Raw genomic sequence first — 72,089 nt, forward strand, 5'->3', positions numbered from 1 at the left:
GATGGTTTCATGGATGTATGTGTATGTTGAAACCCATAAAAATGTATACACTAAATATGTGCAATTTTGTATACCAATTATGCCTTAATAAGCTGTCAAGACATAGAAGTAAAAGATGATCCTGAGTTGTTCAACACCTAGACAAAGAATAAAGCTTACAGATATGGTTTGTATTAATACAAAATAATTTTACATTCTAATTCAAAGGTAGAAAATGTAAATATAAAAAAACAAATATATTATAGGATCACATTATGTTCTAATACATAATTGTAGCTATAGTATATCAAATCCTAGGAATTGATTGTGGTACAGTCCACAGACACGATTCTGTTTCCACCAGCCTTATATGCATTGCTCTGTGTGTATATAGTTCACTGAGTTTTTATCACATTCATAGATGCATATAATTGCTACACCACTAAGAGTCACCCTTTTATAGTCGCTCCCTTCCCCTTTTTCCTCTCCCTGTTGCTAACTCTTACCAACCATAAACCTGTTACCCACCTCTAAAATGTTGTCATTTTGAGAATGTACAGAAATATAGGGTGGGGCAAAAGGAGGTTTACAGTTCTGGATATTGGAAACAGTTTATTCTTATATTATTATTTATTGATTATTATTTTATTTTACCTACAAACAACTGCAAACCTACTTTTGCCCCACCCTGTATGATCATCTAATATATTTAGCCTGCATAGATAATCCAGGATAATCTTCTCATTGGAAGACCCTTAATTCAGTCATATCTGCAAAGTTTCTTATACCATGTAAGATAACAGAGCCACAGGGTCAGATTAGGAACCTGGACATCATATAGGGGTGTGGGGTTGGATTAGTCAGCCTTTCACAGATATGTTCATATTTAATGTCCAAAGGATGAATTTATTGGAATAGAAATTCTGGGTTGTATAGTGCTATAGATTCTCTTTTCCTCAGCCAATATTTGCTTTCTTTCTCACTGCACTGCACCATGGGTTTGAGTGCATTTTTACACCCCACTGATTTTAGACTTGCTATCATCAAAGGAATGAGACTTAAGGGGCAAATCCTGCAAGCTGTCTTGAGTTTTCCTATATTATGAGAAGAGACCCTCAATAATGGTTGTTTCTTGAGCCTGGTTCCCAAAGTGAGAGAAAATTCCAAATGAATTTGGCAGAGCTACAGAAGGTCCATAGGCCTAGTAAATACATGGTTGTTGTTATAGGTAACTGTGGTTGGGGCTTCCTTGTTATTGAAACTAAAGCTGACTAATATAGAGAGTATGAATGTTCAATTTGAATAGGTGTTGCCAAATTTCTCTGCAGTACTTCCATAGCAAGGCAAATTTATACAAACAACATATGAAAGCATTTTTACCCTACTCCTCCACTAAAAAAATATTATCACACATTAAGTTTTGCCAATATGGTGGATATAACGTAGATCTCATTATACCTAGAAATTTTACTTTCTTCATTATAGAATATGAATATCTCTGTATATTTTCATTCACTATTTACATTTGATATATATGACTATTTCCATTTTTTTAGGTATTTTTTAGGTATTTCTTTGAATTTTTAAGAATTAAGACTTAGTTTGTGTAATGAGATTGATATTTTACATTTCCCTAGCTTATTGTTTGGCTACGTATTATAGTTACACACACACACACACACACACACACATACACATACACACACACACACACACACACACACACACACACACACACACACACGAGGCCTGGTGCACGAATTCATGCGCCAGTGGGATCCCTCAGCCTGGCCTATGGGATCAGGCCAAAACAGCCTCTCTGACATCCCCCGAAGGGTCCCAGATTGCTAGAGGGTGCAGGCCAGGCTGAGGAACCCTATCAATGCATCATCAGGGTCAGGGAGAGACATGGGAGATTGGCCAGCCAGGGATAGACCACAGGAGGGCTCCAGGTATGTCCAGCTTACTCACTCAGTACTATCTGTCGGACTCCAGATAGGACCTCAGATGCTCCAACAAGCAAGCTAACATACTTGTTGGAGCATCTGCTCCCAGTAGTCAGTGCATGTCAAAGCGAGCAGTTGAGTGGCCTTAGGTTATCCTTAGCATATTATGCTTTCATTGGTTGAATGATCGATTAGTTGACGAGATACTTAGCATATTAGGCTTTTATTATATATGATGATCATTATACTATAATTTATATAGAGTATTTATAAAATTATGTAAATTAAAATATATATTCTTAATCTTATACAAGAAAGAATTTTTTTAATCTCCTCTCTTTTCTTTTTTTGTTATGAGAGTTATTTCTATGCTTAGAATATTGAGGATACTTTTGTTTTATTTGTTTAATCATTTATTTTTGTATTTAAGGTTCTAAGCCATCTGGAATTTATTTTTTCTATGATGTGAGAAGGCTTCAACTTAATTTTCCTCCAGATGGGTAGCCAGTTGTGCTAGCTTTATTTAGTTTAGTCATTCTTTTACCCCACATTGAAATGCTGCCTTTGTTATATTTTTAATTCTCATATAAATATTGTGACCTCTTTTTGGACTTAGAATGTATACTTTCTGCTCTGTGATTTTCTAACTTCCGGAGTTATAGCACAGAACAAAATAAAGTCCTCTCTTTTCTGGAGTTCACATTCTAAAAGAGGAAAGCAGAAAATAACCAACTAATTCAATCAATCAACAGTCCGTCAAACAATCAATGATCAATGGTAATAAAATAAAGCAGAGGATAGAGTATAAAAGAATGCTCTCTTAATAGAGGGCCCAGAGATTTCTTCTTTTGTAAAATAACATTTGAACAAAAATGTGAATGATGTTTCAGAACAATGTATGTGTATACCTAACAGCAGAGCATTTGAAACAGAGGAAATGGCCAAAGAAAAGCCCTTAAACAGGAGTGTACTTGGCAAAGCTTGTGTGGCTGGATAATGTGCTAGAATATTTCAGCTCTTATCAGACTCCTCAGAGACTGATTTACTTTATATTATCATTTAACTTCTACATGGAGTTGAACACAGGGCTGTTGTATCATGTTTGAATAGGAAAGCAAGTCAACTTTCACTCTTCTGATTTTGACACTTCTCTTGGATATTCTTTAAACTTTCTGTGATCTTTAAGAACATTTTATCAAACTATTTTCTTTCCTCAACAAAGAGTGCATAGATATGTATATGTTCAGATATAAGTTTATATAGATAAATCTTACATGTGTTATTCTAAACTGTAATGAACTTAATTTTTATATTAAGAACAGATAAATTGTTCTTGCAGTATTAGATCTCTCCATCTAAAATTATGCTATTCTTTTTGTCAGGTTTAATTGTGTATTATTTATAATATAGTGTAGAATTTTATAGTTCCTGTTTCTTTAATGTTAAATTTATTTCTAAAATTTTGTGGCTATTTTTATTTCTCTATTTTTCTTTTAATAGGTTGTTACTAGAATAGAGAAAATATATTTTATTTTTTATATTTTTTGTATGTCACCAACTATAAAATTTTATAGGAATAAAATAATAAATTTCTTATTATTCCTATAAGTGTCTTCTACCAAAAACAATGCATTCTCTCTATATATAACCTGTTAAAGAAAAAAGTTTTGAATATTTTCTTCTCATATATTTAACAAAATTATTTAAATATCCTGCTTTTTTTATATATACTAGAACATCTAAGACATGTTTTATTTTTTCAAATATATTTTTATTGCTTTCAGAGATGAAGGGAGAGGGAGAAAAAGACAGAAACATCAACGATGAGAGAGAATCATTGATTGGCTGCCTCCTACATGCCATAACCAGGAATTGAACCTTGACCTCCAACCACTAAGCCACTCTGGCTGGGCTGCTATGTTTTAATATAATGTGATAGCATTTATTTCTTTTAATTTTCTGATATTTATTACATTAAATAGCCTTATTCAATTCTTATTTAAATATATATCCTTAAGCATTTTTATTTATTTATTAAATGGCTTTGTATAATCTTTTAATATTGTCAGCTACTTTCTTTTCTGCAACTTTTTGCAATTTTTCTAATATGGTGATATAGAGAGTTATGTTGATATGTTCAAATTAACCTTATAATCAAAGAATAAATCCTACTTATTAATAGTTTCTATTGTCTTCTATTAACTTTTTCTCTCTATTCATTTGTTTTTTTCCTTTGAGACTTCTAATATTTGTGTATTAGCTCTCCTATATTTTTACCTTTACTTATGACTATATTCTCTCTCTCTCTCTCTCTCCCTCTCCCTCCTACACTCCCTCCCTCTCTCTCTCAAACATTTATCTGTTTATCTTCCCCTCCTCTCATTTATATTAATTATTGGAAAAGTGACCCTTTACAGTGTTAAATCTTCAAAGCATATCTTTCTTTTTGGCATATTTTATTTTATATCTTTCAATAATATTTCAATGATTCATAGTTTTAAAAGAGTATAAAAATTACAATATATATGGGGGGAAGTACAAAAATATCTGATGTAGAGTTGCAGCTGGTAGTTCAATGCCCTGATGATGCAATAGGTACATCTCTCTTCCTGGGTCTCAACTGCCTGCCTACTTCAAGTCCTCTCTGTGTATTTCAGCAGACAGAACAGAGTTACTGTAATCTACATGAACTTTCTTCTCTAAAGGTCCAAGAGTTGTGATGTGTCAATTTCTCACCAGGATTGCCTACTAATCTTTTGACTTAAAGGGGAAGCTCTTTTTCACATTCTATTATGTCAAAAGCCAAGGCTTGACAACATTCTCACATCCTGCATATTGGCTTGTCTCACCCCAATAGCAGGTTCAAGACACCATTTTGCCAGAATCCACTCAAGGCTTAGTTTGGAGTTAATAAATCATGATAAAAACCAGACCAGTTCTGAAAACAGAGTACCTGTAATCTCGCCAAAGCCTAGTCAGGAGATTTTGGTGAAATGTATTACTGTTAAGTGCTCATATGCTTCTCATCATTATATGTTATTTAAGCATCATTCTCTCTTTCCACAGTTATGCATATTCTTATGGACATTTCTCACCAATTCGTGTGTGTGTGTATGTGTGTGTGTGTTTGTGTGAATGAAAGAGAGAGGAAGAGGAAGGTTTTCTCTTAAGAGCAAGAAAAAGGGTGAATTACTGCATGTCATTAACAATCATTCCTTTATAATGTTTATTACTTCTAAGATTCTTAACATAAGTTCTCTTATTACTTTGTAGAAATTATATAAAAATCATCATATTTAATCTTAGACTAACTTTTTGGAGAAGGCATTATTATCCATGTACTATAGGTGAAAAAATTAAATACAGAACTATATATTACCCTAAAAGTTTAAGTTTGAATGTGTGTTTCAATCCATACTATAATATATAATCAATATAATCTGTCCCATTATAGGAACTGGTCAGTATCCAATCATGTAGACACATTTGAAGATATTAAAATACCACTTAATTTATCCATGAGAAAACCTAAGAGATTCATATACATGTTTGTATGTATTTTGCAGTGTTAGCTATTTTTTTTTATTGTTTTTGCTGCTGCTGCTGCTACTGTAGAGTAATCTAATCATGACCATTGCCTTTTGATCTCATTTTGAAATTTTGTTCTATTTTTATATTGATTTGAACAATTAAGAAAAAGTAAATTCCATGGCAAAGCTTTTGTAAAATGCAAGGTGATTTCTACTATTATAAGGAAAATATTAACAGAAAAACACAGATAAAATAATTTCCAAAATTAAAACAAGTCAAGTTTCAGAAATATGAGTTCATTTGAGTTAATGAATATTCACTGAGTCCTCATGACATGCTGGGCACAATGCTAGGCACAGTGGGAGAGAAAGAGATAATTAGAGCAATCTCTGCCTTGAGGGGGCTTTAATTCAAGGGGCAAGACAGGCATGTACACTACTATGTTAATATTAGGCAGGCTGTTATGAATGTTATAACAAAGGGGCTGAGGAAGTGCAATAGGGATATAAAGAAAAGAGATATTAACTCCAACTGGGCAAACTTGAGCAAACAAATAAACTCCACAGCTGGTGCAATAAAATGTGATTTCAAGAAGAAAAAACACACACAAAACTTCCGTTTTAATTGCCTTCAGTGTTATTAGGCAAGTTGCCAAGAAATGTTTTCTTCAATATTAAATTTAAGATATCACTTCAAGAAGAAAAGAATTTACCTTTGTAGTTGGGCTACTCATTCGAAGATTTTAGAGTAAACTGTTCACCCTGAAATTAGCCTGAGTGGTCAGTTCTAATCATCTGTTTGTTTTTCAGTGGTGCAAACTAAGTCTCTAGATGAGAAAGAAACTTTCTGAAGTCACTTAGGATAAACCTCTGAGTTCTTAAAATCATGACTAAAGTTCCATGACTCCCAGTTGAGCTGTTTCCTGTCTCACTGGGATGCTCCTTTTTTTAAAAAAATATATTTTATTGATTTTTTACAGAGAGGAAGGGAGAGAGCTAGAGAGCTAGAAACATCGATGAGGGAGAAACATCGACCAGCCGCCTCTTGCACACCCCCTACCGGGGATGTGCCCGCAACCAACGTACATGCCCCTGACTGGAATCAAAGCTGGGACCTTTCAGTCCGCAGACCAACGCTCTACCACTGAGCCAAACCAGTTTCGGCGCTCCTTTCTATTTTGTACATGAAGGTAAAGTGGGATGTATCCTTCTTTATGTATCTTTCTTGAAAAGACTATCCAGAAGCCTTTTCTCTGTGTCATACAGTAGGTTCCTGCACTGATCAACTGGGGCACTCTCTGAAATCATGAAGAACCACATGAAAGTGCCATCACTGGGAGTGATGTCTCCACATGGCATCAATTTGGCATCCATTCCAAGACAAAACTGCCTTCATGGGAGCTGTGAGATCCAGCCCCATGAGCTCTGGGTCCCAGAAATAGTCTCACAGACCTAAGGATTGGATCACAGGCATACAGACCTCGGCCTGTCTGTGGGCCCTGCAGAGGCCTGAGAATAAGCTCCCATCTCTCTCAGCTGTGGACCTAGGCCCCTAGAGAACTCACTTATCCAATCACCCAGCCATGAGAGCCTTTATGGAATTCAGGTTTCCAGTGGAAACATTCAAGCACACCATTGGAATAAACAAACAAACAAACAAACAAACAGGTTTCTTTGCACTAGAGAGGGTAAGAGGAACAGTTTAACTTTACTTGCTTCATATCACCCCTGAGGCAGAGCAGCTAAGTGTCAGGTGAGATAATCTCAGCCATGATTTTTCCTGCAGGAAAAGGAAAAATGTGTGAGGGAGCACCCAGCTTCCCCAGCTCTGGGGAACATTTTCAAAGAGGCCCATTTCTCTCTTGCCAAATCCTGAGGCGTGAGAGGCAGGAAAAGGCTAGGAGAGTGGCTGATAGAATTCTGCCATGGATCCTATTAAAGAATCACAGACTACCATCAAGAAACCAACCCACAAGTTACTGGGGATGCCTCATCCAAGGATCCTCCAACTGACCCAAGGCCACTCCCAGTCCTCCATGCACCCATGCACGTCATCCACACATCCATGACCTCTGTGACTGGCTCTCTGCATGAGATTCCAATGGCAGCAGGAGCTGAGCATCAGCAGATAGCTAGTGAGCACATGCAAAAAGCCAGCCCCAGTCAAAGACCACTGAGAGACCACAAACTTTGGGATAATGAAAAGGAGGCTAAAATTTGAATGTAACTACAAAAGTTCTTGAGTAGCCCAAGCAATCTTGAGAAAGAAGGACAAAGCTGGAGGCATTGCACTTCCTAAATTCAATTCAAACTACATACTACAAAGCTAAAGTAATAAAAACAGTTTGCTACTGGCATAAAAATAAACACAAAAGCCAACTGAGAACTGAGAGCAGAACTGAGAACCCAGAAATAAACCCTCACACTTGCAGGTAAACTAATATTGACAAGGAAGCAAAGAATACTCAACAGAGAAAGGGTAGTCTTTTTCAATAAAAGATCTTGGGAAAGTAAGATCATCATATGCAATGGGTAAAATTGGAATCATATCTTCTACCATTCACAAAAGTTAACTCAAAATAGGTTTAATAGGGGATTCTTTCCCCCTCCCCACATGGGAGTCTGTACTTGTTCTTCAATAAATTTCCACCTTTACTATAAAAAAGATAGGTTTAATACTTAAATGTTAGTCCTGAGGCTGTGAGACTCCTGAAAGAAAACAGGGCAAAAGCTCCTTGACATTGGTTTTGGCAATAAATAAATGAATAAATAAATAAATAAATAAATAAATAAATAAATAAATAAAAATGACACCACAATCACAAGCAAAATTAATAAGTAGGACTGTATCAAACTAAAAGACATCTGCACAGCAAAAGAAACAACCAACAAAGTGAAAAGGCAACCTCTAGAATGGGAGAAAATATTTACAAATTATATATGTGATAAGGGATTTATACCCCAAAAATATAAGGAACTCATGTAACTCACTAGCAAAAACAAAACAAATCCAATAAAAAAAATGAGCAGATTAAATAAATATTTTTAAAGAATATATATAATTGGCAACAAGTACATGAAAAGATGCTCAAAATCACTAATCCTCAGGGAATTGTAAATCAAAACTGCAGTGAAATATCACCTTATACCTTTTAGAATGGCTATTATAAAAAAGACAAAAGAGAAGTTTGGGCCAGGGTAGAGCGACAAGGTAACCCTTGTGCACTGTGTGTGGAAATGTAAAATAATGCAGGAGGTTCCTGAAAAACTTCAAACTTGAACTACCATATGCTCTAGCAATCCCACTTCTAAGTATATATCCAAAGGAAATGAAATACAGATCTCAAAGAGATATCCATACTTTCATGTTTATTGTAGCATTATTCACAATAGTCAAGATATGAAACCAATTTAAGTGTCTGTCTACAGATGAATAGATAAATGTGTAAGATGATAGATGATAGATAGATAGATAGATAGATAGATAGATAGATAGATAGATAGATAAGGTATATGTATAGATAGACATAAATATATATGCAAACACAATGGAATATTATTCATCCACAAGGAAGAAGGAAATGCTGTCATTTGTGACAACATGCATTAATCTTGAGTGCATTATACTAAGTGAAATAAGTCAGACAAAGATAAATACTGAGTGATATAACTTACATGTGAAATCTGAAAAAAAACAATCTCATAAAAAACAAACAAACAAACAACAACAAAACCAGTGACTAAAATGGCAGTTCCCAGAGGCTGGAGAATGGGAAAAATGAGGAGATGTTGGCCAAAGGGTACAAACTTCCAATGAGAAGAGGAATAAGGCCCTAGCCTATTTGGCTCAGTGGATAGAGCATCAACCCATGGATGGGAGGATCCCAGGTTCTATTCCTGTCAAGGGCACATACCTCGCTTGCAGGCTCCAGATCCCAGGCCCCAGTTTGGGCATGAGTGAGAGGCAACCAATCCATGTGTCTCTCTCACATGGATGTTTCTCTCCTTGTGTCTCTCCCTCTCCTTTCCATTTTCTCTGAAAAATCAGTGGAAAAGTATCCTTGATTGAGGATTAACCAAAAACAACAACAACAAACAACAATAAAAAGTAAAGGAATACGTTCTGGGGAATCCACTGTACAGCATTATGATTATAGGGTATACCATTGTACTGTATACTTGAAAGTTGGTAAAAGGGTAATCTTAAATGTTCTTATCATAAAAAAGAAATGATAGTTATGTGAGACGATGAAGATGCTAACTAACACAACTGTGATAATCATTTCACAATAAATAAATGTATGAAATCATCACACGGTACACCTTAAGCTTATATGGAGTTATATGTCAGTTATGTCTCAGGAAAATGCAATAACTGTGCATTCAGTACAGACCATAGGTACTGATGTGTTATATGTATTTCTGTTCCAAAGAGGTTTATTCTATGATGCCGAAGTAGGGGTGCTGCAGACCCAGACAGTGGGGTTCAAAATACAGATACCACAGACTTTAGGCAAATTACTTGAACTCTCCATGACTCCTTTCTTATCTGTAAAATGGTGAGAATTTAATAGTGCCTGCCTTATAGTTGGTGGTAAAGTTTAAATGATCTAATAGATGCAAATCACTCAGAACAGTACTTCCAGCATGTTTAAGCAAAGTGAGGGTACGATTCATTCCATGCTTTGCCTTTCCCAACTTCAGAGACAAATTGGTAGGGGTTGGTAGAAAATGACAATGAAAGTGTATTGGGGAGATGGATGTCCCATTTGAACTTTAAGACCAAAATTAAGTCCTCTGTTTTTTTTTGTTTTTTTTTTTTTGTTTTTTTTCAACTATTCACAAGAGACTAGTACCAGTGCCTTCTCTGTAAAACAAACAAGGAAGCTGAGCCTCAGAGAAGTCACATAACTTTCATAAGATACACAAATAAGTAGTTTCAGGTTTCCCTTCCCCACCCTAGTTGTTCTGCTGCTGGATATACACTCATGTCACCTGCCTGATTACATTGTGTTACCAGATAATAAAAATGTTAGTCATTCCTGATTCTTGCATTTGGTCTAGTGATCTTTTACCATATTGCCTCTAGAAAGACAGGTTGGATTCCATGAATATTTTGATATTTATTAGGTGTAAGCATATGGCTATCAGTTGCTTACTTTTCTTGGCCTCATTTCTTGCTTCAATTCAGTCTCTACATTTTAGCCATACTGAGGTTTTTTTTTTTTTTTTTTTTTTTTTGTTTGTTTTTTTGTTTTTTTTTTTTTGTGTGTGTGTGTGTGTGTGTGTATTTTCAATCTTTGAATGGGTTATATTCTATCTTGCCTTTTGCCATACCCATCCTGGCTTCTGCCCACTCAATCTCCCCCACTCTTTCCCACATATACACACATACACAGAAACAAATGCTTTCTCTCTTCATTTGCCCAACTGGTTCCTACAGCTTATTCTCAACTTGCACATAAAATTTTCTAGGACACTTGCCTGTCCTGACCACCCTCAGTCTGTCTTCCAACTTTGCCTGTTTCTCTTCATCACAGCACATTATCAGGCTGTATTGTAGTTGTCTAAAATGCCTATATCTTCTGCTAAAGTGTAAGCTCCTTAAGAGTTGAGACTAAGCACATTACATTTACTGTTTTAATTCTATGCCTTATTAAGTTGACATTAGAATTGTTTCCCAATGAATATTTGAAAAATGAAAGAGTGAGTGAATGAATGAATGAATGAATGAATGCAAGAATAATACCTACTTGTATTTATTAGATTTTCAAAGAAGCAGGTACACAACATCATCATTTTCAACATCAAATAAAATAGATAAAAACTAGTTAAGGAGTTTAAAGATGATTTAAAAAAATAATAACTGGCATAGAGAAATCACTCTTCAAAAGCTTAGTCTTAAATATAAATCCATTTATAAATTACAACATTCATTTTGCCCACATTTTGCTTACCTTGAACTAAAAAGGCACCAAGAAACCATGATTAGAACAGAGCTTGCATCCAGAGATTTGTACATAATTCATAATTCATATAATGCAAGTTTGCATAATAAATAGTTTAAATACTGCAGCAACAGAGCTGGAGAGGAAATTAGGATTCTGAATGAAAAAGTTAATTATACCTCCAAGGATTTTTTTTGCAATATATTCAAAACAAGTTAGAAGAGGATAATTTAGGCTAAAAAGGGACGGAAATGCAGGAGGTTATGGGAGTGGTGAAAACTGACAAGTTATCTTATTAAGTGGGGGTAATTAGACTAAATTAATTTTAAAATTATAGAGGTGGGTTCTATGTCAACAATAGCGTAAATAATTCACAGGGCTGATGATCTTGCAGCTGCAGCCATTTCTGTTAGATGGACTCTATTCTTAACATTATTGGCCATTTTCTCTGGTTCAGTCATTCTATTGAGATAACCCAGGGGGTATAGTTTGAAACCGGGATCCCCGCCCTTTTAGCTAGGCTGCCAAAGCAGATCAGAGAACAAGAAATCCTCATCAAAGAAAAGTGGCTTTTTACAGAGATGTCATAGGATATTTCATCATCCCTTCATATGCATTCATTCATCTACTCATCCAAGAAATGGATATTGTTACTACTAGCAACAATAATAAATTGTATTAATAAATATTTTTAGAAATTAATGTGGGTCTGTGCTGAGCCACTCAAGTACATTATCTTATTTATTTTAAACAATAGCTCTGTGAAATGTGCACAAATATTAATTCTAAGCCGAGCGATCAGAGTAATGAGGCGACTTGCCCAAGAATACACAATTAATAAGCTCTTTGCTCTGAACCCTGGCAGCATGACACCAGTGCCACACTCAAAGCTACTGAACTATGCTGTGCATTTGCCAGTGTCAAGAACAGATGAACTCACGTGGAGATATTGTGATTTGGGAAGTAAACACAAGGGGAAAGACATCCACTGTTAAATATAAATATTGGGGTGTAGAAAAAAATAAAGAGGCAGAGGGTTCAGGCCTACAGCCAATTCGTCACCAAAAGTTAGAGGCAATTACTTCCAATGTGCCCATCACTTATCACCACCCCTTCTGCTACTATCCTATTGTAACCATTGGCATTTCTCATTTAAAGTATTTCATTGTAATTGTTTTGGTCTCATATAGATCTGTTTTCTTCACAGCAGCCAGAACATCACTCCTCTGTTCAATAGCTTCTTACCCCACTCCAAGTAAAGCAAAGTTCTTAAAACAGTGTGCAAAGCCTTATACTACCAGGGTTTCTGCCTTACCTCCTTCACATTATTCCGTACTATTCCGTACTATTATTGCTTTCCCATTCATCTCATTCCAAGCTCTGGGCCTCTTTTTTGTTTCTTAATATTTCCAACATCTATCCCCATGCAATGGCCGTCCCATGAGCTCCTCTTTCTAGAATGTTCTTCTTGTCCATATTTGACTCTTTCCTACTGAAGGCCTTTGATCTAATGTCACCTTCTCAGCAAGGCCTGCTCTGACAACTCTGTTAAAAATTGCAAGCACCCACTCCCCACCGAGGTAACTTCTCCTCCCCTGCCTCTGCTTGATTTTTATCCTTTGTGTGAATTATCTTCTGATATAATAATAGGTTATTTGCTGTCTATCTCTCCCAATTGGAGTGCAGAGTTCTCCTAGGCAGAGGTTGGTATCTGTCTGTGACACCAATCTATCATCATTATGGCTGGCATTTTAATATGGACAATTTATGTTGCATAATGGTTGAATATCCAAACAAATAAATAAATGAAAGGTGCAACTGGGTGCAGAAAAACCAGCCATGGGGCAGCGGCTATTGAGTGACAGAGCTGAGTAATTAGAATGGTGCAGGCAGAAACCATGGGTGTGGAGAAAAGGTCTAAAGAGTCAAGAAGTAGGAAAGAAACTTGGAGCAATCACCATGTGCCAGAGAAAGGAATTACAGATTCTTGCTCTGAAATCCAAAAACCTGCCTTATACTTGAATTTCATGAAATTCTTATTCTGATGTGTCATTAAGGCTGGAAGATCACTCACAGTTCCCCTTAAAATTATCCTTTGTCTCAACCATCAGCTTTGAATCCAGTCATTGTTTCTTAGACTCAGAAAACGCAAACCAACCATTGTTTCTCAACACTAATTATTCATGTTTATGCCAAATGCTTTATCAGCATCTTTACACTGATTATCTCATTAATGCATCCTAGAATTTTGCATTACAAACATCCTTGTGACCACTATTCAAGTAGAAGAACCTCCATGGAGATAAGTAATTTATCAGAGTCCTGCATGATTTTGGAGCAAACCTGGGACTCAGATGCAGATCCACTGACCCTAATACGAAGGCTCTTTTCCTGTACTACACTCCCTCTTCAGAGTTTTCTAGGTGGCCTCTTGTGTTCAGCAGCACAATCAGAGAAGTGCTTATGTACATGCTGTCTATGATCCTGACACCTGACAATTCATGCGTCTCATCTAGCATTACTTCTGGAGAAAACTTAATTCAACACCTTAAGTTTTGATGAAACCAGAGATCTGGGGAAAGATAAGTGTGTTTTTTTTTTCTTCCAAAGGGGCCATTTGCTTGTCCCTCTCACCCCTCCTCTTTCTGTAAGTTACTAGCAGGGTCATAGCTGCCAATACACTGAGACACTCAGGAGCTAATTACACAGGATGAAGCAGACACCTGACAGGCCCGAACAACTTTCTGGCCATGATGGACAGCTGATCAGCAATTAAAGGGATGATTTATGGCTTAAAGGAAAGAGTAACTATCTATCTCAAGAGCATATATGCACCTGTACATATGAAGCACATCTGTTCAAGACCTGTGAATAAAACAAAAATTGTCCTGAATTTTCTCATTCTTCCTACATATATCAGATAATGTAAATGGCTTGCCCAAGGGTACACAGATAATCAGGATTTTAGGTTTCTTGACCTGTTCAATCTTTCTTTCCCAGTGTTGCCTCTTTAGAGGAGAATATTCCAAGTGGTTAGCTTTGTTTCCAGAGCTCTCAGTGGTCTGAACATCTTCAGAGCTATTCACTCTCTGCATCCCAGCTTAAAAACTACTTCTTCCAGGAAGCCTTCTCTTTATTCTTCCTTAATTTTCCCTTTTATTAGCTCTTATTCCATTGTGATAACTTATTAAAGCAATTAACACAGTCTAGATAATTATAATTATGGCAGTGCTTTTTTGATATCTTGATTCCCAGTGGAAGGCACTAGAACTACAAAACAGGAGCATTAACCAAGAGGGACCAGAATCTAAGATTTTCTCTCTCTGACCAGTATTCTTTCTATTACCCAGATTCCCTAGGGGTCCCAATTCTTTAAGGGCACACTGAATGTAGGCCCAGGTAATAAAATTACCACCAACAATAATTTACCCTAACTTGCCTAATAACATTGAACCACAGGTAATCAGTAGAGTTAAATGGAAGCATAATCTCCCCTCATAAACTGTGACATGTTCAATCCACCAAGCCCCAGGAGGTATTTCTACCACATCTGTCATTTGGAAAGAGATTAAACAAACAACTGCAACAACAACAAAAGCAGCAATTATAATTTAAGCATGAGAGCAGCCTTTTAGGCTGGTGTTATTCCATCTATCTGACCTTCCTCCCCCCCCCCCCCCCACCACCCACCCTAGTGTTCTCCTTGGTGAATCTTTTAATTCTGATCTTTATTTGACCTGCCTTCATCAGACTCCCACAGGAGTAAGGACATGATAAGCATTAAACCAGTGGTTTTGCCCCATCAGAGCCAGGGAGGGCAGGAAAAGTCCTAAACCAGCAATGTTACGAGTGTGGACTTTGTACTCTGCCTCAAGCAAGCGGGCTTATAAATAATAATATTTCATAAAGTCTGGAATCTTTTCTGAGTGCAAGCATCCATACTTCTTTCTTCTTCATTAATCTACCATATAGTAAACCCTTACTGTATGTCTATAACACTGTGAGCCTTGGATCTACATTATTTATTGAACACTTAGGCCAATGAGGCAGGCATTGACTAGGGAGCGGTGAGTCTAACCTGTGATCTGGGTTGTCTGCCCCTAGAATCAAAGCTCTTGCTCACCAGGATTGGATATTAATCATGAACTCCAACTGGCTTGGCTGATCAATGACTTTCGTATTTGCTCCTAATGAACCTAGTTTTCCTTATACAGAGTCATTGCTAACTCTCTATTCCATAGAGATTAGACTATTGCATTCTTCCATTCTCTCTTGCCAAGACTGTTCCTAGCATACCTCTTTGGAGATGCATGCCAGCTCCAACAGAGCCCTATATTGCAGTATTCACAATGGGAAAACAATGATTCGGGCACCCCTCTTCTGCTCCTCTTGGTCACCTCTTCCCACAGCCCACTTCATGGCACAGCCATATCTTAGTTCCCTCTCTCAGTCTCTTTGCTATTGTATAGCATCTTGGCATGCCCAGTAAAAAGCTTTGAAAATCCAGGATAAGTACATTCACAACATTGTCTTCATTTTTTTCTCTTATACTAGCTGAACCTTCTTCTCCCTTGAGAAGATAGTCTTGTTTGAGGTCTGGTGGACAGCATGGCTCTACCTGAATCTGACTAAATCTCACCAAAATCCAAAGGGAGAGGATGTTGCAAAGCTAATCAGACAAGGACATTTATCAGAGTGGTTTCAAACATGGACTCTGGATTCAGATTACCTGGGTTCAAAACCAGGCCCCACCACTTACCACCTGCCTAACCTAGGTAGGTCATTTTATCCTTAGAACCATCATCTGCAAATTCAAGATGCAGTATCTTCTGTTTTGTTTTGTTTTTCCAATAATGTACTGGGTTTTATTTGATCAAATACTTCATATGCTTGCTGGACACATCCTTACTGTACATGTTATAGGAGCAGGTGTGAAAAGCTCAGGATCAGAAGTCTGAAGGTTGGAGACTGGAAAGCAATGAACTGAGCATGTAAGTAGGGCCCACGAATCCTCTCTTGTTTTCTGGGCAACATTGGAGCCATTTTTACATCTCCAAATTATACTTATTACATTTTAAAAATAAGGAGAAACATTTATCTTGAATAATCTGAAATAATGAGATAAGAAGTCAAGGAAGAGAAGGATACTTTGCTCAATCACTTGCTTGCTTATTACTTAGGGAAAATTGATATCCAAAAACTAGTATTTGTAAGAAAATAGGGTGTTTTTTTAATTAAAAGTAACACTCGAATCAGATGGGGGTGTGTGTGAAATAGATATATAAGTTCAGAAGTACAGTAAGAAAAGGTACACTTGTTGACCTACTGCCTCAGACAGTTGGTGCGGTATCACTGGACAACCTGATGTGTCTCGTTCGATGCTTTCTTGCTTTCTCCCTGCCTCCCCCAGAGTCAGCTTTTGTTCTGAATGGTGTGCAGTATTCCCTGTTTATCCAGTTCCACTCTGTGGTCTCAGTCATCCACAGTCAACTTCAGTCTGTAAATCTTAAATGAAAAATTCCAGAAATAAGCAATTCATAAATTTTAAACTGTGCTGTTCTGAGTAGGATGATGAAAATGTCGCTCCACTCCATCTATCCCGGGACACAAATCACCCATGCCCAGTGTGTCCTTGCTGCATACACTACCCACCTGTTCATCACTTAGTAGCCGTTCTCAGATGGACTACCACAGGACGGTGGTGCTTGCGTTCAAGTAACCGTATATTACTCAGCAATGTTCTCAAACTTATTCACACAACTTTATTACAGTATATGGTTATAAATGTCCTATTTTTAATTATTATTGTTAATCTCTTAACTGTGCCTAATTTATAAATTAAACTTTATCATAGGTTTGTATGTACAGGAAAAGAAAACATAGTGCATATAGGGTAGAGTGCTCTCTTCAGTTTCAGACATCCACTGAGGGTCTTGGGGCATATTGTATTTATTGTTTTTTTGCATTTAAAAAATATAGATTTACCACATATGTACAGCTCCCCAACTTTTATTTATATTGATCTTTGAGTAAATGGCATTATAGTGTAGATAGTCTTCTACAACTTGATGTTATATTGGTTCAATCAATATGCTATGTTGAAAATTCATGTATACCATTGAATATAGCTATAATGCTTTCATTTTCACTACTATATAATATTTTCCTGTGTGTAACTTATGAAGCAATATTCATGACAACAATGTTTTTAATAGCATAGATTCAGTTTCTTCATCTCACCCACATTTCTGCAATAACACCAAATCTGGTCACTTTTTTTTTTTTAAATTCCAGATTCCTCCACCTCTAAATCAACTTTTGTAATTGGCATCAGAATTCGCTTTCTGAGTACCAATGTTAGGACTTTGTTAATATGTAAAGCCCCAGTGGTTTCTGTTCTGCTCCGCAGATAAAATCCAAGTTGCTGATCCTGCCCTCCTGGACTGTCACAGCCCATCTATAATATTCACTTTTAGTCTCATTGGCCACTATAAATTCTCCCATCCCACCTTTTTCTGTCCCAACAAGAGTGCCACCGCTCTCAAAAGCCACCTGCACTTTTCCTTGTCTTTGCTCATACAATTTCTTTTGCCAAGAACACCTTCTCTCTTTTGGTTGGAACAATGACATACTAGGAATCATTGAAGACCTCGCTTTAAAGTCACCTCTTCTATGAAGCCTTCCTTGATCCCGGAGAAAGAAACAAATTATCCTGCACACTGTACACCCATAATAATTAGCAAAATGTTCTGCACCTGCCAGTGTCTGTCTTTTTCATTATAATGAATAAGCATATCACCTCCTGTGGCCAGAAAGTTTGATCAAATCATGGACCACGTGTTTTTTAGTGTTGTAACTTTCCACAGCCCCACTGCCACCCTGAGCATGGCAGGACCTTATGCAGAGGAAGGGCCTGACACTTGTTTGCCAAACTGACTGGAGCAAAGGGCGCTGCAACTGCTCCCCAAGGGCTGTCTTTAGAAATCACTGCCATCTTTTCTGATGACTGCATAGCAAATTGGATTTACCTTCTCAATTTTGCATTATTCTTGTGTTATTGGAATTATGATGAATAATAAGATAATAACAGCAATTAGCCTCTGGATGACTAATGGTCCCTTAAATTGATTTTGAACAATCAATTTGAACATCTTCTCATGGCCAAATTAGAACAGGGCCGGCTACATAGTGTTTTATAAACATCCCTGAGAATGAAAATGGTGAAATTATGCCCTGGGAATACTGAGGTGGTGTGGGGACTCCCTAGGGGTTGGGAATCTGGATATTAAGCGACTTAATCATTTACGCTCTGCTGCAGAAAAGTTGCAACCTAAAGGCTTTATGGTGTATTGTGTCTTGGGTTCCCCCAACCCACCAAACTGTTGAACCTGCAAAGGACCTGAAGTATACTTGATTTGGGCCATCATATATTAGACATAGTCATTTGAGGAGAAATGTCTTCAAGGTCCAACTTGGGTCCCCCTAGACACCATATGCCCAATGGCATATAGGACCCCATACTGACTACTTACATCACCTGGATCTCCTCTAAATCTGGGCTCCTGCAGATGGTGTTTTTAGCTTTTGTTGAGTTTCAGAAAGATGATAGAGATAGAGGAGGGGAGGAAGAGGTGGAAAAGAGAAAAGGGAAGAAGCTACCATTTTGGTGCACGGAACTGTTATAGAGATTCTGGCTTCCAGTAAATAAAGTCTCTAGGTTCCTTTGGGGCATTCAACACTGTTGGCGAGGTTTTCTTTACCTTTTTTTTTTAAGACTTTGGACATTTCTGCATATACTGCTCATAGCCTCTGCCATTCTGGCTGGGTTAATTTATTTTCCAAACTCCGAACCAATGCAGAGGTATCTAGGAGCCTTTTATTAGGAAGCAAAATAAATTTATTATGGGTCATTTTAATTCATTGCACTAAACATGGGAGCATGTTCCACAGAAGTATTAGCAAATAGGCAGAGCATTGAGGAGCATATTAGTATGAGAGATAGGCACCAACATAAAAATCTATAATGGCAAGTTCTATGGAAGAAAAGTTATGTAAGAGCCTCAAGAAGCAATTAATTTTTCTCAGATGGTGTTTGAAGAAGACTTCATAGAGAAAAAATCATTTGATCTGGGTTATGGAGAGTGGCAAACCCAAATATTCACTGAAACTTTCCTATCCTTGAGTTAGAGATAAGGTTGGTTTGGGCTTCAAATGTTGTGCCCTTTGGAAGTCATAAACCCTCAGGGCACTTCTGTAAATTTCTGAACCAGGCTACCTGTCCCAATGTTTGGATTCACAGCTTTATGTCATCTCAGCATCACATGCATGGTGCCCATATCGGGAGACTTCTCTGAGCTGTGTCAATCTGGACATTCACCTTTTGCCTTTCTTCATTCGTTCATACTCTCACACTCACATACACCCACTTGGATGTATGGAGTATTTTAATGGAAACTTTCTGCACCTAAGGGAATTTTTACATCTCAGTAATGCAAACCACCCCAAACTGAGCATTAGGTGTTCTTGATTATAAAAGTCTCTTTGCTGCTTAACTGAGGTTATTCACGGTAATTCATCCTACAGAGTGTGCCAGCCTCACACCAATTATTCCCTTCTTATTTCTTGCCTTTTAAAATATGTACTCCAGACCCCATTCCTCCCTGATGCCTTCAGGAATTTCCAAATCACACTTATTATATTTTGCAGGATAATTCTGTTCTTCCTAATCCATACTCCTAGACTCATATCCATGACCTACTTTGCTTATCCAAATTTATTAAACAGTATCTTCCCTGCTTCACATACATTCATAAGTTACAGAATAATTGTCACTGGATATACTAAAGTAAAAAGTATTCTAGAAAAAATGATGAAAAAAATTTAAAATATTAAATAATATGCTTTTTACCTACCTAGGAACTCATCCACTGGCTTCCCTTGGACCTTGGACCAGTCCTTTACCCAGCATTCATTCTTAGACAGAAGCCCACTCATGCGTTGGGTAACACTGTATTTTCAGAAAACAACCTGATTCAGATGTAACAACAACACAACAACAAAAAATATGCACACATGGATAATGGATGAGTACACACACACACACACACACACACACACACTCACAATCACCCAACACTCAGTAAGATCCTGTATGTAAATTGGGTGAAGAGGAAATATGAGGAGCACTCAGGTGTAGCCATCCAACAGCCAGTTACATGTTTTGCCTGAGCCTGGAGCACCTGCTACCTGTGCAGGGAGGCGCATGAAGTAAAACTATCCAGAGTGAGCAACACATTGCACCTTCAGGGAGGAGCTCTGGAGCAGTATTTGTAATTGCCCTTCATGAATATGACAATGAGCATCTGACTGCTGCTTATGCCCTGACATTTTGACACCACCACCATAATTATCCTGTAGAGACAACTACCATTTAGCAGCAAACCTCAGAAACAGAGACTAAGGCCCTAGACCAGTGGTTCTCAACCTTTCTAATGCTGCGACTCTTTCATACAGTTCCTCATGTTGTGGTGATACCCAACCATAAAATTATTTTTGTTGCTGCTTCATAACTGTAATTTTGCTACTGTTATGAATCATTATGTAAATATCTGTGTTTTCTGACGCTCTTAGGCTCTACAGCAGCAGCTCTCAACCTGTAGATTGCTATCTACAGGTTGAGAACAACCAGCAGGGTCCCTAATGGTTCTAGAACCACTAGCAGGGCCTAGACACCTAGGGTTGTGCTGGTGATATGAAAGAAAAAAAAAGCCCCTAGCATCATCCTGTGATCTCAAGCTACCCTTCCCTCACTACACACACACAATTAAGGCTGGCCAAAGATGAACCGAGCCAAAGTATTCCATTGAGTTAATATACTAATGGAAATGTGTGTTGGGAGAGAGGGGTAGAGAGGGGAGGAAAAGGAAGAGAGGAATCAGACAGATACTGGTAGTTCCTATACTGATACTGGTAGTGCCATTCAGGAATTGATTTGTGAGCCAGTTATCTAAAGCTGAAGATGAAGATCCCACCTCTAGGCTGGGCTGAGGACAGGAGATGTGGGTGAGCTGCTGAGAATAAGACCAGGATTGGGACAGTAGGATCCATCAGCAGCCATGGCAGAAAAGAGGAAAGAGCTAAGCTATTCAAGGAACCTCCCTTCCTCCTCCACTTTCCTCTTGGCTCCGAGCTTCTATAGCAATTTGTCAATGATGCATTCATCTCACCGATGTCACCTGTAAAATATTTATATTAATGGGTGGTTGAATGTCTACAGTGAACCAGGATATGCGATGGGGTTTTGGGTGCCTTCTCCTATATCTCATTTGATCTTCACTTTGACCATACCAAATTGATATTTTATTCCAATTTTTCAGATTAAAAAAAAACAGATCAAAGATAAATTGATTTGCTTAAGGTCACAGAAGTAATAAATGTCAGGACCACAATTTAAACCTGGTCTTCTGATCCCAAGTTCATGATTCTTTTCACAGCAGCAATATATTCCTAAAATATTGGATGTTAGAGATTATTTCATCAGCTATCACAGATATATTCTAAATGATATGCCAACGGTAACTGTTTTAGGGTACCTGGAATGTGTGGAAAAGAATGTGGGCCCCATAGTAGGCTGAGATGGGAAAGGACTATGATTGATTCTTGATGTCTACCCTGGACACCTACACCAGCTTCTTTCCTACCTTAGCTGAGTTTCTCCCTCATTTTTATAGGTCTGTAAAATTTTCTGATGTTAGTGAAATGTGACTAGTTAATTGTGGCCATAGCCAGTTTGGCTCAGTGGATAAAACTGAAGGTCTCTGGGTTTGATTTCATTCAAAAGCATGGACCTTGGTTGCAAGCTCCTTCCTGGCCCAGACACTGGTTCAGGCTCCTGCAGGAGGCAAGCAATTGATGTATTTCCCTCACATTGATGTTTCTGTCTTTCTCTTTCTCTTCTACAATTCCTAACAAAAATCAGTGGGAAAATATCCTTGGGTGAGGATTAAAAACAAACAAACAAAAAATTTGATTTTGGGAGATTTAAGAAGAATTGGCCAAGGGCATGCAATATGGTTGTTGGCAGAGCCATTGTAAGCCTCCACCTCTCCTGACTTCATGCCTGGTGCTCTGGGCCTAACTCCGGCCCATCCTCTAAAGCCCTCATGGGAAACCTGCCAAACCATCCGTTCTCTCTGAATCTTGTCTGACCTTGTTTTTTGAGCTCATATCAGATATGCACATCATCTGAGTAAAGTGCTTTGAAGAAGAATCCAATGTGAAATATTAGCTTGCTGTTGACAATAAGATTCCTCAGTCAAGGTTTCTGCGGAGGAATTGCTGAGAGGGACATGTTACAAGTGATGGATGGGCACCAAGTTCTAGGGTTGGGACTGAATGAGCAAATGCAGGACCATGAAGACATCATCAGAGCCAACTCAGCATTTAGGAGCTGGTCGGTGCTAAATTTTCTTGAACTATTTTGATCTGATCGGCTCAGAGCTCTAAGGAATGGCTCATTGGTGCGAGGAAAATGACTGAAGTGCTGTGTTTAAATTGAGGGGAAATAACCTGAAGACTATAGTCATTCACTGAAATGGCATCCACTTAATGTTGAGGAGAAAGTGCATATATGTAAAATGAAGTGGAAATTTGAACCATCTATCCCAGTTAATTCGAACAGAAAACGGTTGTGTAGTAGCACCTAACTCATGAGTGGTGTGAACTTAAGTGAGACAATGTTCATAAATTATTTTGTTAGTGCCTGGCAAGCAATAATTGCTCAAAGAACAATAAACACTAATATTTTTAATGAGAAAGGATTGTAGATTTGTGGGTCTGTGCTCACACTAATACATGATGGGTGTGTGCTGCCCTCTTTGAATCATCTGTTTGACTCAATTATGTGTTATGAAAACACACTTTCTACTTCTCTCTATATCTATAAATGGTGAACAAATCCACTTTGTACTGGAACGTTCCAAATTGCTTTCTTTTACTGAAAATGGACAAGTTATTAAATTTTCTGATGTTCATGAAAGTGACTAATAAGCATTATTACACTAGAGTTGCCGTTCATAAAACTGAAGCACAGAGAGGTTGATTAGCCCCAAGTCACAGAGCAATTGAATGGTTGGGCAGTGATGAGATACCAAGTTTTTTCACTCTCAATTTAGAGTGTTGTGCACTATCTTTTTATGTTAGGATCAAAAATTTTCTATTCCTCCCACCTTTCCCCGCCTCTTCTCTATTTCTTGTGGTTTCTTTTCTATTTCTTACTCTAATTCAAATCAATAACTACTTATGAAATTTCTTTTCTGTATCCACTGTTGATCACTAGACCATAAATATAAGGCTTTGTTCATATCTGTGGCAAATGTTGGCAGTTGCTACTCTCAACTTTCTCTGTTGACAGATTTTCTTCAAATTAGCATTACTGCATCCCATACCACAGGGAGGGATGACTCTCTCTCACTCCAGGACTAAATCCATAATACCTAGGCTACACATGACCTTGCCAGGAATGTGCTTAGTGGGGAATCATGTGATCACTCTCTGGCCAACGAGAGGAGATCTGCTCATGTCTTCTCAGGAAGGCTTCTTTGCCTAGAAGATGCTCACTTTCTTCTATTAGATGCTGGGGTATCTGGATGAGAAGGTACATTTGCAGTCATCTTGTTCCCTGAGGGAAGACAGTCTCTGGCATTCTAGGACTGGAACCTCTGGGGCTGCTGACTTGGGAGGCAATCTTCTCTTTGAATTAGGGTTTTCTCTAATTAGCTGCTTGAAAAATCGTCACTGAGAAAGTATCCTAAAGAAGCTCCCAAATTCATGTTTATTATGATATCGTATAAGCTCCCTGTGTCCTGTGGGCACAGACTCAAACTAGAATATTGTTTCTGCCCCTTGCTCGCTGTGAAATGCTCGGCAATGACTTAATTTCTCTCTTGTCAGGCTTCCTCTTTCTCCTTCCCGGCTTTGTGATCCTACAGCAATGTCACCCTCTGACAGACTGTGCATCTTACTGTCTATTCATATTCATTTATTATGCACCTTTCCCTGAACTGTTATAAGCTTCAAGAAGGCGGGAATTTTATCTGTGTTGTTTGCTTCTGAATTCACAGTTTTTGGCATCATGCAGAGGGTTAATACACAGATGCTTAATAAATCAATTAATTAATAAAACAGAGTGACAGGAATGTCATAGGGTCATTGTGATGATAAATTTGATAACACGTAAATATTTCTATATGCCTTGCCATATTACCATTAAAGCAAAGACAACTGCTTCTCTAAGTGTTGGCCTGATATCTGTAACCAGTTATAATATAAATATCCATTGCAGGTCATCTGTCATGTCAGCTTCCCTCCAGAGATAATAAATGTGTGTTTTTTAAGCTGCTAAATGTGGGGGTAATTTGTTATTTTGTGTTAAATAGCTAATAGACTCCCAATACTGCTGCCTTCCTCATTCTTCTCTCCATACATTGTGCTCTCTCTGATCATCCCCAGTTTTCAGCGACCAAAATATTTATTTTCATTCAACAAACATCTAAGGGTGCCACCTGTGTGCAGGCTTGGTGTGGGATATTGGCAGAACTGTCAGGACCTGTCAGGTTGAAGTCCACCTGCTTCGGGCTGCTGCTCGGGACTTCTGTGCGGTACACTGGCCCCTTGAATCTCCACAGCACTCTGGGCTTGAATTCTGAGTAGTGAGGCATTAAGTTTCAAGTTTCCCTTTCCTCTGGTTGTTTCAATAAGTAGGAATAGGAGATGAAGCTTCTACTATCATGTATCCCTTCAAATAGCGTGGACTTTCTAAATCTATGTTGGCCATATCTTCACAGGAATCTCTTTGACTAGGGGTCAGTAAGGAGAACAAGGGTTTATTTTGAGAGGGCCTATGGGGGAAATGAGGGGACATCTGTAGTACTTTCAACAATAAAGATAAACGTCAAATAAATCCATTCGAATTAAATTAAATTAAAATAAACAATCTCACATGCCAATAATCACAAATTTTAAAATGTTTGCTTTGCACTGCAATTTCATGCTTGTTATCTCATTTAATACATTATGACCCATAATGAAAGACACTTTTATAGAGGGGAAAACAAGCTTAAATAACTAATGTAGGAACAGGCAAAACCAGAAGCTGAGTGATCAGATACCCAAGTGTGTATGCTCATCCTTATTCTAGGGGGTCATGGACACCCCAGTCCCAGTGATAGCAGTCATGAGCTAGGGAAAGAGGGGCGCCCTAGGAAAGAGAAAAGTGAATTCAATCCTGGCTTCTTCCTCCAGCACCTGAGTGCATCTGGCCAAATCACTTAATTCACTGCCTCCCAGCTGTCTCATTGTTAAAATGGGAAACTGTGCACTGTGCTTACTTCCCAGGATTGCTTGGAGTCTCACCACAGGCAAATGGATGTGAAAGAACTCTGGGAAGTATAATGCATGGCATGCAAATGAAGCATGTATTCATGCAATCAAAAACCTGTTCAGTGCAATTTCTGTGGGCTAAACACTGTTGCAGGACGGTGTCTAGGGGATTTAGGGCTGGGAACTGCCTTCTCTGCTGGTGTTTATAATCTGATAGGGTGGAGGTAGGCTTTTTATAGAAGTCAGGCCTAACCAGCACAGGGTTAGAAAGTGACCTATACTATAATGACGACAATACACTCACAATAATCTCAACATACTGGAATGTGTGAAATCATCTTCCAGATTTAAAAAAAAATTAAACTAGTACAGTGTTTGGCAAACTTAGGCTCACGAGCCACATGTGGCTCTTTGGCCTCTTGAATGTGGCTCTTACACAAAACACCATGTGCAGGTGCGCACATACAATGAGATTGAAACTTCATGGCCCATGCGCAGAAGTCGATTTTCAGCTCTCAAAAGAAATTTCAATTATTGTACTGTTGATATTTCGCTCTGTTGACTAATGAGTTTCCTGACCACTGAACTAGTACATTCAGAAGTCTGGAGGTGAGAGGGTATTCATTGTGTTCTAGAAGAGCAAAGGCATTACTGTATCTTAGAGTGAACTGGAGACAGAGTATTGGGAGTAAAACTAAACTTGGGGAAAGACAAAGTAAGATCATAGGAGTCACTGTAAGGTCTTTAATTTTCACTCTGAGTGGGTGATATGATGTCCATTGGCGAGATAGTCTTTCACTCACTTTTTGAAAGAAGCTCTCTGTATCCTATCAATTGATGATGGTATCTTGGGGATAGGAAGAGAATAGTGCCTGGGTGAGGATTGGACAGGTTCTGGGCATACTTTGAAGATGGTATAAACAGGATTTGCTGACCGGTGAGGTGCAAAGTACACAAAAGAGGACTCAAGGATAGGCCAGGCACTGGATGGAGTTGATGAAAGAATGGAATTGATATTTACAGATTATGAGTAAAGCCTGTGGGGAGGAGGACCAGTGGGGTCAATGTTGGGTTATTGATGATGACTGACACACCTCTTCAACATCCTGGCACTCAGGAGAGACATCTCGACAACAGATGCACATTTTCTAAAATGGCATTTAAAATCAATGCTGGGTGGGGTCACCATGGAGGTGAGTTTAGACCAAGAACAGAAGGAGCACAGATGATTAGAAATGAAAAATAAAACTCCCAGAAAAGACACTAAAAGTGTTTAGTGGTGTAGGAAGATAAATAAAGAGTCAGTACCTTGAAATGAAGTAAAGAAAACATGTTCCAACATGAGGACATGATAACTAAGTAAAATGGTGCTTTTGAGTCAATTAAGATGAAAATTACAAATAGGTCATTGGATTTGCCAGCAGGGAGGTCAATGGAACCTTGAAAAGATGGGTAGGGTTCTCGTTATTATTAAACTTAATGAGTGGAAAGAATGCTACATTGACAGAGGAGTTGGGTTCAAGTGAAAAAAAATAAAGAAAGGAGACTAAAATCATGAATGCTTCTTTATGAGGTAGTTACCATGATCAAATGATATAAGGAAGCCAAACATGCTCTCTGCGACATGAAGAGAAATGCAAATGTCAGCAAACATCAAGGTCATGGGACCTGTGAGATCATTAAATATCTTTGATGCTCTCAAAAGGGCGTGCACGCGCACACACACACGGTGTACACAGACTCTCTCAATAATACTTGAGACCGAATCCGTATTCTGAAGCTCTAGAAGGTTTAGGAATTAAGCCAGCCTGTTGCGGCGCTGGTGCCGCTGACATTACCAGACGGCATTAATTTAATTCCACTCAGTTATGCTTTTAAATTTGATTTGAGAAATGTGTCATAAAATGCTATGGAGAAGTGCAGTGCCGCATTCCTAAGCAGTCTGGGAGCCTACGTTGGTGGTGAGGCCTGGAGGGAAAAGGACTGGATCAGGGTGAGCCTGAGGACAGTAGTGAGCTTACTTTCCTTTAGGATCATGACAGAGGTATGCTGCTCCTGACGGCTCATAATTGAGAGGAGATCAGAAGCAATGCATCCATCCCTAGAGAATAAAGATAAGACCTGCAAAGACTAAAGCACTGGGGAAATTCTACTTTTAACAAACAATAGGGATCACGGAAAAGACTCTGTGTACATATGCAACTTGAGTTTATTCTGAAGTGCCTTAGCTCATGTCTTCTACTGGGTCATCAGTATTTCTTTCTCAGGTCCCTGCTCCGGCCTCAGTTTCTCTAATTAAACTGAAAGTGGTAGACTAGATCAGCTGTCTTCACAGAGAGACAACACTTCCTCACAGGACATACACAGGATCCACTGGTGTCAGGAAAGAACTTTTATTTTCATTTATTTCTAGTGCATATTTTATTTAAATATATTTTAATTGATTTCAGAGAGGAAGGGAGAGGGAGAGATAGAAACATTAATGGTAAGAAAATCATTGACCGGGTGCCTCATGCATGCTCCCCACTAAGGGTCAAGCTCACAACTCAAACAGTGACCTTTTGGTTCATAGGTCTATGTTCAGCCACTAAGCCATGTCGACCGGGCTCCAGTGCATATTTTAAAATGTGTGTGCTTTGTGTTTTTGTAATGCACATCAAATAACTAGCAAGTAGATAAATAAATCTGTATTATGTGTGTCTCCTCCCTCCCCCTCTCCATTTTTTTTAGTTGATTAACGAACTGATTGATTTATGTATGCTGATAGAGACATGTAATCAAAATAATCTACAGAATTCTTCCCTGATTGATCTCTCAGAGCTTTTATGGCTCCCTTTTCTTTTTAAATGATTTTATGGTCCTGAAATGAGTTATTCTAATCATTGTGATTATCTTAACATAGTAAAATGGCAGTTTGACTATAAAATTGACTGCTCAGCTTTTGGGTTTTGATGATTAAAAATAATTCCTTTTACCTGCGACTTGGTGAAAGCGGTAAGGGCTACCTCAGTGTTCATATCGCTAGAATATCTAAAGTGAAACCTCACAAGAAATCCCTGAGCAGCCTCCATTTTAATTCAGTTCAGGATGTCCTACCTGCTATCCTTGGTCTGCACTGATTTGCTGTGGTGGTTTAGACTGTTTACTGCCTCTATCTGAACCTCAAGGTCCAGCCTCCAGGAGGTTTGGTTTCTCCTGATGCAGATCTCAGCTCAAAGCTCCCTTGCTTAACGGGGTCTCTCTGAACCTTCCTTCTGAGGGATGCCTCTTCCCATGCCCGCAGTAACTATCCCATGTACCATTCTCCTGTCTTCACTGAACAGTAATGATCTGAAATTGTCTATTTATTATTATGTTCCTGTGTTTATTGTCTGTCTCCTCCAACTAGCAGTAAGCTCCATGGAAACCACAAGTAGCAGAGGCAGGTGTACTGGGAGGTAGATCAACTTTAAGCTTCGGGACCCCTAGGAATTGTGCTAGCAATGTGATCCCAGGGTTATGTTATGATTTTGTTGTTTTCCAAAAAAAAATATCAAAAGAAGAATATTCTGTTACATAATCGATCAAGATCACTGTCTCTCTTTTCTCTGACTCTCCCCTAAGACACTTTGTTTCATGTCCAGTGGTGTCAGCCTTTTTGCATCCAGGTAAAGGGAATGTTAATTGGGGACATAACTTGTGGCCTTTGGAGGAGTGTGTTTTTGTGTAGTTTGCCATCTTTATGGGATGTGCTCAGGTTATTGTTAGAGAGATTTCACAGGTTAGTAAGGGGCAGTGCTAAAATTCCAGTAAGTATCTGTCTGCTTCTAGGACTGATGATCTTAGCATAGTGCCTTATTGCCCTTGGGTACATTTCATGACAAGTCCACAAGAGTCTGTTTTTACACTTTAGAGGCATGCTAACATGTCTCAGCCCCTTGCCAGCATGAACACTCATTCCAGACCCATCTTTTTGGCACAACACATGTTTTCCAGTCTCATCACCCATTGATGTCCAGATTGCTCACTGCTGTATCTGAACTATATGTCTTGATGCTCTTAGAATGCGCTTTTGTCTATGTCTCCCATTGGTCTCAGTTGCCTGGCCCAATCAAAACTCTGCATGTTCTCCTTGAGTTTGTGCTGATTTGACATGAACTACAGACCCCAACAGAGTTAGCATGAAAGTCTTAATATGTCAGTTCAATGTGGACCATGATTGCAAACCAGTCATGAGCTTCATCACTGCAGACTATTTAAGATACACCACTGCCCAAGAAAATTTGAAATCTTAATGCTCCTCTATTAAAGAAATGTGATACTAGTTTTCCTAAAATGACATCAATGCCAAGTACTTACAGAATAATTGTCAATCTTGAGTGACGGCCAATGGAACTTTTTCAATGTGTCAACTAAGAAAAAATAGTGCTGGGGAGAAAAAAAAAAGACACCTGAAAATTGGCTGTAGAAAATAATATAACAACAACATCATCATAAGAAAATAACAAAAAAATATATAGGTAAAATATAGACAACATAATAGAGGTATGGTATATAGGTTATAAAGAAAAATAATGTTGTTTATCGGGCTTATGTGAAATATATGTCAATATTTCAGCATTGTGAACAGATTAGCATTGTAATTTGTTTTGATTTCTTTTCTAGTTTTAAATCAACATTTACATACTTGTCTCAGTTTTTATTCACTTTTTTTTTCTGTATTCTTTTTTTAAGGGGACACTGATATTTTATGTTATTGGGTCTGCTCTGGCAGGGAACTTATGTTTTGTCCTGAAGCCTGTATTCCAGTTTTTAGAACCAGGAGAGAGTCAACAGATATTTGGAAGAATCACACAGTTGCTCCAAGAATCCCATTTCAACTGGATTTGTTGTTGTTGTGGAGAACTTCATAGCAGAAGCTTTGACCTTTATTTCTTAAAGGCCCTGGTGGGGATTACAGAATTCACTTTCACAAGCAGCCCAGTGCATCCTAGGCCACACTCCACTACCCTCTGCAGTCGGCTCTGCAGAGGCCACAGCCCCCTGTGACACACTTCTCGGGCTTATCTGGGCTTACTGGTGGCAACATGGTTAGAGCTTCCCTGTGGGAAGCAGGCCCCTAAGGACCCAGCTCCAGACAGAAAGTCAGATCACATACATATTCCCTGTATTCGTGGCAGTGGCCCCTACCCCTATTCTTGTCCTCCTCCCCTTGAGTCTAGCTTGCCTCCTTTGCCCCATAACACAAAGTTCACAGTCTTCTTGCGCTGGGTTGGTGATTTTGACACTCTGCACACACACATTCTGCTCCAATATTTGGCCAGTCACTCAGGAGATCCATAAGAACAGCTATGTCTGTAGGGAAAACAAAGACAAAAAGTAAAGCAAAACAAAAATATTTAAAAATTTTCTCTTAATTCCTTGCAGAATAAAAACCATACTACTAGCATAAAAAATCTGTGTTATTCCTTATCTCTCTTCAACTCCCCGGCCTGTGGACTCAAACTTGTGAAGCTGTAATGCTGAGGATGGTATAGCTATGTTGTCACCATCATAATGGCATTTGGGACTGCTGGGTTGTCCTCCTCCCCTTGAGTTTAGCTTGCCTCCTTTGCCCCATAACACAAAGTTCACAGTCTTCTTGCGCTGGGTTGGTGATTTTGACACTCTGCACACACACATTCTGCTCCAATATTTGGCCAGTCACTCAGGAGATCCATAAGAACAGCTATGTCTGTAGGGAAAACAAAGACAAAAAATAAAGCAAAACATGGGTTGCATGTCTGATCAATCTCTGAATTTTACATAATAGAGAGAATGTGTAGTTTTTCCTTCTCTCAGCATCCATGGTTATCTAAATATATGTCATAGTTTTCTTTCTTTTTGAAAAAAAAATGAATCCCCTTGATCTTTGTGTAAACTATAGGGATTAGAAAAGGGATCTGTCCAATTGATATTCACTGAGAGCCTATGAAATTAAGTCTGTGGTCATTTAGGAAGCCCAGGCAATCTATCCAGACTTACTTAAACAATTTCTGTGCCTAACACAGTGCTTGACATGTGGTAAAAGGTAATGGAAAACAGTGAGTATCAGTGATATATTAAGAAAAGTTATCACTATCTTCATCCTGGCAATTCAAGAATCTCTAATCAACATTAATAATAATAAATACCAAATAACAAATCAGTAAAGTATTTTCTTTGAGGAAGAGGCTGTAATGAACACTTTTAAGGATGTTCTCTCATTTTAAAATAATAGCTTTCTTATTGTCCCCATTTTGTAGATGATGAAACGGATGTTTAAGAGGATAAATGAATCACTCAAAGTCACACAATAAATAAGGGGCAGAGCCAGGATTTGAACCCAATTTTGGCTGGTCTGACTCATCACTGCCTTATAACTTGCTTCTCATTTAGTAAGGCAGAGCAGACATTAATCTGGTTTGTATCTGTACTTTCCGTTTTCCTCTCAGGAAAATCCCCATCTCTGACCATACGTGCACCACATCTTATCCCTGCTGTACTGAAAACTAGTTGAGGATTCTTTGCAGTTAATTGTCATTCTCTCTCCCTCCCCATCTCCATCCTTCTGACACCAGTGGAGTCACATCTGCCTTGTGGCTTCCAGTCTCAATGAGCATAGCATAAGGTTCTTGGCTCTGCAGGTCGACAAACTAACCTTGGCATAATAAATGACCTGCAGCCTCAGAATGCCTCCGGAATGCCCAATAACCACAGCTCTGCGCCTGTGGAATGTGGCATGGCCCCAGCATTAGCCAGGTGACCCACAGCTGCATGCCACTGGAATGAGAAGTAGATTCAGGCTCCTGGAATACTAAGTGCCTGCTCAAGAAATAAGGAATGGCTAGCCTTCCTGCTAAGGAAGAAGAAATGGAAGTGATTGGCTTTGCTACTATGAGATAACTACCTGTTAATACTAATAACACCCGAATGAAACTGGGCAACCTCTTTAAGTCACCTGCTGAAAAATGTCTGAACACCCTCCCCCCCCCCCCCCATCAAAGAAGCAGATCTCTTCCCATGGATAGAAATGTTCTCCCTCATTTTGTGCTTCCTACCCTATGCCTCAGAGGGGGGAAAAAGAAATTTTGTCTCCAAATTCATTTTCCCAGTGCATTAATTTGAAATTATAAAGCTTTGTAATCCCTTAAGACAGCATTGGCATCCACAAAGTCCCACACGGAGAAGCAATTCCCCGGAGAGGGTGCCGGAACTCCTACCGGAAGTTGCCAGGGAAGGATAAACAGTGTAAGGCTGTTTGCATCAATCATACTTAGTAACCAGGACTTTAATGATTCTCACCCTTGTTTATCTATCATTCTCTCTCTCCCTGTCTCTCTCTTTCGTTCTTTCTTGGCAGTACTATTGACTGTGCCTCCTCTCCTCTCTCTTTTCCATTGCATTTCAATACATTGGTTTCAAGAGGAGGATTTGCAAACTTAGTATTAAACTCCAGGGCACTACATCTCCAAAATCTATAAAACGATAAGAAGATAAGAGGCCAAACCCGCTGAAAGCTTCTCTCCTGGTGTCTATGAAACCTGCGGGCTAGTCTATAATACCCCTAAGCCAAAAGCAATCTACCCACTCACCCTCCCCCACCCGCCTGCCTAATGCAGGCAGATAAACCTAGCATTAATGTTCCCCACACTTTGGCAAATTAGTACCCAGGAGGCTGCTGACTCAATCAGGGCTTGTTTTACTTACAGTGTAGTACTGAGAAAAGGCCATAAACTCCAGCCTGACAGATCCGTATGCTCATTTCAATATGCTTTCCCTGTGTGCAGCCTCGCTGATGAACTTTCATATTCCGCCAACAAAATATAGCAAACATATTAACGATGTGTGGTAAATTGCCATTGCATATACTGGGTCCTGATGACAGAAATAGTTGTGGGTAAATGAGATTGTCTGGTTGCCTGCTACCACGTCTGGGGTCCAAGATGATGCGTTGTCCTGATGGAATGAGGGCAGAGGGAGAGGAAGCAAGTCAGCGATTGCGGACACAGATGCCTTTTCCCAGGGCAGATGGGGTGTGAGCAACCTAAGACAACAGACTGTCAGGGCTGTCAGAGACTAGAGATCATGTCTAAGCTAAATGCATTAATCTGATGTGCATTAAAATCAAGACCCAGAGAGGGAATGTGAGAAGCCAGAAGATGCACAGCAAGTCTGTGGTTCCAGAGTGACAACCCAGTGCTCTTCTGATGGGTAGATGGGTTAGTTTCTATATTTCTGAGAGCACTCTTGTTTTACATAAATGTGTCCTTGTCTTTAAGCCAATTACATAGAGCCTTTCCAGAAGATAACCAAAAGCAAGATTTCAACAATTCCCTGCAAGCTGCCAGTACTTAGTAGGACCCTAGCTGCAACCCACATTTCTGTCTGGCCATATTTTGTGGGCCCTCAACCTGACAATTACCAAGACAAGTTCTCAGGACATACAGTGAGGGAGAGAAAAGATCCACAAGCAGTGGGCACCTAAAAGCAAATTCACAAGTCGCAATTCAAAGATCTAATTCTTATTAATTTATTTCCTGCTGATCTAAAGTCAGAAAGGAAGGGACAACATGAAATTGTAGCTTCCTTTCTCAGTGAGGCACCCAAGTAGAGAGTTATGGGAGCTGCCTTTGCTAAGAAGTCTGGAATTTTCCCTGGAATTTCTTCTGCAGGCTCTGGAGCCAGTGGCGTGTCCCAGCAGGTCTCATTGTATTCACCAGAAACTGTAGTGAAGGAACAATAGTTTTTCCTCTACTTGTTATGGTGAGTGTTTGTCTGAGAGTCCCTTTCCTCTCTAGGGCACCAGGTAAATAGATAAGCTTATCTAAGATGGTTATAAGTTCTCCAGTGTGGCCTCTGTAATTCAGGTTTGTCTTTGGTCCATTTAACTGACTTCTTCAGCCTTAAAACTAAGTTTTATACACAGGAGGTCTCACACTGGACCCTGTTCAGTTTCAACCAGATCCACTCCAGTTTCTAAGTTGGACACAGACAATAGTGCAGTAGAGGCCTGGGCAGGGTGCAGGATGGAGGGGGTCAATGGGAAACAAAGGGGACATCTGTAATACTTTCCATAAGAAAGATTTTTGTTTTTTAAAGAAGAAGGTAGGTTTTGATTGAAAACCAATGCTTTGCATATAGCAGTAGCACAGTGTATATTTGGGATCACTGACATCACCTTACACCAGTTCAACATTCTGTAAGTGTAGAACTTAGTGCTAGCCCCAATCTTTTATAAAATTTTTATCATACGGGAAAAAGAATACTGTATAGAAGGAAGGGTAAGGGAGATGGACTTTCTGCACAGCCAAAATGGCTTAGAAACCTACAGAGACAAAGAGTGTGCTATTCACGTCTACATTTGGAGGAATGGCAATCCTTACCATAGCCAGAAAGTTCAGAATGGGTATGAAAGAACTGGATCATTAACTGAGCCAGAAGGCATTCACTACACACTTAAGTACTAAGAATGAATGACCTATAATGCTATTCTCTTAGTAGTAAGCATTTTATAAATGTCACCATTCTTCCAAAGTTTATCATTAGACTAGCCTTATTTGGTTGGTATTCGATGAGGTTTGAATTTAGCTGTAACATGTGGACAGGGCTTATTAAGAGAGTTTTAGAGTTTGTGTTGGCTTGAAAAGTAGGTAAAAAAGGAGCAAACATGGCTGTTAAGGGGTGAAATTACATTGTGAAATAGATGAGAGAAGATTTCTAGAAATAATCATAAAAGATCACTTAAGAGCATAATTGATGGTCACAGGTTTGATGATGATTTATCAGTCATTGACTCAGTCATCTAACAAGCCAATATATATTTACTGACCACTTACTATGTGCCTGATAGGTAACTTTGTGCATGAATATAAACAATGCTTCAACTTTTATGAATTTTCAGCCTAGTGAGGAAGACAAATGATAAATGAATAAATAATAAAAAATACAAATGCAGGAAAAATATAGAAGAATAGGATGAAAATGGATAATGGAGGGAGGAGGTATATGGCAGCCATGAGAATGCACCACTTAGATTTCCAAATGGCACTGCTAGCTCCTAATGTCCATCACCCCATTTGCACCAAGGCCACATATCCCAGGGGCTAGTCCCAGTCCGTGATTGAACTTGGCAGGATTTCTAAGGTTTGGGAGATGTTTTAATCCTCTAACAATCAACCTTTGGCCCAAAGACTTCCCTATAGCCATACCAAACTCTCGTTACAATTTCAATGTAACTTACATTGCTTTTACCTCCTTTCCGTCTCTCCATGCAGAGTCAGAATTGCATTAGTGTAATAGCTCTCCCAGCCTCTCCTGGGAGGATCCTTCCCCATTTTCTCTCACAAGCACTTCCCCAGATAAATTTCTTGCATATTTAATTCTATCTTGGCATCTGCTCCTTAGGGCTCGGTCTCACACAGGGTCCTTTAATTGAGGTGGAGAATAAGGTCTCTAAGAGGAAATAATACTAACATACACATACACACACTACATGATGATAAGGATGTTGCATAAAGGCCTAAGGAAAAAAAAAATATTCCCAGGACAGGGAAGAGCTAGTGCAAATGTTCAAGGGACAGAAAGGAGGCCAGTGTGGTTGGAGAATAGTGGGAGTTGGGAAAGGTGGTATCAGATGAAAGCATCTCTATGGGGTATGGAGTATGGATGACCAGAAGGCTATAACATCTTCTGCTATCTGGAAGCAAACACCTGTCTGGAGTCAGATGCCTGTTCTTCCTATGTTTAGCTTTAGAGTTCTACAATTTTAAGAATTATAAATCTGACCAGAGTAAAGAGAGGTGACTGACAGATCATGAGAATGACTGAATTTCAGAACCTTGAACTTGGAGCTCCCAATGGCAGTTGGAGGGAGTCCGAGTTATTTTATAGTAATTGGCTCACCTCTGATTATCATCATCACTCTGTTCATTAATTTAAAAACAGTGTCTCACCTCTGGGGTTGTAGTTCTGGGCTAAGACCTTAGTTTAGCTGCCCTCTCCATCTGCCTCAATCTATCATTTAAGCAGCCTTTGATCAATACCAGGAATTAAAGACTGGCCCCATCAGAAGGTGAAACTGTAATTTCAGGACTCCATATACATCAAAGATAGATAAATAAACACAGGATCTGTTTCTTCTTCTATGCTTTGTGGGCCCTAAAAGTCTAAGCATCAAATGCACATGCAGGAGGATCAGTCTGGGAAATGAGGTGCAATGGGATATGTGTCTACAAATCTGCATTTGCATATACTCTGCTATTTATATTGTCACAGTAGGAAAACATCCTTCCACTTATTATGTTCCAGACTTGATTTCCTCTTCTGTAAAATGAAGCAGTAATAATGCCAGGTGCACTTGTCTGGCAACAAGTTTATCGGAATGTCTGATAATTTTAAATAGGAGATTAAATTGCAAGTGCTTATCATCTCCTTTTCTCTGATTCCAAAACTTCAAGAGAAAAACAACTCACCCACTCATTTTCTTACATATTTCCAGACTCTTTGGTGAATTTTGTTTCTGTAAGCCCCCTTTCTGGTGTTAATTCTAGTATTACTTTCTGGTATTATGATAAAGTTGGGTTGGAGTGAGCTAAAATTACCTGAGAGAGAGAAAAATGAGTAAGAAAGATAAGCTCTTCAAGGCTGGAAGAAAGAATATCTACCCCTTTTGATTTTCTCTTAGGTCCTATAGGAAATCCTTTAAATTACATAATTACTTATTATTGCTACTCTATATTTCTTTGAATGCATTCTATTGTCAAGATTGTATTATGCAAATTCAAGTTTTATGAGTTACAAATAAAATTATAAAGCAGATGGGAAATTATTTTAGTATTAAAAGAATGAAAGCCATTGCTATCTTGGGGAAGCTAGTATGTTCAGTGGTAAATTTAGACTGGATCAGATAACTCCACTTAATCTGGAGACTCAGCCACCTTGAGGAGTCTCCATGAGGAAACTTAATTACCATTTTCCTCATAAAGGAGAAAATAATGTAAAATTTGACTACTCCTACATTATAAAGAACATAACTTAATATGTGAGTTGCTTTGAAACTTTAAGTTATTGTGCTGATATGAGCTATAAGTATAAACACTTGCATAAAATCCTTGGACTAATCTAAGTAGACACATCTCTTAAAGAGTTAAATAATGTTTTGTGCTTTTCAATGCTAGTTTTTCTTATTTTCTTATCTTTGTTATATATTCAAAACTACCTATGATGTTGATAATAAATAATCAGCATTTACACATACACACACACACACACACACACACACACACACACACACACACACCTATAGACCTATAGCAATTATTCATATGTCCAAGGTCTTTCATTTTATAGTTAGGAAAGGAAAATATAACAATCCAATTAAGTAAGGATTTGAATAGATTTATGGAACAAAAATTTACAAAGTAATGAAAATATGGGTATTCCCAGGCTTTAAACTACTCTGAGCACAAAGCATTAAAGATTTAGATATTAGGTGCTATAGTTTGAAATTCTGTGTTCCCTCAAAATCCACATGTTGAAATCTTAATGTCCAAGGTGATAGTATTAGGAGACAGGTCCTTTGGGAGGTCATTAGCTCATGAGAGTGGAACCCTTATGGATGAGATTATAAAAGTGAGTGCTCCTATAGAAGAAACCCAGAGAACTTCTTAGCTCCTTCCACTATGTGAGGATACAGTGAGAATTCTGTGACCCTGAAGAGGCACCCTGATCTTGGACTTCTAGCCTTCACAACTATAAAATAATGCATTTCTGCTGTTTATAACCCACCCCAGCCTATGGCATTTTGTTATAGTGGCCTGAACAGACTAAGAGATCAGGAGCCAACATTAGATACAGAACTTAGAAGGAAGGGCTTTATCCCTCCATCCCAGTCTTGCAATACCTAGTATTCTCTTCCGACCAGCAGAACCATTATCCTTTCAGCAATACCAAGACTGGTAGGTTGGGAGCATGTTGAGACACTGCTCTGGGCAGGAACACTGGCACTCCTTTGGAGGACAATGGAAGCAAAAAGCAAGGCTGCTCCTAGTGCAGATAGTGGTAGAGACAACTCAGCAGCCTGAACAGAATGCATAGACCACAGAGATGACCTATAGGGCTGAGTGCATCTTCTGGACTTCTCTGTGTGCACATGTGAGGCACCCTCTAAGGACACATTTTGAGGGGGGGGGGTCTTAATCATAATATCACTTGGGTGATATTTATCAATTCCATAGACTTCAGAGCTACACTACAATATAATGTACATGAGAAATGGGGCATATGAGAAGCCAAAAGTGGTAGAGGGAAGGAAGGAGAGCAAGAGGGAGGGAGGGGGTACAGAAAGAGAGAATAAATTATGGAAATTCTAAGGAGTAAGAAATTAAAGGGCAATGACAGTAGCACATATTCAGCATTTACTAAATGTCAGGTGTACATAAGTGGACATGTACATAAATAGACATACATTCATAATCATTTATTTTCCAAAACACCCGAGGTAGTAAATTAGTATCCACATGTTATTTTGCCTCTAGAAGAGAGGTTAAGGTCATGCTGCTAGTGAGTAAGGGAACTAGAAGTCTGTCTCTTAGGTTCAAACTAGAGATCATTCCATTCTGTTGCCTGGGTTCAAAGAAGAGATATGTATTATGTTTTCCTCAATCTGGATCTAAAGGATGAGAAATGAAGTGATGAGGGTTTCATCAAGCAGAAGAAATCACGTGAGCAGAGGTATGGAGGTCGGTAGCTCAGTACATCTCACAGTAATGTGTAAGATAGTTAGTGATCACTTATAGACCATACACAATGAGTGGTCTGAAAACTCAGGATCTTGTTCCTCAACCTGTCATCGAAGCCTCAAGAGGTTCTGTCAGTTGACCATAGGATAGTAAATAATCCAATGATGAAAAATTCACCAGTCCCTACTTGAAGTACAAATGATGAGTTTGGGAGTGACAGGGACTCAGAGTATTAATAGTTATCCATGATACCTGTTGCTCCAAAGGTGAATCTTCCCATGTCTGAATCCCCCATAGCAGTGGTTCTGGGCAGGGTTGGAGAGCCTAGACAGTGAGGGTGCCTCCCAACGTCTGTGATTTCTTGGGAGATCGATGTCCTGTCTGGCATCATCTCTCTTCTGCCTGCTGATATGAGAATTCCCTGAAATAATTTGTCCTTAATTAGTGGTTGGATCATCTTTTCCCTCACTCCCTATGTACAGGACACAAGACTCTGAGGCAATATGACAGTATATGACTTGCCAAGGTTCCAAGTGGCCCCTCTCTGTGGACTCCTTGTTTTCACACATTCTGGGGTGGAAATGCCTCTCCTTTGTGAGAGCAGATGCCAAAGACTCAATTTTCTGCCAGCTTAGTTAACAATCACTTATTGATCACTTACTGAGTACAGAGTACCAAATAAATTGTACTGGAAGATGCAAAAGAAAGAGCAAACATGGTACCTATAGTGTATAGACTCCAATGGGAGCAGAAATCACTCTTGGAACAGAAGCAGGATGGTTATAATTTAATAAGATGCAAATATAAAATAATTTATTATATTTCATTATAATGCTGTGCCATTTCTAATGATGGGACCAGAGGGAATTGTGGTAACTAATGGTTTCTAAATGCTGCTCTAGGCATAGTACACATTCAACACAGAGCCACTGAGGCAAAGGGCATCACATCACCCATAGTAAAGCCAATAGAGGCTTGATCACAGCAAACTCTTCTCTGAATTGTGGGGGGAAGAAATCAGTATCACATTACCCATGGCTCGGACTTCAATTTTAATGACTTCTGATGCACATCTTCTAGGAGGAAAATCATAGCTTTATTTCACAAATTCAGGATGAATGGCACATCTAGGAAAAGTGTTTTGAGTTCCTTCTTATAAGTAGTGAAAGATGTGCAATAAACCAATGATTGGAGGGCATTCCAGGAAATGTTCCAAAAATCTTGGATTCCCTATAGGCTGATTGGCTACAGGGCAGGGTTAGCAGACTTAAATATGGAAGCAATACAAATTATCTATAATCCTATATAATGAAAGCCTAATATGCTAAGTGTCCAGTCATTTGCTCTCTGTTCAACCAAACAAAGCATAATATGCTAATGATATACTAAGGCCCCTCAACTGCTTGCTATGACATTCACTGACCATCAGGGGGCAGATGTTTTGACTGATATGTCAGCTTGTTGCTGGGGTCTGGCCCATCGGGATTGAGTAAGATGGGCCAGACATGCCTTGGAGTCCTCCTGCAGTCCAGTCCCTCCCCAGCTGGCCAACCTCCCGTGTTCCTCACTGGCCCCAATTGTGCACCAGTGGGGTCCCTCCACCTGGCCTGCGCCCTCTCACAATCCAGGACCTCTTAGGGGATCTCAGAGAGCCAGTTTTAGTCCTATCCCACAGGCCAGGCCAAGGAACCCCACTGGTTCATGAATTCATGCACTGGAAGGAAAACTTTAAATGTTTGATATTTCCTAACTAATCATATTTACAAAACTAAGTTATTTGGAAAATAACACTGGTTCCAAAATAATTCAGAATGACAAAAGAAAGATGTTTAATTAATAGGTATGAAATTATTCTGATCTCTTCTGTGGGAACAAAAGAAAAAGAAGCTGTTTAAAATACAAATAATTGCTATCATTTATATTGAAACATGAATTAGACTTCAAAATTAAAGGAGAAAAAAGTGAGACAAAATGATGAGCAAGAGAAAGGAAAACTAAGGAAGAAAAACAGAGAAGTTTTAAAGAAGACATAAATGGAATAAAAGAGGGGAATAGGTGAAATGGGGTGGAGATGATGACATGTTTAAAGATAAGCTTTGAAAAAGACCCTTGTTCCAAGGAGCAATGAGCAAATGAGAGTCCTCTGGAGAACTCACATGTGGCATTTAGGAGTTGTGGGAGATACTGGAAAATAACACAAAAGCTATGAAATTGAGGGGCATGTCTAAGCCATTCATTTGCCTTTCAAATCAAATAGTCCGTTCCTATCTTTGTGGGGTGAATCAGTCAGAGGCTGAGTGAGAGGTCATGAGATGGTACTAGTCTTCCATGCAAAGATCCAACACCAATAAAATAAATACTCTCAGAAAACTCAAGAAAACCAATGAAAAAGACTATTATAAACAATAATAGAATTCAGGAAAAACAGTGGGGTATAAAATCAAGAGATAGGAATTAATAATCATATCATATACAAGTAATTAGACATTTTAATGAAAGAGAAAGCTCCATTTAAAATAACAAAATAATGATAATAATAATAATAATAATAATAATAATAATAATAATAAAAACCTAGGCATAAACTTAACAAAATTTGTAACACTTCTATCTGGAAAGTTTTTCAACGTATTTTAAAAAATGCAAAATTAGTTGTAAACAAATGGAAATCTATAGCATCAATGAAGCAGTATGGTAAAATCTTGACAATTGTTGAATATGAGTGAAGAGTATATCAAGATTCATTACATACTATCCCCTCTTCTTTGTTATATATCGGAAAATTGAATAATAAACTAATTTAAGACAGTTTATTTTTTTAATATATTTTTATTGATTTTTTACAGAGAGGAAGGGAGGGAGAGAGAGAGCTAGAAACATTGATGAGAGAAACACCGACCAGCTGCCTCTTGCACACCCCCTACAGGGATGTGCCCGCAACCAATGTACATGCCCCTGACCGGAATCGAACTTGGGACCTTTCAGTCCGCAGACCTACACTCTACCACTGAGCCAAACCAGTTTTGATTAATTTAAAACAGTTTAAAAAGAAGGTTCTCTGCTAACAACTGTCTTGCTTAGCCATCCAGATAATGAATTTATCATCTTCACTCACTGTTTGCTCTGCTGGTTTGAAATGGAAGGGAACCAGGACCAACCACTAAGAAGTTCAGGCATATGGACTCAGTAAAATAAGAAGTTAAAATGAAAGCTGGGCCACAAGAACATTTTTATAGCCTTAGTTTTATTCTGTTTCTTGTTCTTCTACAGATTAGTTTGATGAAGCATTTGCTGCAGAATGCTCAGGATAGAGAGAGGGAGTACGTGGAATCTATATTCTGTGGTATACCACAAGAATGATATTGAGACCTGGACATAATCCTTGATTCTCCCTACCATATACAATTGTCCAAAAGTCTATCCTACTTTCAAAATATTTAAATTTGTTCAGTTGTCTCCATTTTTAACTTCTATGTTCTTGTCCACACCATCACCATTACTCACCTGGACCACCACAAATGCCTTCAGTGGTATTTTTACCTCCACCATCAGTTTCCAATCCCAATCTCATCCCCCAAATATGATTTCTCTGAAGCCAGAGAAATCTTTCAAAGTACAAATGGGATCACACCATACCTCTGCCTTGCTAACCATCCAAGGACTCTCTATTATAAACTTCATCTATAAACTTCAAGTACCTCATAATGAGCTCGCATAACCTGGCCCCTGCTCAAGTCTAGTTGGGAATTTTTAACTCTAATAGCTTTTAACACTAATAGCTTCCCCTTCCCCTTGCGATCTGTACTCAAGCCATGTTCAACTTATCTCATTTCCTTGAATACATAAAGCCTCGTTTCCCTTCTTGGCTTTTGCACATTCTGTTTCCTCCTCTTGGGACACATGCCTCTTTCTCCCTCTGCCCTTGTCTAGGTCCTATTTATTGCCAGTATTTCCTCTCAAAAACTTCCCTTGTCCCCAGCTGGGTTGTGTCCCTGAAATGTTTTAAAATTTCCCCTTGTCACTTCTTCTCTATTCGTTTTATCTTTACCTTTTTGACATGCTCATATCCTTCAGTGAGTTTTTGCCCATTCATCCTCATGTGTCAGAATTTAGCCAGTGTCTAGTACAAAGTAAGAAATTAATACCTATGCATGGACTTCATGCAGTTTAATCAGCATTGCAGAAATCCTCTAATGCCCTGCAGTTAAGCAAGTTTTTGCCTCTATATAATAGATTGTTTACTTGATATCCCCTAAGAAAATAACTCTCTAGAAATATATGTACTCCAAATGCTAAAGATTATTGTAACCGGTGGTGACTTCAAACACATACCGAATATGGGAAATCATTATCTTATGAGTTAATGAGCTGTGGTTTATGACACAGTTAAAATAGCATGTTACCTGTGAGGGAGGGATGGAATACTTGTAAAACAATTCAGAAACAAGTTTCAGTGACACATTTATCTCATTACTACAAGGGTTGATAAAGAATGAATAGAGGCTTTGACTATTAAGGCTTTGACTTTGGGTTCATTCAGACCCAGGTTTAAACCCTGTGTTATGTATACAGAGTGAAGCAAAAATAGGTCTATAATTATTTGTATGGAAAACAATACGATAATTAATAAATAATAATACAAGAATAAGCTGTGTTTTATGTATTCACAAGTGTCAAAAACCTGTATATTCCTTGAGAAACCTCAGCTGAGTTGGTTAAACTTGCTCAGTCTCAGTTTACTCCTATGTAAACAGGGATAAAAAGAACTAGAGAAATATGCCTGTATCACGTAAAATAATATTTGGCACATTGCATTTTTAAAGTAAATATTCTAAATGAAACTGAAGTGAGGTGGTGGAGCACAGCTTATTTTTTATTCAACACATGTTTATCAAGTGTGTATTTTGTAAAAGGCACTTGACTAGACTGGCATATAGAAATAACTGTGTAATTCCACGCTTAGGAAACACAGGCTAAAGAGAATGACATAAACAGTGACCTGGTAACCAATGTTCTGTGTGCAATACAGAAAGCATATTGAAAAACTTGAAAAGCTCAACATTGACAAACATTGCTAGGGATGTGAGGCTAGGAAGCCACCTCCCCCTGCTGGCTGTGGAAAAGATGGGGTGAATATTCTGGACAACATGCTGGCTATCCGTGGTCCAGTTAAGTGTTGGAATACTCTTGTCCTGTACGTCTTCTCTGGGTATTTATTCAAAATGAATTTTCGTTTATAGAAGGGGATGAGTCAGAGAGTGCTCTTGGCAGGGTCAGGTGGGAGGAGTAAGAGCCTCTCCTTGGAGCACTAGGCAGGTAAAATGTGGCAGCTGCACATGTTAGGTACCAGAAGGTCATGTGACGCAGCATCCGCACTGTGAAGTAGCCACAGGTGGGTCAGGAAAACAAAATGAGAAACGCAACATGTTTTCATTTATGTTATTAAAATGTATGGACCACAAAATGACAATATACATTCAAGAACTCATATAAATAAAAGTGTCCAGTTAAACACATTAGATGAGTTACCTGTGATGCGGGGAGGGAAATGGGGATGCAAGGGAGTAAAATAAATAGAATAGGAGCAGGTCCTTGTAAGAAAAAATCATACAAATTTGTCATGCGTGAAGGAGGATGAGTTAGCCAACCCTATCCACTGAGACTGATTAAAGAAACATCATTTTTCTCAGGATGAAGAGGAAAATGCCATGGAACAGCACTCATTCTTTTAACAAATATTTATTTTTGTGCCCAGCATTATTTGCTAAGAAAAAAAACACAAGAGAACACAATAATCCAAAACCTCGGACCTAATGGAGCTTAGACAATTTTAGTGGGGAGGCAGACAGTAAAGAAGTGCACAAATTAATACAGTGCGATTTCATGTGGCAAAAACGCTATGAAGAAAGATGCATCAAGGTCAGGAGTTAGGAGGCCAAGGAAGGTCTGTCTTAAAAAGTGATATTTGAGCAGAGACATAAATAAATGTGTCAGGGAGAGACACAGTTGACAATCCAGATGGGGAAATTGAGGGGTTATGGTATCAATTTCAATGTGGAGGGAGGTTAGGAAATGTTTAGGCACCAGCTGAGTGCCCTGCAGTTCAACTCAATTCTGACACTGTCTATCCCGAGGTAGCATCAGATCCCACAGGTGACCAGTTTGCTATAAAAGGATGTAGTTTAGGAACAGCCAGATGGAAGAGATGTGTAGGGCAAAATATGGGGAAAGATCTCAAAGTTTCCTTGTCCTCTCCAGGCCTGTCACTCTCTCCCAATACCCACCTGTTCAACAACCTGGTAGCTCTCCAAACCCATTCCTTTTGGGTTTTTGCAGAGGCCCAATGACATAGGCACAATTAAATAAATCATTGACCACTGGCAATTCATTTAACCTCCATTCCCCCTCCTTGGAGGTCATGGGGTGGGGCTGAAATGTAATCACATGGTTCTCTGCAGTGGCAACCAACACCCATTTTTTGGTGTTTTCCAAAAGTGTTAATCTCTTTCAACACTTAGGAAATTTCAAGGGTTGTAGGAGCTCCATGCTAGAAACTGGGATAAAGAACAAATATATATATTTCTTATTGTAAATTGCAATATCCCAGGGAATAAATAGAAGACTGCTAAGTCAATGACAGGTGGACAATGAGAAAGCCTGTGCTCTGGAAACAGAGGCCAGCTTGGCTCAAGTGAAGAGACACGAAGCATGTGGAAGGGAAGGTGAAACAGAAGGATGAGTTGGACTGTGTAGATCTCAACAGAAGAGCGAAGGGGTTTAGATATTATTCTGAGTCTGATGAGAAGCAAGTCACAATCTGAGCTGGGCAGTGACATGCTTTGACTTTCTTTTTAAGAAAGTTCTCTTGGGTTGCTGTTGGAGACCCTTTGGTCAGGGTCAAGAGTAGAAACAGAACCATCAAGCAAGAGACTGTTTCAATCATCCAGGCAGGAGATGATGGTTTAGGTGTTATCAGGGCTCCAACGAAATGTTTACTTTTTTCTAGAAGACAAGATCAGAAAATAATATTTAGGATGCAGAATGAAATTAAAACTGACTCAGAAATATGGACTTTACTGGTGATTTAGGGTGTATGGTAACTGAAGGAGAGGAAAAAATACAGATGGAAGAATGACCAAAGTCAGATTAGCAAGGGCTGGATTAACAAACTAAGGGATTTGGATTATTTCCTGCAGAAAACAGACCACCAGGGGAATGGGCTAATGTAACTTCACCTTTTATAAGATAGTTATGGGAGCCTTGTAAATGGTTATTTAGAAGAGGCAGAAGGCAAGAGGTGAGGAATACTCAGACTAAAATTATTGTAATTTAAAAGGATAAGAAAGGACATGTTGATGTAATTAAGTATCAGTTGTACTAGAATGTTCTGCTGAATGGAGATGACACACTGGTTTCTTGTAATGTTAAATTAGCTCATGATATGTGCTTAGGGTCATATCTGACACATGGTATCCTTCAAAAAATATTAGCTATTATTTACATATCATAAGTAATAATGATGTTATTCCACATACCTTTATATATTCCAGGACTATGTCTATGTACAGCACCAACATAGATAATATGTAAATGTCTGTAATTTTGGGGGAAGGGAGCAGTTATTGAGGGAACTAACATCTCAAATAACTGACCTACATACTACATTGGTAGTACAGTTATGGTATGCATAGGTGCGTTGGGAGGGTCTGGAGAGGAGACAGGAATTTAGAATAGGTCATGTGGAATGCTTTGGTGAGGAGGAGGAGGGTTTGAGAAGGCTGGGTGAACATGAAAGCGCAGGCACTTGGAGAGAGTAAAATGTGGAATGGCATAACGTGAAAGCATGGACTTTTGGAATTTATTGGCTGAGACTGAATCCTAGCTGCACCATGTCCGAGCTTTGTGATTTTAGGGCAACTTTCTCCCTCTAAACCTCAGTCTCCTCATTTTGAAAATTGTATTGAAAATATTATGTATCTCATGAGAAATCTTATGTATTTCATCCTGGATGAAAAAAATTAGATAATGCAGGTGCATTTCTCTCTCCTTAAGAGAGAAACCAATGTTGCTATTATATTTTGCTTATTATTATGATTCAGCCAACTCTTATGCAGAGCATCCCTGGCTTCTACCCACTGATTTCTGTCTTCCTTTGAATGCTAAGTCTTTCACCCTGTGTAAAGCGTAGATTCTGACCTGACATTTGCATTTCCCATTGCCTTTGCCTCAATATCAAGGAAATCTCCCTTTCAAATTAAAGGGAGATATGATGTTCTTGAGCATAGCTACCCCCTCTTACTTTAAGAGTGACATTTTTATGTGATTTGCAGGATTTCAGAGTGGAGGATGCCCTATAACAGTGGTTCTCAACCTTTTTATTGTTGCGACCCTTTAATACAGTTCCTCATGATGTGGTGACCCCCAACCATAAAAATATTTTCGTTGCTACTTCATAACTGTAGTTTCCTAAGACCATCGGAAAACACAGATATTTACATTATGATTCATAATAGTAGCAAAATTACAGTTATGAAGTAGCAATGAAAATAATTTTATGGCTAAAACTGGGTTGGCTCAGTGGATAGAGCATTGGCCTGCAGATTCAAGGATCCCAGGTTCGATTCCGATCAAAGGCACGTACCTTGGTTGTGGGCACATTCCCAGTGGGGGGTGTGCAGGAGGCAGCTGATCGGTGTTCCTCTATCATCAATGTTTCTAACTTTCTCTCCCTCTCCTTTCCTCTCTGTAAAAAGTTAATAAAATATATTTTAAAAAGAAAAGAAAAGAATTTTATGGTTGGGGGGTCACCACAAAATGAGGAACTGTATTAAAGGGCCACGGCTTAAAAAGGTTGAAGAACTACTGCTTTATAGCATTCGTACAATATACCACACTCTTATGGCAATGAATGGATACCAATATTCCAGCCCACTATGAGTAAAAACACTCACTTCCTATGCCAGGGTGTTCAGAAATTCTACTATGAAGGTGTTTAGGAGTGACATGGTGAAATGGAGATTTGCTTTCAAATTAGTTTTCCTGGTCTTCCTTCCCCACCCCCTTTCTTCTCACATTAAGGAGTCAGAGCACGTCTCTGCCCAAAGAAACATTCACATACAACCATTAATGGGATGGTAAGAACTATAGTCACAGAGGATTGGAAAGAGCTATAAAATATTTATTTCAACTCCTACACATTGGTGTGCAGTAGAAGCTTAAATGAACAGCTTACTATCTTCTGAAGCCTCCAATCCCATTTTGGGATAGCTACACCTGCTAAAATATTATTTTCTTTTTATACTGATTTAACTTGTGTCTCCCTGTGCACTATTTGGTGAAATGCAAAGTTTTATCCTTTTATTTCAGCCCCTCAATCATTTTGAAACACTGAGGCATTACCCTGAGTCTGTATGTCTTAGGTTTCTTGCTTGGCTTTACTTATTCGAGCATCCTGTTATTCTCCTCTGGAATTCTCATTCATTGTGTATTTGGCTATTAATTGTGGACACCAAACTGCGTGATTCTTAGGTGCCACTCATTAATTTTCAATTACCCAAAATAGATAAGGAAATGAAGGCACAGATAGGTTAAGTAAGCCATAAAAGATTATCCAATTAGTAAGAATGTACATGGGACCAAAACCGTTTTGGCTCAGTGGATAGAGAGTTGGCCTGCGGACTGAAAGGTTCCAGGTTCGATTCTGCTCAAGAGCATGTACCTTGGTTGCGGGCACATCCCCAGTAGGGGATGTGCAAGAGACAGCTGATCGATGATTCTCTCTCATAGATATTTCTAATTCTCTATCCCTCTCGCTTCCTCTCTGTAAAAAATCAATAAAATATATATTTTTTTAAAAAGATAAAAAGAATGTACATGGGATTTCAATCTGGGTCATACCTGAACCCGGTGTGTGTGCTGCTGACAGATGTATTACACTGTCTTTCCATGCCCTCTTTGATGAAAACTTCTTATGCAAAATTAAAAACAGAATTATAGTAAATGTAATAATTATTATGACAAATAATCACTAAAGTTTATTGAGAGATAACTGATCTAGTACCTTGACTCTAAGTCTTTTAATCTGGATAGCAACTTTGAGGTAGGTTCTCAGTGTACAGATGAGGAAACCGAGGCACCGAAAGATGGAGTAATTTCCCCAAAGCTATGCAGCTGCTAAGGGGCAGGCTAAGATTCAAAGCTCCAAAGTCTGCTTCTGTAATTGAAAGAATTATTCTTCAATCCCATATTCCCAAATATTGGTGTTGTTTCTGTCATGCATATGTCAACATATTTGTGTCAGCAGCATCACACTTGTGCCTATTGAATAATCAGTGGTATGTGTGTGTGAACGTGTGTTTGTTTTGTTTTATAAGAAAAGGATAGGCTGTGAAGCACTGTCTTCTATGTACTGTAATTGTTCAGTGGGGATTTTTGCTGGCCAACCATTTATCCCTATTAAAGGTCAGATTTAGAGATTTGGTCCATTGCCTCAGACCGATGAGACTGTGTCACTGATCATTCTATACCCACTCTCCAAGCTTTGTAACAATTCCTAAAACAATAAACAATAAACACATATCCTGGCCTTCCTCTAAGGCATTAATAAAACCTTTTGCACAAGGCTGAGCATATACTTTCAGAGGGAAGGGATCCTTACACTTCTAGGAGATTTGTTCTTTAAGCATTTGATACGATAGATATTTTTAAGCAACCAGTGTGTGGCAGGCATCAGTGTAACCATGGTAAATACAACTTTCAGCAGAAATAAACTACTTCATGGCATTTTCAGCTTTAAGTGGGGGAGACACATTAATCCAAAAATAATACAACTTAATGATAAGTATTCGGAAAGGGCTGTTCAGGGTCAGTGGGTTGAAAATTCTTCCTCTGAAAAAATGATGGTTGTACTGAGATTTGAACATTGAGCTGGACCAACTAGGTAAATGAGGGGAGAAACACTGACCAGCCTTTGAAACAAATTCTCTTTGGCAATTGTTGACTACTTAAATTGGTTGAGCCATTGTCTTAATAGGAAATTGATAAAGGCTGCATTAGAGCAGCGGTCACCAACCGGTGGTCTGCAGACCACTGGTGGTCCATGGGGTCTGAAATGTTGGTGGCTGCTGCATTGGAGAAGTGTTTAAAATATTCTAGTTCATAGCTGTGCAAACGTGGTGCTCTGAAGGGTGCAGTAACGTGGTGTTTTCTAAATTTATTTTTTTCCTGAGCCAGTCCTTAATCCCCCCCCCCCCCGCCAGAATTTAGTCTGGGAAACAATGATCTACTTTAACCAAACCCCTCAACCTCCAATGCTTTATATATATATATATATATATATATATATATATATATATATATATATATATATTTCTCTAAGACATTTCTATTAAATTGCTATAGAGTCTTTTCTTGAATATCCTCAGTGAATGTGAAATAGAACCAATATTTTGATGTTGTTTTTTTTGTTTTGTTTTTTTATTTGTTTGTTTTTTTGTTTTTTGTGTTTTTTTTCCAAGTAAATGAAACATTTAGAACTCTGTCTAATCATCTTGGTTTTGTGAACTATGTCAGTTGCCTTGACTTAGTCTCCTGTTACCCAGAAGTCCAGAAATGGCTATTGTATTTTGTGATTCTTGGGAGAAGAGCTGTATATTACTACAGTGAACAGTAGGTTAGGGCAGAACCATTGAAGCCTGAATTAATCATATTTTATTTTTATAAAAAAGCTATCTGATACTTTACAATAACGCTTTTCTAAACCTCATTAATAAATAAAAAACCAAAAAGCCTGCATGTGAATAAATGATGAAAGAATCTCCCTTGATAAATTTTTTTTTAAGTTTCTGAAAATAGGTCCGGTCTTCATGTGCAAGCATAATGCTGTTAGAGGAGCCCCTGAGACTGTCATTATGTGGCCTGTTTGTCAGTAGATGTGAAGAGACGGAAGGGAACCTTGTTGCTTGAAATATAGGACATCTTTGACTGTGCAGATCACTTGTTCAATGCAGATTATTTACAGTGGTTTTCTTAATTGCTATAGATTGTGTCATGTCAGAAAGAGGCGGAATTTATAGATTAAAAGTGCAGGAGCTTCAGATGGCCTCGTGGAGTGGTGCTGATCTCTTTAATATGCTCATAGATCATCACTGCTCCTGGGATAGGCTCCTATTAGTATTCATAGATCACATTAAGATGTTTACTTGTCATTTTCACTACAAGCCCGAGAGGTTTTATTTATTTATTTATGTTTCGCTTAGGGCCAAGTCTGGTTTAACTTTGTATTCCTAATGCTTTGCATACCTCCCAATACAAAGGAAAGGAAGGGTTCAAGAATTGTTTGTTTGTTTGTTACTGGAATGAATATCATATTTCAAGAACTCTGAGACCAAGTAAAATTCAAAAACTTAACTAAGTCACCACCCTTCACAGTGTCATAAGCTCAGTTGGTAGGCACACCAAGGAGATTGGAAAACATTACAAAGGACCCCACCCTCCATCCATGTGGTAGGAAGCTGGTTGTTAACCATTTACCAGCCCTACACTTCCCCAGGCTCCTGCATTTGTTCCCCAGCTCCCTTTCCTTTTCCATTTCCTTTTTTTTCCTCTTTAATGCAAGCAGTTGGAGGATTTTGTGAGTTTAGTTTTTACCTCTCTAAACTTAGTTGATTCTGGGCTTACTCTTAAAAAAAAAAATTATCCCTGTCCTAGCTGGTTTGGTTCAGTGGATAGATCATTGGACTGCAGACTGAAGATTCCCGGGTTCGATTTCAGTCAGGAGCACATACTTGGGTTGCAGGCTCAATCCCCATAATGGGGGCAGGGGGCAGAAAGTCAAGGATTCTCATCATTCATGTTTCTATTTCTCTCTCTCCCTTCCTCTCTGAAGTCAATATATATATATATATATATATTTTTTTTTTCCCCTGACTATACACACACACCCACTACGCTAATCCTCTAACCCCATCCCACTTCTTTCTCTTAAACTTAGTAGAAGCAAGGCTCATTCAGACATAGGTGTCAACAGAAGGAAATAATTTTGGTTTGAGTCTTGTAATTAAGGACCATAGCATGGAATTTAGGGGAAAGCAGGGATTTTACAATTGGAGTTGGAATCCTCACTCCATCTCTTTGTTCTGTATCTTTGAAGGAGTTATTTAACCTCACTAATACTCTGTCCTATATAGGAGACAATAAAACCAACTGCACAGTTTTCTATGAGGATTATATCAGATCATGTCTCTGAAATAATCTAACAGAATACCTAGTACGGGATAGTTAGACAATAAATGCAGCTATCTTATTATGCCATGTTTTTCTTCTAGGATTAGAACTGGATCTCTATGTCAGTTGCAAATCTGTATTAAATTGAATACAGAAACAGTGGTTTTCTTAATTGGAAACAAAGGACCTGGAATAGATGCCAGGCTTTGCCACTTAGGGGTCGTATGATCTAGGCAGAACTCTCTGAATCTCAGTCTTCCCACTAGTGAAAGAGGATAATGATGTCTCACTTGCCTTTCTCAGAGCACAATTGACAGAATCAAATGACATAATAAATCTGAAAGAGCATTGAAAACAAATATTTGCTACTTTCAAACACATTCCATGAGGCAGCTTAAAAATGCATATTATTAATGAACAATTCAATATTTTAGGAATTTAACTGGAAAAAAATCTTTGAAAAAGAATCCAAAAAGCATATTCATCAAAAAGTATTATAATTGCAGTGGTGTTATTGCTAACGGAATTTAAAAGAAGCTAAATACTCAATGACAGGGAATTACTAAGTAGATTAAAATGCATTTATATAGTGGAATGTCTGCAGACATAAAAGTTATTTTATAACAAACCTGAAAGAATATATATCACATTGTTTTTACAGAAGTCATAACTGCGTGGTAGGATTCTTAGTGACAACTTTTCTGCTTTTTTTATATATTAATATTATTTTATGAATAATATATGCCACTTGTACAATAATAATAGCAGTAATAATAATAATGGTTACAAAACTATATATAAAATATGAAGAACACAGTGGCAATACCTGTGTGTGATGAGTAAATATTCATGATTCAGAAGAAGATACTTTTCTGATTGCCTCCAAAATAGCTGATATTCTAGATCTAGAAAGATGCTCTAAAACAGTGGATCTCAACCTTTCTAATGCCTTGACCCTTTAATACAGTTCCTCATGTTGTGGTAACCCCCAACCATAAAGTTATTTTCATCGCTACTTCAGAACTGTATTTTTGCTACTGTTATGAATTATAAGGTAAATATCTGTGTTTTCTGATGGTCTTAGATGGTCTTAGGCTCTACAGCAGCGGTTCTCAACCTGTGGGTCACAATCCCAGAGGTTGAGAACCGCTAGCAAGGTAACCTAAGAACATCAGAAAACACAGATATTTACATTATGATTCATAACAGTAGCAAAATTACAGTTATGAAGTAGCAATGAAAATAATTTTATGGTTGGGAGTCACCATAACATGAGGAACTGTATTAAAGGATCATGGCATTAGAAAGGTTGAGAACCACTGCTCTAAAAGGATCACCCCTTGATTTTTCAGAGTCCCATAGTAGTACAACATGTTACTGTTTTTCTTTCTTTTCATATTATTTGGGGAGAGAGGAATAACAATGAAAAGTTTAACTTTTCGGGTCAACTCAACTCTTTTAATCTCAGAAAAGAAAAGAAAACAACTTTCTTCCTTTGGGCACTACTATTCTTATACATTGAATATAATATAAATAAAATGTGACATGATGCTGGGGGAGGTTTGGGACCTAGCTGAGGTGTGGGCCTTATATGACTATTGAAAGGAAGATTTCATACAAGCTTCTCAAGTAGGGATGCTTAGCAGTAGACTGTCATAGCATATTACACTCTAGTGATGTCCTCCATACTGATAGACTATGTCCCAGAATATTTGTTTTTACTGACTGACCCTAACTCCCTGGCCAAAGCTTACTGATCAAGGCAGAGGTACATGTTCTGAGATGTCTTGTATGCAAGTCAGATTTTCCAAACACATGTTCTATGCATCTCAGAAATGTGGGTATAGTATTTGCAGTGAGGGAAGATCCAGGATCTACAGTTGCTGAGTTCCTGGGGTCTGCTCTGACTCCTTATTCTGAAGCATTGATTGTCCAATTCCATCTTTCATTTTATGAACTACCCCATTTCCCTCATAATAAATCAGCCCCCTCTGATTCTAATGAATAATCAGAGTCAATTTCTGATGCTTAAAACCAAAAGAATGTTATATAATGAAGCATGGATCTATCAATAGAGCCACTGGATGAAGAGCATGAGATTCCTCAACTATGTCATTGATAATAGACATAAAAGTACTTGTCTCAAATCTGCTTTTAGGAAGCAGAAGAGATGAATAGAATTGACTTTTACTGGCTCTTGAATTACTCAAAGTTGCCTGAGAGGAATTGCTGTTATGCGGGCTCTGTTATAAAAGAAACCAGCATTGTTAAATGTGAATCATGGATAGAAATTGTCTTGGAAGACAGTGGGCAAATTTGGTGGCTAGTGCAAGACATAGATCACAACCTGACGTTTTGTGATGCTAGCTGAGCAAGTAGGGAAAATTGTCACATTCTGTAGAATGGTTCATAGAGATCTTCTTAAAGAAGCCATGCAAAATTGAGCAATGCTTTTTAAAGTATAAAATAAATATTATTTAACATTGCTATGTTTCCATGTCCTGCATAGATGTTATTTTGTTGTTGTTGTTAATTCTCACCTGAGGATATTTTTCCATTGATATTTAGAGAGAGTAGAAGGGAGGAGAGACAGAGAGAAAAATCTATGTGAGAAGAGACACATCAATCATGGCCCCAGCTAGGGCTGGGGATCAAGCCTGCAACTGAGTTACATTTCCTTGACCAGAATTGAACCTGATGCTTTTCAGTTCGTGGGCCAACACGCTATCCACTCAGCCAAACCAGCTAGGGCTAGATGTTATTTCTGTGCATATACACATGTGTATACTTGTGATCTCCATCATTGGTTATTGAATAGGCCGTGACATCTTCAATTGCCTCAAGATACATTGAAAATTTATCCAAGATTCTTGATGCAGAATTAAATGTCATACCTGCTAATTATAAAAATAAATGTAGACAAGAACGAGTTTATGTCCTGGAATTAAACCGATGGCTTTTAAATGCTGCTTGTTCATGGAGGTTTAGAATTGCTGATTTGGGAACTGCAAGATAAGGCAAATATATCAAAAAATACAGGGAGAAAAAGCTTTGCTTGTGATGAGAAAAGATTGAGAGCTGGTGACAAAAGCTGTTGAGTTGAGAACACCTTGCCACTTATTATAGTTAAGATAACTTGCCTTGCCTTGTGCTCTTTATTTTAATGTAGATGTCTGAGAGTGAGTGGGTGATTGAGGGAAACGGGGAGAGGTTATATGTCTTCACAGGGCGAGATGGCAATTGAATGACTACCAAACCCATCCCCTGTGATGTTAATATATGCACTCATTGTTCCACCCTCTTTTCTAGTAACGGGTAAACAACATTTGTCACTTGCAATAGACTACTTTTCACTTCCAAACTAATGGTGAACTCACATTTGTATTTCAAGTACCAAAGCTCAGCTGCAGAAGCAGGAGGCCCAGAAGAGATGTATGTGGTGGGTAGAAAGAGAGAACAGGACACATTTCGCATGTACAATTCAGCAGATCATTCATAAGTCTGGCCTCCATGACAGGAGATGGCCTAATGCCTCATTAATTCCCACAGAGATGACTGTGATGTATCACCCCCTTTCAATCTGAAACTAAGTAATGTACTTTAAAAAAAACCTAATTTGCACATGTTTAATGCGTTCATTAAGCTATTAGTCTTTCAACAAGAGATTTAATAGCAAATTAACATTTTTTTAAATAAAAAAATCATTCCCCAAAAGTCTTCAGTGAATACAATTATTTTGTATTTTGAGCACAATGGACTATGGGAGAAAACACTTGGCACTAGTTAGGGTGTGGAAAAGACCTTGTTGGATTCTTCTCATTTATTAGGCAATTAGTCACCCTGCGGCATTATTTCCCTGAATAACAAATATTTCTTCTGAACAAAAGGCCTTTTGGAAGTAGATATGAGAAGGTTAAAGACAGAAAAAACTTCAAAAGGACTAATTTTGTGAACTGAATCATAATAAACTGAAAAAAATGACTTACCCTAAACATAAGGTTTGTGAAATAATGGAAATTGACTCTGCTTAGTCAACACTTGAAGATCAATATTTACCTAACATTCATTTTGCTCCGTAGATATTACAAAAAACTTAATATAAAGAAAAAAATAACATGTATTATTTTTCTCAATGAGTGTTTGTTGAATATTTACTACACAACATGTGCCATGAATAAATCGCAGGTTCTTTTCTTGGGGAACTTACCAATGAATTTGGGAGATAAGCATATAAGAAAAAAAAAATCATGTTCAGATTTTTAAAAAAAATTTGGAGTAACCTTGCTTAATAAGATCATGTAGGTTTCAGGTGAACAATTCTGTATAATACATGACCTGCATATTGTATTGTGTGTTTGTCACCCCAAGTCAAGCCTCCTTTCATCACCGTTTATCTCCCATTTACTCTCATTTACCTCCTCTATCCTCCTTTCCCTCTGGTAGCACCATACTGTTGTCTGTGTCTATGAGTTTTATTTTTTGGGTTGCTGTTTTATTTGTTTGTTTTGTTTAATCCCTTTACCTTTTTCACCCAACCCCATATTTCTCCCCTCTGACCTCCATCAGTCTGTTCCATGTATCCATGCCTCTGGTTCTATTTTGTTTGTCAGTTTATTTTGTTTATTAGATTTCACATATAAGTGAAATCATAAAGTACTTGTCTTTCTATTACTGGCTTATTTCACTTAGTATAATACCCTCTAGGTCCATCCATACTGTCACAAAGTATAATGTTTCCTTCTTTTTTATGGCCAAGTAGTATTCCATTGTGTAAATATACCACAGCTTTTTTATCCATTCATCTACTGATGGGCACAAGAAAAAGACAGTTATCTACAAGGAAGCTCCCATATGATTGTCAGTTGATTTCTCAACAGAAACATTTTAGGCCAAAAGGATTGTTATGACATACTCAAAATGATGAAAAGCAAGGACTTACAACCAAGACTACCTTAACCAGCAAGGCTATCATTTAAAACTGAAGGAGAAATAAAGAGCTTCCCAAACAAGAAAAGCTAAAGGACTTTGTTACCATCAAACCAGTATTACAAGAAATATCTAACAAGAAATGTTAAAGAGTCTTCTTTAAAAAGTTGGGGAAATAAAAACAGAACAGAGGGACATAGTTAAAAGAATAAAATGGTAATAAATACATACTTGTCAGTAATCACTTTAAATGTAAATGGCTTAACTTGCTATAATCAAAAGACATAGAATAGATGAATGGATAAGAAAATAAGACCTGTATATATGCTGTCTACAAGAGGCCCATTTCAGAACAAAAGATACACAAAGACTAAACGTAAGGGAATGTTAAAAGATATTTCATGCAAGTGAAAATGAAAAAAGAAAAAGCTGGTAGCAGTACTTATATCTGACAAAATAGACTTTAAAACAAAGGCTATAGTAAGAGACAAAGATGGGCACTACATAATGATAAAGGGAGGAAGCCAACAAGAGGATATAATCCATGTAAATATTTATGGACACAACATATGAGCATCTAAATATACAAAGCAAATCTTCATGGACATAGAGGGAGAGATCAACAGTAATACAGCCATAGTTGGGGATTTAACATCCCATCAACTTCAGTGGATAGAACTTCCAGACAGAAAATCAACAATGAACTTCCAGACAGAAAATCAACAATGAATCAACAAATCCACTAGATAAGGTGGATTTAATTCAAATATTCAGAGCATTTCACCCTAAAACAGCAGAATCTACATTCTTTTGAAATACAAATGGAACATTTCCTGGATAAACACAAAATATATCTTAATAAATTTAAGAAGATTGCAATCATATTAAGCATCTTCTCTGACCATAATGTTATGAAAATAGAAATCTGTCATTTAAAAAATCAGTTTCAAATCTTAAAACCATAGGCATAGCAAAGTGCTTTGAGAGCAAAGCTGAAGGAAATTCTGAATTAAATAGGTGATTTAGAGAAAGCTCTAAAGTGAAGTTTAGGCTGGCACTCTAAGATTGGCACACATTAGACATGCAGAAATCAGTGGAAAATATACTCCAAATTGAGTGATGGCACCAGAAAATGTACAAAGGAAAACATGTCATACATAATGGAAAATAATTTATTTGGTTTTGCTTCTGTTTTAGTCAGTTCGGGCTGCTAACATAGCACATACCATATAATAGAGTACCATAGACTCAGGGGGTTCAACAAAAAATATTTGTTTCTCACAATTCTAGGGTTTGGGAAGTTCACAATCAAGGCACTGGCAGATTCAATGTCTGGTGAGAACCCTCTTCCTGGTTTCCAGAGGGCTGTCTTTTAGCTGTACCTTCACATGGTAGAAAGAGCAAGAGGGTTCTCTTGAATTTGGGGAGGGGGCATAAACATTCAGTCCATAACATCTACCCTATTGCACATTACCCACAGTTTTTCCTCCATGAATTTTAAAGCATTTTACTATATAAATTAGAATTTAGTTATCTATGGAAGCAGAGAAGACATGAAGAGCACATTCACTGATTAGTGCCCACATATAAGAAATTTATATGTTATTCTGAAAATGGGCCCTATCCAGCAATATAACTATTATGTTTCTGTTGAGAAGAAAACCTTTTTCACTTTCAGTAGTTAATGATCTCAGGGTAAAACAATTTCCAATGTATTCCATTAAATAAATATGGATTATTATAGCAGTCTAAATAGATATAGCTCAAGGACATTGCCTCATATTCTTCTATTCCCACCCTCATCAAATTTCTTATTTGTGCAATCCATGGCACATTATGTACTTTCTTTAATTATAGACTATCATATTGCATGTATTTTCTCCCTTAAGTGTATGCCTTCAAAATGAACCCAATGAAAATTTCATTTTACTTTAATGAATTATATTTAAAATTGAAATCTAGGGTAAAATTTGCTATATTAGTCAATCTATTAATAGCAGTGTGCATTATTCTTTCATTGCCACATACATACTGCTTTGGTTCGAAGAAGATCCTTAAATTATTTCTGAGAAAAGACTCTACACTGATTGACAACTATACAATACTAGTTATTAATACTATTCCCTATTTGATGGATTTCTCCCACCATGATATACTTTGAAAGTTCCTGGGGTGAACTTTGATTTGTCACCTTGGGAACAAAAGAAAGAAGAAATAAATCTTGAGAAAGCTCAACATTCATCTTTTTGGAAAAGAGTGAAGAATCAAATGAGTAAATAACATCAACATCAATATTCGATGTCTAGATGCACACCCAAACTTTGAACATCTGTCTTCCTGCCACTAATGACTTTGTTCCAGATGTAATCCAAATATGCTTGCAAACTGAGAGCAGGGGGTGAGCACAATTTACTTTGCAAGCAGTTGGTGGTTATTATCACTATTTTTTTGTTTCTTTTTAAAAATATGTGCATTTCAAAAGTGATATGACAGTCTGCACTGATTTGTTTGAAATGACAGTGAAATAAATCTAGCATTGCCTTTGGCTTTGCTCTGCTGTGTGTGGTGAACACACAACCCTCCTAAAAATAGAGACAATATGATACAATGGCAATTCTGTGGATTTTGGAGTCAGTCATGAATTTGAAGCCTAGCTTATCAACAGCCTCTTATTTAGTGAGATGAACAAATTCCCCACTTATGCCTCTGATTTTCTATATGACCTTGTAAAAGTCATTGTTGTTAATAAAAATAATACTAGTAATAGTAAGAAGAAATGAGCACTGTATAGTGTGTATTAGGTGTTCTATTAAGTGATTTACATGAGATAACTTTTTCATAGTTTTCATATTTGCCCTATACATTTCACTGGACTAAAGGGGTCCATTTGCCTGTGCACATCAAAGCCCAATAAGATATGAAGAGGAGTTTGCAACAAAGAAAATCAGGGTTGATTTTTAGGAAGTGGCCCAAGCCAAGAGACAAGTTAGCTAATACTCAGAAACCTGGCTCCCCCATGACTTCCAGGTTGTGGGCTATACAGGGAAAAAACATTAATCAGGAGGACTAAGGGAGTTAGGGTCCTGGCCAGGGCCCTACTTTCTACTGATTGTTGGGTGCCAGAGTAGAGGGTGGTCAATCATTGCATTTGGTCCTGACATCAGCCATGGTGTGACTCTGTCTGGTTTTGTAATAGTGTGTGTTTGGTGGGGTCATATCTTGGTTTGGAGCTGAAACCCAACTAAGGCTGGGAAGAGGTTTGTGAGCATCACTAAATTTAGTTATTTAGGAAAGTGTGCAGCAGAGACCCAAAACTGACCTTCAGAAGTCAAATGTTCTGATATCCACCTTCACCATGGTGCCTCATCTAAAGTATGAAGAGTGTGGCTGAAAAGATCTAATTTATTGGATGCTTTGTGATTGAAAACTCATGCTCTTCCCTAGACCACCTATTCTTTAATTTATTACAACTTGGAAGTAAATATATCCAATTTAGTGTTAGCCAGTGGTAGGAGGTAGAGAGCTCAGTCAGTGACTGGGATGTTTAAAAGATTTCTAAGTGCCATTTTTAGCTCTGGCCGAATGGCTCAATTGGTTGGAATGTAGTTCCATGCACCAAGAGGTTCCAGGTTCAATCCCTGGTTGAGGCATCTATGGAAAACAACCAATCCATATGAGGATAAAAACAAACAAGCAAACAAATAAATAAATGCCATCTGCAGCCTGCAACATGGAAAGTACAGCTAGAGATACTTGACACATTGAAATTCAAATGTGTCTTTCTGCCAACAGATATCACTGTGTCCTGTGAAGCCTGAGTCTGGGCGAGCTGCGGAGTAATGAAGCCCTGCGTCTCATGTCATTGGCGCTGGCATTTCAAGCACCACATTCATAACACGAGTCGCAAACTGCTGGTCCCTCTCTACTTCACTAAATTGAAATAGTTCCGCAGGGGAATGTGGCCATAGGGATGACAGACAAATAGCATTCCTTTTTCCACTGTACAAAGAGAAGGTGTTGACAATGTTTGTTCAGAAGAGTAACATCTGCAAATGGTTCTGGACGTGGTGACATTATACTTGGCCATACTTCAGTAAAAGCATCCACCAACATATTAGAGGTGGAGAGATGGTGCTATTATTTTGGCCTTTTTTTTTCTGTAAGCAATGAGGAAATTCTAGACTCAGGTGGTGTTCCCATCTCATCTCAGTTCCCTTTGTGCAGCCGTGTGGGATTTGGTTGCTATGAACAGAAACCTAGATGCAAATTAGCTTAAGTTAAAAAGTAACCTACATAATTGTATTAACCAATGTCACCCCAATAAATGTAATTTACAAATGCATAGGTACAAACAACGGTAAGCTGGTTACCAGAGAGAAAGGGGAATAGGAGGAGTTAGAAGAGGATAAAGGTAAGGGGTTAAAATATATGGTGACATAAGGAGACTTGACTTTGAGTGATGAACACATGATGCAGTTTAGAGATGATGTACTAAAGAATTGTACCCTTGGGACTTATGCAATCTCATTAATCAATGTCACCCCAATACATTTAATACACTGAAAAAATAAATTAGTAAATAAATAAGTTTTAAAAAATGAAAAGATTTAATGGATATCATGATAAAGAGAATCCAGGGTTACTAAATTCAGATGCTGGATAATGGGGCACAAACTATACAATGAGGATCAATTATTCTTCTTCCAATTGTGAAGTCGCTTAGATTTTTTTTTGTTGCCCATGTTTTTAGCATTGTTTCTGGTATCTTCTGGGGCTACTACTTTCTTAGTTCCAGTCTAGTAGAAAAAAGAGTGGTTCTGCTTTCCAGATAGCTTTAATAAAATGCCCCAGAATTTATTCCTTTTGCCTGGTTGGCTGGCATGCCCCATGTGTAACATAAGCATTAATTTTGTTATATATTATCTTCACCATTATGATGTACATAGATAGTATCTTAATATCTATGCCATAATTTTCACCATTTGCCTCTTTTTGCATATTTGCTAAATTTTTCTTGCTCTTTTATTCTGCTTTCTATTCCAGTCTCTCTTCTGATCAAATGCACAGTATGTCATAGAACCCTATCACACCCCCACACCCTACACCCAAGCATTCAGAGCGACAGTGAGTAGACAAGTTTGAGCAAGATTTCATCAGAGGGGTGGGGGAGCGTGACCTAGTTTCAGACATTGGTAAATTGAAAAGGAAAAGTCAAAAGAAACATTTCAGATTGGCAACAGGTAAGGGCATATGAAGGAATAGTGTTTTAGTATTAGGAATAGTTCCATAGCTTGAGGAATTAAAACATGTTAAACCAGTTCTCAGGTTCTAATACGTGCAAGGGTAAAGGAAATATTGAAGTGCAGGCACGTCTTGATCTAGGTGCAAATGATTCATCCACTATGCTCATTTTCACATTTCGTCTTTCTCTTTGTATTGACTCTTTTACATTGTTAAACAGATTCCAAATAGAGCTCTAGGGATTGCAACTGTCAGCTTAATTCTCCAGGTACCATGACCACCAGGAAAGAGGCGGCATTTCTAAGCAGAAATGTCCCAGGGAAGAAGATTATGTTTAGTTCATGTACCCATTCCCAAAACAATGATGGTAGTCAGAAAAGTACCACATATATTCATTAATTTAGCACTTGTTTGCTTGCTTTGTTAAGACTTGTGTCACATGATCACTGCTCTGATCTGAAAGCTTGCAGTCCCTTAGCAGAGAAATGAGAAAGCAAGAAGCATGCTGGCATCTGAAAACACTGGCTACCATGACCGCTCCAAACTGAAGGGACAAGAATGAGTTAGTGTTTGAGGGATAGATGGAGGCAGAGGATTTGTACAGGATGGACCTTTAACAATATTTATTGAGTAATTAATGTGTTCTGAACTCCATTGCATAAATTAAAATAATATGCAAATGAACTAAATGTCATCTCAGTCCAGAAGGAATTATTTGCTTTTGGAGGCAAGATGCAAGTTGCTACAATTCTAAATTCTAAAGGGAATGATGTCACCCCAAGTGCATGAGATGCAGTGATGGCCAAAGATCCACAGGAAAGCTTTATGGGGGATATGAGCCTTTGAAGGATAAGCAAATGAATGTCCCATGACACATTGAGCTCAGTGTGTGGTGGAGATGGGAGGAATCTTAAAGCTAGAACAGTGAGAAAAAGCAGGCATTTTGAAAAAGTGAGTAGGACCCATTTTCTCAAATGTGAGGTCCCAATGTGAGATCCAGGACGCTGAACTTGATATTTTTTACTAGCGGCCCAGTGCATGAATTCGTGCACCTGTGGGATCCCTTGGCCTGACCTGTGGCATTGGGATGAAAGATGCCCTGAGGGGTCCCAGATTGTGAGAGGGTGCAGACCAGGCCAAAGGACCCCTCCAGTGCAGGATTGAGGCTGGAGAGGGACACAGAAGGATTGCTAGCTGGGAAAGGACTATGGGAGGTCTCCAGGTTCCCTCTCACTCAGTTCCAATTGGCCAGACCCCTGCAGCAAGCTAACCTACTTGTTGGAGCATCTGGCCCCTGGTGGTCAGTGCACATCATAGTGGCTGGTGAACCAGTTGACTCTTCGCCCCCTGGTGGTCAGTGCACATCATAGTGAGAGGTTGAGAGGCCTTAACATATAATTAGCATATTACACTTTGGTTGAACAGCTGACCAGATGACCAGACACTTAGCATATTAGGCTTTTATTATAAGATGGCTTCAAAAAATTTAGTCCCAATGCCTTTGATTTCTTATTTAATTGCATAATGATTGGAAATTAGAGTGCATTAGGATACAGAAACATAAAAGCATTATATATTCATGAAGAGTACAGTATATATAGCCACAAGAATATAAAAATATAAAAATAAAAGAAAGAATGAGAGAGAGGGGGAAATAGAGAAGAGATATTTAGCAAAAGATTCATAAAGGTTTAGTGAAGGGTATGGTCATGCACTTTCTTTCTGAGTTTCATTTCCTATAGGAAAATAGAGCAGTAAAATTAGCTACTGTTTTTTACCTGTTCTGTTATTATAATGAATATGAGTCTTGAAGAAGAGAATTATGCCAGGCACGTAGAGATTATGTGTTCAAAGAAGGATTCCAGGCAAAGCAGGGTTTTTTACTCTATTTCCTTTTCAGACCCCCAGAACCTGTGGTCTGAACTACTTGGCTGTACTGTCCTTATCTTGGTCAGAAGAAACTGTGTGAGGTTGTAAAGGTGGAAGAAGAAAGACATCTGTATGGAGAAATAAAAATATGCTTTAAGCTTAAATTATCAAAGGAGAAACAGAGGTTGTCATCCACAGAAACAGGAATACTGGAGTTTGGAGCAGGTGCAGGCCAAGAGGAGGAAACGAAGTTCTTTTTTGTCAGGGACAGAAAACTGCATCATGCCCCCAGCTCCAAGAGCTTGGCCATTCTCTCCTCGTGCAGCCCTATCCTGTCTCAGCCGCTCCATGAATGATGTGCAGCTGCTCTCCCTCCCGCTAGTTCCAGGAAAGCATCTGGAAATACACAGCACTTAGCCCTGCTGCACAGACAAAGGCATTGTTCCTTTAATAACACGTCTCTTGGAAAACGTCTCCAGAGCCACTTCAGAAGCCAGGCTGTGTTGACCCTGACATGATGGAGTGTGCTCAGTTCTGCTGGGCAGAGGAGTATGTGGGAGCTATGGTGGTCACCTACAGGGAAGGGACAATGGAATTTGGAGGTGATGTTGGTGAGAGCCCCTTAGACTTCAATAGGCAGGTCCTCATTTAAGATGGTGGGACCCACAGTTTATTGAATCGTGTGTGTGTGTGTGTGTGTGTGTGTGTGTGTGTGTGTGTGTGTGTGTCTGCAAGCATGGTGTCTTAAGACCCAGCAGAAACACTATTCCAACCCATGTAATTATGACAACATACTCTAAATTAACACTTGCTGTTTGCATCCCACAGGTGGCAGTGAGGGGGAGGGGCTACCATTTATTGAGTGCTGAGCATAGGGTTGTCACATTCTTGTAGTTCCTGATATGTATGCACATCAGTAGCTGCAGTCCTTGGTCTCTCCTTCTTTCTTCTAAGACAGTGTTGCATCTTTCTGACCATTTTTCCAGTCATATCTCTAACAGAGTCATGATATATTCTTTATTTTAAGGACATGTGTGCTTAGATTAGACCCAAATAAAAATCTCATATTTAATCAATGGGCATGATATAAAAGTTTCCATAAATACATAATTACTAAAAAACTATCTTAACCTTCCAAACAGATACTTTTTATAAAATTGGCTGACATAAGAAAAATAATTTTGAATGTGGATCCACTTTGTTCTCCATGCATGAGACATGGTTCTGAATTTTGCTTTTCTCTACATCCTTGCCAGCACTTATCTCTTGCTTTTTAGATAATAGCTAATCTGATTGGGTTTGAGGTGATATTGCGGTTTTGATTTGCATTTTCTTGATAATTAGGGACTCCAAGCACCTTTTTTTATGCCTATTAGGCATTTGTTTTTGTTTGTTTGTTTGTTTTTTGCAAAATGGCTGTGCCCCTTTTTAATGGGGTTATTTATTTATTTTATTTTTAGCTATTGTAACAGATATATATATATATATATATATATATATATATATATATATATATATATTATGATTATTACTCTCTTGTTACAATCTACATTCTCTTTTATTCTGTGGCATGCTTTTTTACTCTGTTGACTGTTTCTTTTCCTGCATGGATGCCTTTTAGTTTGAGGTAGTCCTGCTTGTTAATTTTTGTATTGTTTCTTGTGTTTAAATATAATATATAAATCCATGGGCATAAGAGAGGCAGTAAGATCATTTGGAACTTAATTCCTAAGAAAGCGGGAATATTTTTCAGCCAGCAAAAACTGGGTTCAAATCTCAGTTTCTACCTATATTATAACTGAGGTTTAAGTCTCAATTACTGATCTTTGTGAAATTGGAATGATACCAATATTTATCAGACTAGAGGCCCAGTGCACAAAATTCATGCACTGGGGTAGGTTATCACTCAGCCCAGCTTCTGCCCTCTCATAGTCTGGGACCTCTTAGGAGATGTCCAACTGCTGGCTTAGGCCCAATCCCCACAATCCAGATCCCTGGTTCCTTACCACTTGGCTTGCTGCTCCTTAGCAGCAGGCTCCTTACCACTCGGCTTTCTGCTCCTTAGTGCTGATGTGGAGGTGGGAGAAACTCGAAACTTGTGAGCCCTGTTTCTAGTGTGGGGGCACACTGACCACCAGGGGGCAGTTCCTACGTTGAGTGTCTGCCCCTGGTGGTCAGTACATGTCATAGCAACCAGTCATTCTGCTGTAACAGTCACTTAGGCCTTTATTATATATATAGGTTTGTTTATCATGGTAAATAAGGCCATATCTATTCGGTATTTAGCATCAGATAGTTGGTCAATAAGTATTGATTATTCCAGTTATTCCAGTTAAATGAGGGACAAAGGGCACCAAGTTAGCAGAGGAGGCATCAAATTCAGACATTCTATTTTCTCAGGGGTAGCTTGAAGATATTTGCATTACAAAATAACCCACAGAAGTAAAACGCTGAGAAAGTGGAGTAAGCACACTGATAAATAGTTCTAAGTAAAAGCAATTTCAGCCTGAGACCCTTAGGCTGTCTTCTCTCTCTTTGGCGACTGTCAAATCCCAGAGATATGGCTTCTTACAGCAACAGACACAGAGACAAATTATGCTCTGGGTAAGGTACAGTTTTCCTTAACTACACTTGAAGTCCAGGTGGGTTAACTTACTGTCAGAATAAAGCACAGCAATCTTGATAAATTTAAAGCAAAAAACAAATTAAGGTGTAGGTATGTGTGTGCACAGGTGTGCACAAATGCATGCATATAAGTGTACACCAGTCTAAGTAAAACATACTTAGCCTTGGAAGATAAATCCTTCCTTTTCTTTCCCTTCTTGTATTTATGAAGTCAGACAGACACTTTTCCAATTCACTTCATTTTCCATTGCCCACTTATTCCACTTATTGAATCCTTGGGGGATCTCCAGAAAGCACCCACCAATTGTGCCAGCCATGCCTAGAGCTGAACCACTGTCTGTTAAGAACTTGATAGCCTGAGCTCTTTTCAGAGCCATTATCAAGTAGTTCTTTCTTCCCAATGGCTTCTGATGGCAACTGGCCTGAGGAAACAGCTAGAAGAGGTACTAGACAATTTGAGAGATTTAAATGTGAAGCCATAAATGAAATGAAAGGGAGCAAAACAAAAAACAAAAAGAAAATTATTGCTAAGGTGAAATTGTATGCTTTTTTAAATATACTTTAATGATCTATCAAATCAATTAATACAGTTTTACTTGTTTTAGTTGTTTGAATTTTGTGGTGTTTCCTTTGCTTAAGGAATCAATAACCCCAAATCCAGGTAGAACAGGTTTTATTATACACATTTAATGAATTAAAACAACTATAACCACGACCATCAAAATATGCAAACTGTACTTTCCACTGACTTTCTTTCTGAACTCACTCCCACTCTATGTGTCTCCTTTCCAACCAAGGCAGCCTAAGAATTAAATATAGGCTATTGAGTTTTAACCACAGACCTGGAAGTTACTTAAGTAGTTAATTTGAATAAGTCACCACAAGAAGGTATTAGTGGTTCTCAATTTGGGGTGTGAAATCTTGCCTAAGGACATGGACTGTGTAGGGGTGTATGTTTCTTTAGGAATGCATAATATTTAACAGGAAATTAGTTTCTGGAGTCCAGAGTTGTCAAATTCCCAGCTAGATTTGCCAAAATCTCACTTGTTGAGAGTAACTTGGGCAGATTATGGAAAAGTTAGTTTAGAATCCTGATATGATGGTTCTGTGATGAGAATACTCACTCTCAATAACAGAGAAGGGTCAGTTGGATGAAAATGAGCTCAGAAGATAAAGGTTAGTCTGTAAAGTATAAAGAAAATACATACTCAGAGACCCTCCCCTTGCAAGAGATGTTAATTTTACAGTTCACAGAGTCAATCCTCACATACTAACACTGGTAGATGTTACTAGCACAATCTGATTTCATTAGGATTATTGCTGGCAGAGTTACTTTGGGTTTTGTTAGGAGAGGGAGAGAGAGAGAGAGAGAGAGAGAGAGAGAGAGAGAGAGAGAGAGAGAGAGAATATGAATGTGTGTGTCATGAAGTTAAAAGTTAGAGGAATAACTGGGGGGGGGGGTGTCAAATGAAGCTGTAGAAAGTCATTTTATCCAATCCTTCTGTGATTATGTGTCATGAAGGAACAAAATACTGTGGTCTCTATGGCAGGAGGCAGTTAATTGAAAGAGTGTTGTAGAGCCTGTTAATATAAATGAGAGGAGACAAGACGGACCTGTCTGTGGCAGCCTCCCCACAACATTTAGACAAGGCAGAGATGTTTTTTCACCCTGTCATTCTCTCTGTAGCCAGCAGATGAGTATTTCGTGGTGAAATGATTCAAAGTGAAAGAACCCATGGGTAATGCAGCAAGTCATCAAACATTCCTTAAGCCATTTGATCTCGCTGGAGCTTCCCCATGCCATATCTGCCTTTTTGCAGACAAATTCCATGCATTCAACTGGATTTAAGTCTTTCTCTCCATTATGCTTTCCTCCTGTCCCTAGATACTGATAGGATTATCTGGCACTGGGCAAAGCACTTGCATAGGTTTTAAAATAGGCCATTTCATCATCCGTATCAGTGTCTCAAGTCAGAGCCTTATTATTCCTATACTCAGAATCCATATCCCTTTATTTATCAATGCCTAAGTCATTGTATTTTGAGTTAAGGATATTGTATTCATATGGCTTTTCCCAAAAAGTATGAGATTTAGAAAGTTGTATGACATTTCTTCTAACTTTTAATATGTGGTACAAAATGTATATGATATAAGATATCACAGCATATTAGATCCTCAACAAATGCATTGGCCATAAAAAACATGTCTTTGAATGTATGCTGTATTTGACCAGGAAGACTCACAAGCTCAGGGACTAACCTTGGATTCTAAGTAATGAAAGAAAGTTTGAATATTTATTACTTGTAAAGAAACATTTATCCCAAATAATGGAGGTACAGTTTATATCTAAATAAGACATGTTCAATTATTGGGGGGGGGGGGGGGGAATGTTAAAACTGTCACACACATCTTAATTCTGTAAAATGACAAATACTATACTTTTAATATTTATATACATTTAGTTTTCTATTGCACATTCCAGTCTGGTTCATGTGGTTTGTAGAAATCAAATTTTGTTAGGATTCTTGTACAAGCAATTAATGCTTTGCCATACCCATAAAAAAATCATATTCAGCACCACGGACAGCACAGAATTGCTCTTTTCTGAACTACAGCTGTTTCTTGAATTATTTTGTTTTTTCTCTACTAAAACGTCCAGACACCCATCTGTCTCTTAATTGCAGGAGGGGTTGTTACAAGACATCTTGAATTTTAACAACATCTTTTAAAATGAAGAAAAATGGGCTAAAAGCAGACTAGGGGAGATTGTAAGTACTTTTGCAGGATTCAAAATTTGGTTTCCCAGAAAGTGTGTGAAAACCTCCAGAGGCAAACATTGATCTTATAAAGATGAACAAATAGGTGGGGGGAGTAGTGATCAGTGATAACAAATGGAAGCTATCAGAAGAGGTACACAGACAATTATCAGAGGACAGGGGATTTGCTAGTATGACTATTACATTCATTTTATAGGGAGAGAATGGAGACTGACAGTATTGTCACAGAAAAAGCATTAAGAAATATGGGAGAGCCGAAACTGGTTTGGCTCAGTGGATAGAGCGTCGTGGATAGGCCTGCGGACTGAAAGGTCCTGGATAGGCCTGGATAGGCTCAGTGGATAGAGCTCAGTGGATAGGCCTGCGGACTGAAAGGTCCTGGGTTCAATTCTGGTTAAGGGCATCTACATTGGTTGTAGGCACATCCCCAGTGGGTGGTGTGCAAGAGGCAGCTGGTCGATGTTTCTCTCTCATCGGTTTCTAACTCTCTATCCCTCTCAATTCCTCTCTGTGTAAAATCAATAATATATATATTAATATATATATATGAAAGTGAAATTTGTATTGGGGGAAGGGAGTTGGGGATAAAGAGTTTCAAGAATTTGATCTTATAGATGAAATGGGAAGTCCCAATATTTTCTAATATAAAATAAATAGTAATCTTAGAATTGTGATTAGCTCTTCATCATTTTTAAGAGACACCCCCCCACACACAGTGTTGTTTACACAAGGTCTTAGAATTATAACTTTTAAAATGTTACAGATGAGTCTGTGACCAACTTGTGAAAATGATTATAAAAATGTATAATTTTCGTCTATGCTGTGCATTGCTTATGGAGCAGGCAGTCTATTCCTTTTAGATTCCTGTTCATTTCTTTATAAACACGTTAGGCAAATATTTATTCGATTCCTACTACGTTTTAAGAATTTTGATAGGTGATAAGTTTATAGGAGTAGCCAGGGCTCAGTGTAGCTTCTACAGGAGCTCAGCTCCTGAAAAGGAAGGCAATTATATTGGTTAAGAGCAGGGCAAGCCATGTGGAAGGAGGTAAATAAATACTGGCTTTCTTCTGCTTTTTGTTTTTTATTATGTACAGAATGCATATTTTATTTGCACTGGATTCTGTCATTTCTGTCTGCACACCTGAGTAGCCTTCTAATGTCTGCATAGTTAAATTTCTTCTCCCCATTAAAGTGGAATTTCTTTCTCTTAGAGCTGGCTTTCTGCTAACAATAATATACTTCTTATTGTTTATGTTATGTTTAATATATATTTATTTGTGTTTCTTTTAGTTATGATGTTAATAAATGACAATGAATTATTAGGAAAATATCAATTGAGGCCATAGGTTATTTTATTAAGGAGTAAATACAAAGAATATTTTTTTTAAGTTTGGTGATTTCTTCCATATAGCTTGTGCTTTTTATGAAGTTGAAAAGCCTTAAATTCAAAGTAATGTATCGTTTTATAGAGTAATGATAATAGCGATAATAACAAATAGTAGAAAATATTTAGCACTATATATAGGACATAGAATTATGTGCTTTCCTTCATTTATCTTTTTTATTTAATCATCCCAATTTGTGAGGCATCTTTTCTTCTATGTTATAAATATGAAAGCTAAGACCTGGAGGGCTTATCTCATTTACCCAAACAGCTGCTATGTGTATTCTTGTATATTTTAAGACACTTCTGTTGCACTTAGTCTTTACCAAGAATTGTTTTAAATAATGTGTTCAACCAAAGTGAATTCTTTTGTTAGTAGTATTATGTTCATTTTATAGATGTGGAAACAGAAGCATCATAAGGTTATGTTACCTAAGATCACACATTTACAAAGTGATGAAATCAAGTGTGGGCCCAGACATTCTGACTTTAATATATGTTTATTTGTGGTATTGAGTC

This window comes from Pipistrellus hanaki, assembly GCF_964339955.1.
Source record: "Pipistrellus hanaki genome assembly, chromosome: 11".
NCBI lineage: Eukaryota > Metazoa > Chordata > Mammalia > Chiroptera > Vespertilionidae > Pipistrellus > Pipistrellus hanaki.